Source organism: Protomyctophum bolini (assembly GCF_963924005.1).
Source record: "Protomyctophum bolini genome assembly, chromosome: 18".
Classification (NCBI taxonomy): Eukaryota; Metazoa; Chordata; class Actinopteri; order Myctophiformes; family Myctophidae; genus Protomyctophum; species Protomyctophum bolini.
In genome coordinates this window covers 20,081,083-20,153,171 of record NC_137879.1, presented here as the reverse complement: position 1 = coordinate 20,153,171, position 72,089 = coordinate 20,081,083, and the positions used below count along the sequence as shown (strand labels likewise).

The 72,089-nt window shown below is 42.1% G+C and overlaps 1 protein-coding gene across 2 annotated transcripts; it reads left to right on the top strand.

Annotated features, from left to right (window-relative positions):
• Positions 1-11,535: 11,535 nt before the first annotated feature.
• Positions 11,536-60,118, top strand: itga3b (integrin, alpha 3b). Of its 2 annotated transcripts, none has more exons than XM_080789002.1 (26): positions 11,536-11,850; positions 34,431-34,558; positions 37,096-37,178; positions 38,192-38,441; positions 38,954-39,052; positions 39,838-40,042; positions 40,936-41,129; positions 42,449-42,537; positions 42,633-42,769; positions 42,916-43,005; positions 43,753-43,820; positions 45,678-45,823; positions 46,080-46,226; positions 46,457-46,554; positions 47,387-47,555; positions 48,014-48,097; positions 48,705-48,784; positions 49,056-49,133; positions 52,556-52,658; positions 53,304-53,480; positions 54,132-54,263; positions 58,232-58,345; positions 58,557-58,655; positions 58,803-58,928; positions 59,288-59,459; positions 59,980-60,118. In XM_080789002.1, exons 1-25 carry the CDS (start codon positions 11,675-11,677, stop codon positions 59,396-59,398), a joined length of 3,183 nt encoding a protein of 1,060 aa, XP_080645128.1. In that variant the 5' UTR covers positions 11,536-11,674; the 3' UTR covers positions 59,399-59,459; positions 59,980-60,118. The 2 variants fall into 2 exon arrangements, with proteins under 2 accessions (XP_080645128.1, XP_080645129.1); XM_080789003.1 differs by having other exon boundaries at positions 59,288-59,451; positions 59,980-60,115.
• The last annotated feature ends 11,971 nt before the right edge of the window (positions 60,119-72,089 follow it).

Genomic DNA, 72,089 nt, shown 5'->3' with positions numbered 1-72,089 from the left:
ATTTGTACACACAGAGTTATGGGTGTCCTTGAAATGAAAAGGTTTGAGAACCACTGGTCTAACACTAAAACATATTTAAAAGAGCATACAAACGTCAAATGCGGCTCCATTCTGTGCCCTGCGCTGCACCATGGATCCTCTGATATCCTAATCATAATGTAGGTTACTACTGCATGTACTGAATAGAATGAGACACATAAGCATCCTTGGCTGATATGGCCAATTCCTGAATCTGCATTTTAGCATGGTTGCAGAAATAGTTCTAGCATGCAGTCCTCTTTATGTAAAAAGATCCTGTTATCAAAGGCTTTTCCACAATGGCTGACACAGATTTCAAAGGGAGTGGATACAACACCAACTTTGTGATCTGACTCTTTGTAGTGGCATGTAAAGACCCACTAGCCATCCTTTGAAAAATGACTGATAATTCAGCTGTGCCTCTAAGAATGGCCTTGTATCAAGACAGCAAGCACATATTTATTCACAATTTTCAACAGCAAAACACAACCATTAATGTTTTTATGAAGATCCGACTTGAAGGCTACACCTAATAGAAACTCTATTGCCTAGGAGGACATCAGTGGTGTTCTTGTTATAGACATCCACCTAGTTATTTGGTGGGCTTGTTAACACTGTGTAGTGGGCTGTCATCTTTCTAGGCATGCCTGAGCAGGAAGGCTTTCTGGGAGTTCCCGTTCCACCCCTTTTTCCTCCTTAGCTTACACAAGACTCCACCATGACTGTCCATCTTGGATGCGTGAACTGAATCCAAGTACCTAGAAATGCAGCTGAGCCAATCTGATTGATATTTACAAGTTTTCTGTCCGTCATCAGAAATCTGATGGACATATTATTTAGATAGCGGGGCAGCTATATTGTGAATATGGGTTACATCCTTGATCCTTCTTATTGTTTATGAATGTAATGATTCCCAAATCCTGTCAAATGTATTGTTACTTGTTGCTGTACATCCCATGAACTCTTTTGTTTTTGTTTTTCGGTTGTTGTTTTTTGTTTTCTTGTTTGTCTTGTGTGCCACTTGTTTGTGTGTCGTGCATATTTTAGAAATTCAAAAATGAAGAGTTAAAAAACAAAACAATCTGCAAGCTCTCAATGCATTGCGTTGCGACACGTTGTCAGCTGGTAAATATTCTGTTTTGCTGAATGTTCGCCCCTAGAATAGGGATGCTAGGGTTCACGTGGTTATAGTTATAAGTGTAAGAATTGGTGGTTAAATGAACTGTGTGTGCAACCCACAGAACAGAGTTAACAGGACCACTGTGGACAGTGCCCCCCCAGTAAGGCCTCTCTTGTGTTTGTCTTGCTGCCGAGTCCCTGCCTGCGTCCCCCTGCTAATGAATGGGTATTTAATGATCTGAGAGGACCATTCAATTGAGTGGAAAATGTGCAGGTCTGTAGAGCACCGCTCCTCTTGTCGTAGGAAACAAAGGCACAGACCCCGTATTCACACACTGCAGAGAGGGAGAGCGGCTGGGGTTGCACACTAGGTCAAGAGGAAGGTGTGCACGTACGCACGCGCACACACACACACACACACACACACACACACACACACACACACACACACACACACACACACACACACACACACACACACACACACACACACACACACACACACACACACACTTTTGCAGTGCCGAACCTTTATTAAAAAATCACATCTGTGTGAACTGAGTGGTGCAACTCCCCTCTCCCCCTGCCTCTCTCTCTCTGTCTCTCTCTCTGTAATTAGCAGGCAACAGTGCAACACTATCTCTCTCTCTCTGTTTCTGGCACAACAGCGCCACTTTTGCCCCTACTGGAGTCTGGTACTCTAAACATAGTCACATAGGTTAGGACATAGTCACATAGGTTAGGGCATAGTCACATAGGTTAGGACATAGTCACATAGGTTCCATAGTCACATAGGTTAGGACATTGCTGTTCCTTGGATTCGTTGCACCACTCAAAAAATACATCTGCACAGCAGTTGTTTTCCACAAGCATTGTTTTTTCAAGGCTATGTGCAATGTAATGTATGCCTTAATTTTGGCGGGTGTGATTTATATTCTATATCTGTATGTTAAACATTGTTGCACAGTCTGGAGGAGTACTCTGCCACACCAACCTTTCGCTCTGCACATACAGTACTACTTGCATGAACTTGCGTGATGAATAAAACCTGGCTGGCTGGCTGTCAACGTTTTATTTGCGTAAAAGAGTTGAGTTACGACTGTTATCAATCTGTGGATGCAGCAGACATTGATATTCACACCCCAAGATGTTTATTGACGTTGCCCGGTTGCCGCAGTAATATTGCCAATCCAATCCGAGACATCTGCCAGCATCAGCCCACTCACTATGAACAATGTATAACCAAAACGGTGAGCTTCTTGAAACCAAACACACATGTTCATTATATTCCCATCCTTACTTGCGGGTCATATAAGTTGTCATAAACAAAATGACACCATGTGGTCACAGAGGAGCCGTTGAAACAGACAATCAAAGGCAAACAGGAAAGAGTGCACTGTGTGTTTATGAAGAGGACTAACTAGGGAATAACCACGGAGCCATGCAGCTTACATGGACTGGAAGGTGGTTTATAAGGAAAGCTCATAAATGGTGCCAACTCTCTTGACCACAGTAGGAGAAGACAATGGATGCTAGAGTCTGCTGAGCATCGTTTTTTACTAGTTGGTTTTGCAGGTTATCTCTAAACTAATCAACTAAAGGAATAATTCAGTTCATGACCAACCCTTTTTTGACAATACGCAGGGTAGAGAGAATCCAGGTTTGAATTCAGGTCATCATGATTATGTGGCAAGTGCAAATTGCACATGCTGGTTGAACTTCCAGGACGCTTCTGTGTTTACTAGTCGGATTCATTGTAACATTATTCACTGGTCTGTCCACAAGATTACATTAGGCTTGTTCTCAGCACACATGCATCACTTTTACTGCTCTTTATGTCTACGTAATTGTACGCAATTGCCAGGTTAAAGAATAGCAGACCTATTGGAAGTCAAGGAATATAATTGTCCGGTACATAATGTGACAATGTGACATATTGGGACAATCATAAGGCACTTGTCCCTTGTCCCCTCGTCATATATATCTTCACAGAGATAATAGATGACAAACTACAGACATATGCCTGTGTTTCCTCCTCTGTTTTGCTCTTCCTGTGTGCACCCATAAAGGTAATGTACCACTTCCTCAGCTCCATGACGTCCGAGAAGGATGAATGAGGAGACTGTTTAGGTCTGGGGCCTCCAAAGACAGATAGCTGCCCCTTTGGTAAACATTACAGACAAGTGATGGCATGGGCTTCACAAGGTTGTTAAGCATCAACTTGTGCGGTAATGTGGCCCTGGAGAATAAGGTAAAATTTGGACACATGCCTTCTCTCGTCCTACTGGAAGACAATTTGTCTTTCTTCTTTCCACGGGATCATTGAATCTCATAGAAACAATCCCCTGCTGTTTTTCCCCCACTTAACCAGGGTTTGGATTTGATGTGTGTGGTTGAAGGTCAAGCAGATGTCATTCCCTAGAGAGATAGCCCCCTTGACCCACCCGAGGTCTTATACTCACCACCAGTATACACACAGCTAGACTCTATGCGATGGACGAGACAATGTATATTCTTCATGCGTTTTCCATTGCACTCATTACTAGGCATGTAACAATTCACTCAACTCACGATACGATTCAAATCAAGATACTAGGTTCACAATACAATTTTTAATTTCAATCTTTTTATTTATTATTTCTCTCACACAAATCCAAATTTCTTTCTATTAAAATGTCTTCTCTTATTGACTTCTCAATACAGTAGCAAATTACTGAAAACTCACTCTCTACAAAGATCCTGTATTTCTTTCTCTTTTTTTACGCGTCTTCTGCTGTTTGCATCATGATTCAAATTACTATTTAATCGCGATTTAAATCGTCACCAGTTTGAATCGATTTTAACCAATTTATGAATTTAAATTACAGTTGCTATCGTTCAATGTGAGATCCTGTGCCGTGTGTTATAAGACTTAAAGGCACCAAGCTAGGTTAAACTAAATCCCTCAAAATGTTGTATTTATTTTTTTATCTTCTCTGCACAGAATCTAATGTGTTCACAGAGAAGTCCCATTACATTATCTGTTTCTATGTGCCAAGAAAGGAATGCTGTTCTGGTGTGACTCCCTTTTTAATGATTAAGCACCACTCAAATAACTCCATTGTACAGCAATGTCTTTCAATTTCATTCTTTTTTGTCTCCCCTAGTAAATAATTTACTTCAAGGTTCAAAAAGGAACCACAAGGGTACATTTTTACTCTCTCAGATTGAAATGAATACTAAGGCTTTTATTGTGTATTAATCATTCCAATAAGCATTGTGGAGAAAGACTTGGGTGCAGTCTCCTTGCTTCTGACATCCAGTGCTATACTGCTTAGGAGTTGGCATAGGCACATTATAGGAGAACAAATGAATGGCTCAGCCCAGAGTGCATTTTTGGAAAATAATAAATTCCACTTGGAAATTCCACCCCTCCTCCCACATTTTAAAATGGTCTGATAACGTGAATGGTTTTACAGTATCTGTGAATTAATCGCTGGCATGCCAAACTTTGGCTGTCTATCTTTATCTCACCGCAAATCCAAGCGTGGAACATACAGTGGAGCAGTCAGAGAGGAACTGTGAAATGTTACTACAAGGATTGTGCGGCGTGTCTGGATTACGAATGTACAGTATGGATTATGTGAGTTTGAGAACCAGCTGTTTTGTTTCCAAAACAGAGCGAGTATGCTTTGCTGTCGCCTGTCTTTCAGTCTGCCTCTGTGTGTGTGTGTGTGTGTGTGTGTGTGTCTCTCTCTCTTCTCACTGAGAACTAAGCTAAAAAACAGGTGCCCTCGGACAGTGGGAGAGTGGATTGAACCACGCCTCTCACCTCAGGCTATACATTCCTCCGCTCAGCACAGATAGGAGACATGACAGACAGCAAGCTGCTGTGTGGGTCCCAAATCCCTCCTGCATTTCCTTCCTGACACACACACACACACACACACACACACACACACACACACACACACACACACACACACACACACACCAAAACTCATACACTACACTACACTCAAAAACACATATCGTAACACGCTTAAAGAACACGCAAGAAGGAAGTTTGAAAACATGTATCATGCACGGCCACATGAAACATTACCCCTTGAAGTTTTAACAAACCCACAGAGAGAAGAAAGAAAAGTCGGAAATCATAAAATGTCATAAAAAAAGATTTCTGCATGTAGGGATATATCATATAAGAACGACCTATTTGCTCCGTTTGTGATCTACAGAACATCTGTAACACATTAAGGGCAGATGGGGAGGTTGATGATGGCAAATCCATCAGCTAGTGTGGAAGCTTTATCTCAGACCTCAAGATAAATGATTACACATTTCATTCCAAGATGATACCACTACTTGAAATACTCTTCCTCCAACTCTCCCCAAACCTATAAGACCTTTGTCTGCAAGATCTCTCTATCCTTCCAGGGAAGTTTAGAGGAGAATATTCTTTATTCCTATTGTCACAGATTTAAACTAAGTTTTGCTATCAACCTCTTCATCTTATGACTTGAACCCCCAAGTCATATTGTTTCTTTTGTTTTCTTTTATACATGCAAAGCACCTCTATGGCTGATTTTCCAGCATGGGCCTCCATCGGTACTATCTGGGAGGAATAATTGTCATTGTGATTTTGGAAAGGTATACGTAAAATATGTGAAAGCATGGCATAAGGAAATGTATTATGAAATTCAATAAATCAAATATAATGTAGGTGTGTGCATAGAGATGTCTGGCCAGAAATCACTATGAGCATTATTCCCCTCAGATGGTACCAACCAACCCTACTGACCTACAATGTTTCTTTAGAAAACTTCAAATATGACATTCTGCATAATGAGTACTCTCTACTTTTGGTACTTTTGAGTACATTTTGATGCCAATACTTTTGTACTTGTAGTGAGTACTTTTCCCACCACTGTCAGGGAGGATACGTAATATTAGATAGTTGAAATAACAAAGATATTTTACAGTGTACTAAATTAAAGACCAAATGGTGATTGGTAGTTAAGGCATCGACATTTGTTTCACTGCTGTTATGAACATTTGTTGAGGGAGATTGAACACGTACGCACAGAATACTAATACGATTGTCCCCTCACTTGGCAAACAGCTGTGTATTTGAACAGTACTTAAGCCATCAGTGGTAGAAAGAAATTGGGAGGAGCGCTAGCTTGTTCAGACAACTGTTTGGTGCCTGCAATGTTGCCATGTACACTTATTTTGACTTTTCTTACTTATTTGGGCTTGCTGTGTGATATGTTGTTAGCATTTTCAAGTCAAGGGCCCCCCAAATTAATTTGTATTTGTCGTGGACAGAATATTTTGTGCCAGGTGCCATGGATTTGTGTTTTTAAAATGTTTCAAAGACTTTCCATCATATCACAACGTTCTGTGAGCTTGTAGATTGGCTATTTTTAAATAGCCAATGTATTAAAGGGTTAAAGTGCAGTGCTGGGTATGTGTGATCGACAGTCGTGCATCCTATTTGGTTCTTTTGGGCTTGTTTTCTTTTCGTAAACCTGGCCACTTGTTTCTATAGCAGAATCTGGCAAAACTGGGTGCATGGCATGCTGCAGAACGTACCATATTTGAATCTACCATGCATGCGTTTTCAAACAATGTTCTCACGTGAACAACACTAGATATGTGTTTCTTATTTCTTATTTTGTTCTAAAAATAGGTTATATGTGTGCCGAATAGGTCAGATTTCAGCAGAAGAGTGTGTTGAGGTTCATTCATTGTCCTTTGTGTCCCCAGGGAGAGCAAAACGTTCACTTGATATTCTAAAATGTATTGACGAAGTGTTGACGAAGAGCCAACGCTTGAGAGGTTGTTATTCTCACAGCAGGCAGGCCTACCTGGCTACACAAACAGAGTAATGAATCTTGATATTGTGACACAGTGTGTGGATTTATAATACTTAATGTCTGTGTGTGTGAGTGTGCTGCATGTCTGGAGTAAATCAGTGCTAGCGGTTGAGATCCAGAAATGAGTGGATCCCATAGTCTCCATGTGAAAGGTCATCTGAGCCTGGCGACGGACTTGGTTGGAGCTTCAACTGAGCTTCACACCCCCCCCCCCCCCCCCCCCCCAGACACCACAGTCGCTTTAGCACACTGGGCACATAGCAACCCACAGCTCCATGGCAACACCTCGCTCTGCCGTCGATGTACAGCGAGGACTTGGTGTGAGAGCGTGCTGTGTTTCATATTCCTCAAATGAATGTGTTATGTGCTTCAGTCTAGCTAATCTGAATTCATATTCATGGCATTCACGCCCACGCAACGTTAACCCGTGTGAACTTCTTTCAAGGACTTTTGCTCCCTTTTATCCGTGTTACTTTGATAATGTAAAGGTTCTACTGCACTGTTTACTTTGTATCTTCCAAGGATTTAGGCATAAGACTCGAAGTTGCCTTCATTATTCAGTAAGGCAGTGGTTCTCAACCTGTGGGTCGGGACCCCTAGGGGTACTTGACAGTGGAGTGACACTTTGTTTTTAATGCCTCAAAAAGAATGAATTACTGCATCAAAAGTAATCAACAAACTATATATAAAAGAGGCAAGATTTGGGAAAATAGCAGATCTGCAAGCTTGTAGATTGGCTTTTTAGTGGCGCAACCACTCCTATAGACAGCTATATGTGTGTGCCTGGGTCCATGGGTCTGTCCCTGTGTCCGAGCACGAAAATATTCACTATTGCACAGCCTAACACACAGACACACACAGGCCAGGGAGGAGGGCTTGTACAGTACAGTACAGTACAGTACAGTACAGTACAGTACAGTACAGTACAGTACAGTACAGTACAGTACAGTACAGTACAGTACAGAAATATTTATCTGTGGAACTGAGTCAAATTGAATGCCTCAACTCTAACATTCCAAGTGCTTGTCAGGGTGGGGGGACCCCAGTTCAAATATGATTTTTTTGAGGGGTTACAGCCTGAAAAGGTGGAGAACTGCAGTGAAGGTGAAATACTGCTAGTCAAGAGTAGAAAGAAGCCATATAAATACAATGAAAAAGGTTATGGAATTATATACCTTTTGGTGACAATTTATTTAGTTCTTTAATCAAACTTAATTGGATAATGACACTTCTAGGCATGCAGGCCACTAGCTCGTTGTGCACTCCATACAATATGCATATGCACCCTCCATACATATAGACTCAATGACTACTGTAGTTCATTCCTTCTATCACCTCTTTACATCAGGAAGTCTAGATAGCATCCCGCCCACCCATGTCATCCACCCTCAGCTCCTGTTTCAAAGCATTCATAGGGGGATGCCCAGGAGAGAGCCAGTCAGCATCCACGACAAACCACAAAGCTGATCCCAAACTTCGGCATATAAACACACTTAAAGTATGTAGGCTTAACCTCCCCAATTAAACGGATATTACGAGGGAGAGCAAAAACACAGGAATAATGAGATGTGGGAAATTCTGTTTTTCCGGGACAGTATAAGAATGAGGGTGGCGGTGGATTTGAAAGGGTGGGGGCGCAGGAAACTGGGAGATAAATTGCAAATTACATTCCATGTGTGTTGTGGGCTGGGACTGGGACTGGGAATGGGACGGGGGGGCTGCTGTAAGGGTCTCTGGGGGTGGTGGCTGTTGCATTAGGGCCTTTGTCCCTGCAGTTCAGAGCGACTGGTATTGGCTTACAGTTGAATCTGGAGAACACTCAGCTAAGAGCCGGAAGTGCATTGTTACTGTATGGTTACGGTAATTGTTGGAAGGGGCTGTTTTTACCCTGTGTTTTTGTATAAAAATGTGATCAAATATATAACGTTGTTGTTTTCTTCACTTAATTTTGAATTCTTTGCGACTTTGCAACTGTCGAAGTGTTCCCACATTTGTAAGCACTGTTCATGAAGCATGCTACCTATTTTTGTACAGTCAAGTCCTTTTCTAACAGTGATTTAAAAAGGAAGTTTAGGTTCTCTTTCAATAGGCTATTCTATAAACAAGAGCATCCATGTCATCCGTCAGTGTAATCATATACCTTATGCACCTGAAAATATATTTTTGAGATGATAATGAAGAGAGGATCCGTATCAGCTGCCAGTCTCCCAGACGGACACAGTTTAACATGGTAAAAGGGTGGGGTTAAGACCCAGAGGGGTTAGGATCAAGTACCCTCTATACCGCTCTTACAATTACAATATGAATGCATGGGAATCGATCACACAGAACAAGATATAGGCGTAGCTCGCGTTGCTGTGGTCCACTATGGTTGTGAGTTAAATTCCTCTAACTAACGTCTCTGTCTGGGACGTTATTCTTTCTGTGTGTCAGGATGGTCAAGCTGTGCCTGTGTGTGTATGATCTTGTGATCTTGTGTTGCCTGACACAGTTGTACAGTTGTACAAAGTATAAAATAAGGCTTAACCACTTCAACCATATTATACTAGTTGTATAATAGTCCCCCAGTGGTTTGTATACGAATACAAGAATGCTCTGCGCTCACCCCAGAACACACTGGGTATTCGCCACCAGGTATTCCTTTTTTTTTTAAAGATTTGTTTTTGGCTTTTGTGCCTTTTATTGATAGTTACAGTGAAAATGGACAGGAAAGAGAAGGAGAGAGACATGCAGCAAAGGTCATCATTAATCGGACTCGAGCACGCGACACGCCGTCAGGCCAGAGCCTAGCCTATATGTGGCATGCGCCTGGACCACTTGGCCAGCGGCGCCCCAGGTATTCCTAAACGTAAACTCAGTAAAACTATGCCTAAATCTAACCGTATACCGAAACTTAACTTCAGTTAAATCTTAGTAAAACCTAAACTTAGTCCTAACCTCAGTAAAACGAATACAAGAATACAAGAACCAGTGGGCGTGCAATCCGTGAAAGAAATGGGAACGAGTGTGTTTTGGGGTGAACATTCCGGTTAGTCTATACTAGGCCCCCTCCTGTTTTTGCCCTACACTAACAAAAATCTACAAGCTCACAATGCATTGACGTGTTGTGAGCTTCTAAAGCCACTATTTTCTCTAAATGTAAACAACATAGTTTAACCAACTCGGCCGCACTATCTCTGTATCTTACAAATAGCTAAGGGGGCATATCTCTGAACAAAAGGAGAGCTCTGGTTGTCAACCCGTGGAATGTGCATGGTAAAGTAGTATATCTCCAAAGGGCATTCATTATTTCATTGGGGGCAACAGAGGGATTACTTTAGGAAGCAAGAGGAACTCCCAGACTGTGAGGAGAAGCAGAGTGCAGGGAGCTCGACTCTACAGCTGGAGGAGGTCAAAGTAGAGGTCCATCCAATCCCTTTAGTATTTTGTCTTTCTTGGGACTGACAGTAGGAAAACTGATATAGAGAGATAGCATAGTTGAAGCATTCTTGGGTGGGTGGATGAAGGGGGGTGTTAACCACTAGGCCTACATTATCCCTTGCTGCATGAGATTTCATCCAGGAGAAGACAACCTGTTGAAAGGTCACGCATTGTGGCGAAGATACGAGCAAAGTGAGGGATAACGCAGTGAGGCACAGTCCCTCAACACCATGGGGTCCCTAGGGTAGACTTCAAGAAGGGTAATTGGGGGAAGGGTGCAAGGGATGGGGACACATTTAAAAACCTCTTTGGCCCATTCCTTGACCTCTCTAAGGGGATTAAGGGTTTAATGAACTACCCATTGGAGGCCAGAAATTTAAGTGACACGCAATAGAGCGATGTAGACGGTGGCTCTTATTGGAATGCTCATGTGAGCACGCTGAGAACAAATACGCTGGCCCTGAGGAGTTCAGTCAGGAGGCTCACAAGGCCACTGCCAATATACTCATTTAGAAAGAGCAAAATAACCTACTGCAATGCACACAGTCCCATGCACTCCAAGTATCCTGGCAAGTTACCTGCAGAAGATGTGTGTGAAATGTCTGAAATTAAACGATACAAAAATGTATTATTTTGGACTAAAGGATGCAACAACTTCTGAATCCATCCAGAGCTATATCATAAAGCTAAAGCTAAAGCATATAATTACTTTGTACATTCGTTGTTATTGTTATAGTTGCACAGTAAGGTGCAATCATAGTTCACTTTGTTTTGTACCCTACCTCAGTACAATGAAACATTGTTGCAATGAGAATGTTTCGCCATTATTTATCCAACTCCCACACACACCTTAATAGCAGCTTTCCTGGAGAAAGTGCTCGACAACCGTGTCGGTGTCTGTCAGTCGCCGAAAATCGGGCTTCAGGCGACATGGTTTTTTATTGAATGCAGCCTGTGAAGCTCCACTTCACTTGTTCGTGTGGGCGTGTAGTAGGGAGAGGGACATGGCAGGGGGGGATCGGCCGGGGGACAGCAGCACCACAGACAGAGCATGAGGCATGCACCGACACCTACAGGCACAGGCAGTACCACTACAGTTACACTACACTACAGAGTGCGAGAGGGGAAGGTCGTTCTCTAACATTTCAATGGGGTGCTTATTGTGAAGTCTACCTGTTGGACCGCAGTGAGGGAGACGGAGCCACGGCGGAGCTCACACAGACCCCCCGAGCGTCGGGAAGGCAACTAAAATCTCCAACATGGCACGAAGGCTGTTGCTATTTGGATTCTTCTTGACGGTCTCTTTCGGGACTCAGGTCTGCAGTGGATTTAATATTGACGTGCGGTTCCCGGTGATCAAAGAAGGGAAGACGAAGGGAAGTTTCTTTGGACTCTCGGTCGCCCTGCATAAACAGACGAAGGGACCCAAATACCTGTAAGTTACCAGTGCATCAGGTGATCTCATCTCAGTCTTACTTGTCCCGCTTGTTCACCCATGTACGACTTTTTTTTGTCAGTTAAAGGTTAAAGATGTTGGCTTAATATGCAACAAGGTACACTATATAGGCAGCTTAAAATGATAAACGGACAAATATGGCTTTCTTTTAAGCTTGACAACGCGAGGAACATACATAAAAGTTAATTATTACAGCAACTGAAATGCATTTGCACCAGCACACGGTGATGACACATTGTCAACACCTGTCCATTGATTTACATGGAATGTGTTTTGCAGTTTGTCTTGGGCTCAGTTTCCACTTTTTAAATAAATATTTCGATACCTACATCAACGTTTTCCTCAGAGCCACCTGCTGTTACTGCACAGTGGGGCAGCAGTATGGGGCTACTGTACCGAACGAACCTGTCCTTGTCCTGAGGCCCCTGAGGGGCTTTTACCATATTGCCAATTGCCATATATGATCTGCATTATAAAAAACCTATTCTTATAAATCACAGCATGTCGAGCTACTGACGTAACATGAGAGGTAGCCGTCCGCTCCGTCCTTGCTTGCAAGTGTGCGCAGTCCTTGAAACAGGATTCGTCTACGTAGGCTGCTCTCAGTGTGCGGAAGTCGTTACCTGTGTTGCTGGAGTTGAAAATGAATAGATTAATTGTAGTCATGCAGTGAGCCGAATAGGCATGAATCATGATCAACACCCTGTTGTCAAACCTGAGTTTGTATTGATAATAAATACTTTGGTGACAACTAATTGCAGTTGGGTATAGTGTAGGGTAGACTGTGTGCTTTAATTTGACTTATGTCCTCATATCATATGTACCCCCTTATAGTTTCTTACAACATTCTGTTTGCCTATTTGTTTATTTATTGCTTTGACTATTTATTAGCCTACGGTATGTATAAATACTGGCTTCAGACAGCAATAATAAGATAATGACCATTCTATTATCACACTTGCAGCAAACAATTGCCAAAAACTTTTAAGTTATACATGACTCAAGGGCAGGCTTATGAGGGTGGGTTTACATGCCTAGGGGACTGTCATTTGTCATGGCTGCAGGTTTCACAGGTGGGCCAGTCAGGTGAGACCCTGCAGATGCCAGATAGTCTGTGGTGCAGGCAGTAAAAGGAATCATATACCCATAAGAAAATATATCTTCAAGCAGGGCTGCTACAGCATGAGGGAAATATGGCAAAAATAAAACATTTCATTTTAGAGTTATACAATCATGCCTTAATGCCCTCCTATTGCATCAATCTGTGCTACCTTTGTATTGATTGATTGATTGAATAGTTACTGTATTAGGCAGTATACATGTAAACAGCATGGAGGTACAATAAGACATTTAGGCTAAAAGGATAACACAAATGTCCTGGGGACTTATTTACATGATGTGGTCCATATGTCAATTCATCAAAATAGAATCAACAAATACAAACAACTAGTACTGTATGTACACATTCTGTTCTGTGTTCTACAGCCACCAGGAATGCAATAGAAAGCTGTGTGACGTGCTGTAGCCTATTCTATGTGTCCTGAGGCTATTGCTTTCAACTGTGACAGAACTGGATTTGTGTTTCACAAATAAGTGACTCCATTCCATTGGTTTGCATTTGTATCAATTCCAGGTTGTTCTTACCTACAGGAAATGTATAACTGCTCACCCACAGAGTTAACACATTGACGCCTTCATTTAAGGTTAATGATAGATAGCTTTTAGGAAGGCCACTCGACAAGCCCTTTTTGGCCTTTCCGGCACATCATGTTTTGATTTTGACCTCGGTTTTCCTTTCCATATAAAAGTATTTCCCCCCTTTTTTAATCATCATGTTATAATGAATAAAATAAACTAACTAACACTGGTAGCAAAGCTTTACATAGAAGTAGACCTTTATTCTAATGCTATTTTAAGGGGCGATGAGATGATTAATGTTCAGGCTTGTATTATGTTAGAAGCCTTCCTGGTCTTCCAAATTATGTCAGTCTAGGATTTCCTTTAGCCAATTAAAGTGGTGTCCTCATCCTTCCCCATCCGTGATCCCACAGTGTTGTCATTTGGCTGCCTGCCTCCCTTATTTGTTTCCTTGATGAAAGTGGCCCTATCACCAGTAAATGCTTTGAAGAGTTACGCAGGAAAGAGTGCAAAGCCAGCCTCCCTACTTCCTGAATGTTGTTGCTAGAGGAAGCGATGACCAGTGACTTCTTAATAAACTTTCTTTATCTTGGAGCACATATTAGTCTTAGCAGCCATTATCTCTGCAAAGTGGCAGATTCATGTGGCTTTAGATTTCCCCAACTGGTGGAAGGGATAGTGGTGGTGTCCTGACTCCTGCTGACACATGATCGATGGCCTATCCTGGGAACCGTCCCCGAAGGGATGGTGTCACCGTTTGTAGACTGCAACCTTAGAAGGGGGACCACATGGCCGTCGTAAAGAGGCTAGAGGCCTGGGGACCCATCGGTCCTTTAAAAGGAAGAGTGTAGAGATGCACTTTTAATTAGCATATCTTGCTCCTATCAGTCACAAGCCAAGACTTCTCATTTTACTATGGAATATTGCCTATAGTATGCTGTAAAAATCAATTTTGTTTGAGTGTAGTGGAAAATGTCTGTCTTCAGTATTTTTGAGTGGTGCTAGCCACTCCTATACACACTACGCAGCGTGTGTCTCTCTGTCTGAGTACGGACAGCTGAAACACCACGCTAATACCAGTGAATGGCACTGTTGAGCAGCATCTCGCCCGCACACATTGCTCCTGATGTGCAGGTTGGTGCCTTCGGTGTGTGAATGTGTGTTTGTGAATTAGTGATGCTAATCTTGGGGGAAAAAATGACCCGCGGGTGCCCGCATTCATGATGATTTGACCCGCACCACCCAGAACCACTCAGTTCAGACGGGTCTGAGTTTTATGCAAGATGAGAAGTGCCTGGCCATTTGTCAGAAGTGATCACTTCTCTTAAAGTTAAGTCAATTGAATCACCCGTTCACTTAACATAATGTCTCCCAGCAGGCCAACAGGGTTATGAGACCTACTATCCATTATTGACAGTGCTGAGAAAAGAGTGTCTGAGTATTTTACAGCAATTGCCTGCGTGATCTGTGTTGTTTTGGTTCTCTCGTAACTCCGGGATCTGTCTCGTTTCACCACAGCAAGGGCTAGCCGCAAAGCTCTTCATTACACACATTTCTCTTATTTTCAGAGCATGCAAGGGTGTGAATATTTGAGAAATGTGAGAACTTGGAATATAAACCAGTACTGACATGTGCAGTGTTTAAAGTGGGAACTCATGTGCATGCATGATGAGTCAGCCAGACATTAGGATAAAAGAACTTGAGACAGTGGGTTACCAGTGCAATAAAACAAAACCATGCCTTTTTTTCTCTTTTCTAACCCTCTTTAAGTCGTAGTCAATTATCCAATTTGGCTTTTGCCAGAAGTGTATCTTGACTCAGTTGAAGTGATGTGAAAAAATGTATTTCACTAAACACTGTTTTTGGAATGGGGGGCCACTGGCAATTATGAAACAGACAGTGCATATTGTTGGGAAGAGCTGCACCTTGCTCATCCGGCGTCTACCTGAGGCCAATTTGTACAGGGCATTCATCTCCTCTCTTCATCCCTTTTCCCTCCTATGAACCATGTAAGGTCTCTGAGACCCCCCGCCCCTTCTGAGGGCCTTTTTTGTTCTCTATTGGAGCAGGGAGGCGGGACCAGGCTGTCAGCTGGGCATCTATTGGCTCTTCCAGGCCCCTGACCCTGTGGTATGCCTGGAATGTTTCACCCTTCTCTGCACACAGACCATCCAGGTTGCAGGTTGGGACAGGACAAGCAGAAAATGAGGAGTTTAGGGAGAATTCGGGCGAGACACACACACCTATGAAAACCCCTCCAACTTTCAATCCAAAGAGACTCTCATGAGATGGGCAATTTCTCAACAAGATAGTCAAGGTTTTAAGAGAGTCATGTCCTCTGACCTACGAATATTTTAAAATTTAAATTTATTTGATTTCATAGTAAAGACGCCAGGCATCACGTAATGCAAAAGCAATCAATTTATTGGCTTAGTACAAGTCAAGACCTCCTTCAGAACATGTGGAGGTTGGAATGACACAATCCAAATACACTCCAGAGTGGAGGCGTGAACAAGTGCAGACAAGTACACTCAGCCATCAATCAGGCATCATCAATATAGAGTTATGAACACTTGACCAATAATAAGGCCATAACTACATGAACTCTAGTGTGACTATTTCTGGGAAGGTCATATTTGGCAACAATGGGCAAACATTTAGCGAATATTGCCAATCTAGAAGCTCACAACAGGACACTTGTAGATCTGCTATTTTTACATTTGGTATAGAGATAGATTCTTCTGGCCTCTTAGGCATTGGTGCTACTGCTAAGGTTAGAGGAAAGGAACCGGGTTGGAAATTGCATACTAACTAAGGGCACCGTGGTGCAATTTGAAACATTTTCAATAACGAAAACTAATTTGGGAAAAAAGGAATTTGGTAAAAAAGGAAAAAGGAATTTGGTAATGTCGAATATTGTAAAGGTGTTGAATAATAACCTACTGGTGATTTTTTTTTACCTCCCAAATCCATATAGCATTACGGAAAGCATTACTGCTCCTTCTTCAACCATCTCCTCTGTCTGAAAGCTATGGCCTGAGGATGTGAAACTCAGCCATTTAATTTGACGGGGCCTTCCCTTCTCCTGCAAGTTAGAGATTTGAGTGGTGGTTGGGATTTTATAGACATGCACACACAGCCGAATACAGCATTCTGTTGGAACATGTACGGAACATGTATACAAGGCACATATCTCATTATTTTTCTGCGTGCATAAACAAAACTTTAAACCTGACATCCCTATTTTGGGCATGTCATTCTAGGCAGAAATTTGCAAAAACCAAATCATTGTCCACAACTTTTCTAAATGAAAACATTTTGTCTTTGTCTATTTTCACTATTCGTTGTACAAAAATGTTTTCTGTGGTAAATCTTCAACACAAACATTTTGAGGTGAATGTCCATCTGACAGGAATTATGCCCATGAAAGGCCATTTTGCACTATAGCTGAGTGAACTAATGTTTGTCATATGAACTAGAGTACAACTTAGTGCAAATGAGAAGGATGGATGACCTTGGCTGTGGTCCAACATTCCGTCATAGAGATGGTAGTGGTCGTTGTCTTTGAAGATGGTTCATCAAAGTATGAATGTCATGGCAAAATGACAAGACTGTGATAAGAGTCCTGCACTGTCCATTATACCCTGATGTGAACATTACAATCAAAGGGAGCACTGATGAGTAAAAACTAAAGGAGACTCATTTCAATGCTCATTTTATGCATGTTAAGATTCTGCCCTGCTTTGCACTCGTGCAGAGACTCTGGCAGTTGCTGTAGCTGTACTGGTGCTAACTAGATTTAAGTCATATTGATTGCTGTTGTCACTAAATTAGGCTAGTTTCTCCTCTTACTATATTGATGCTGCAAAGCTTCAGCTAAGGGAAACTATCGCTTCCTGTTGATAACACTTGACAAAAATGAAGAAATGCTCAGCTCATTTCCTCTGACGGAAATTTTGGACCCATTTTGGGCTTTTTACCTTTCAAGGCCGGAAACCCATTTCTGGGTTGTTGTTGCTATGTACTGTATGTAGTATGCACAGTATATTTAGAAACATATTTTTGTAATTTAATAATACATATTTGAAGTTTTTCAGAAACCTCAGGTCTAAATGGGTTAAGCCTTCTTATCTAGAAAAGTGGTTTCCACATTTTCTGTTCATAAGTCATGCTAAAGGGCAAGTTAAAATTTCAAGCTACACCTGTCCTGTATTCATATCCTTGCAAAAGATAGTCTCTATAACACATTCTGTCACGCTGTTTTCTTTCATATAGTTGTATACACTGTAGTAATAATGTGTGATTATCATAAAATCCCAAGGCACACCTGACTTCACTCCACTGAGAATGATATGAATGACTCAATATACTTTGTCAGTTCTGAGAAGAGCTTGTGATATTGCTTCTTATGACTCAACTGTCTGGGTATGTCAAAAAATAAATTGTCCTCTCCCTAAGAATGTGTTCTTTGTTAGTCACTATTATATTTTTTGTGTGACACTGTTGTACAACAACAAAGCTTAATCATGCTAATTGATTAAACTATACATTATCTATTGAAATTCAATATACAAAATGAATGATTTGAGTAATTGAAAAAGTAATCGATATAATTATTAAGAACATAATCAATAGTTGCAACTCTAAATGCAATGAATATCCCAAGGCCTTTTCATATAGTTTGTACTATAAAACTACATTTGTTATCCATGGTGATTGGCCATAATCTGTTTGGCATTTAATATTGCCTGTATCCAATCAATCAGATGGTGATGGCATAACATACTTGCCTGTTGTAGCAGTGGAATGAATGGCAGGTTCTAATAACATGTTGAAATGAAGCACAGCACGAAGGACAGGCACCCTGCTGACTCCTACAGAGGACAGTCCCTCTGGCGGGGCTTTCACTGGGAAGTACCCGCGGTGAAGACGGTTCTATCTCAACAAACCTGGACTGGATGCTTTTGTGCCCCCCAACTGCCCAGTTGCACAAATGCACAGAAACGGCATGCAAAAGAAGCTAGTTTGGTTGCACCTCAGGGCTTATTGGGGCGGGTATTGAAGCTACAGTACATGCTTCAATACCTTTCAGCCTCGGCATGTCATTTTTCATCTTTTAAGGACATGCAACACAGAGGTATTGGTTTACACTTTTTATCCTTGTGCATATGAGGTAGCTTTGTGGTGTTTTCCCCATTATAAGTGACAGTATTCTATGTCAGAGTGCACAGCCTAAAACTGACACTGATAGTAAAAAAGAGAGACAGATGAAGTAGATAAGACAATAACGAGAAATTGTCTGCTTCAGTCAGTGGGTTGTAACAGGACATTGTTAAAACTGTGTTAATAATAGCAGCAGGGCGTCCACTACACACACAGGCTGAAGAGAGACTCGTTATAGTACAAAATATGGTACCTTCCAAAAATACTTGCATTGTTTATACTCGTCAGCAAAATGTCAGCTGTCAGCGCCTATAGCCACACTGACTGAACCAGACCCACCTGCACCCCACCCTTTCCCCATACTGCACTGTAGCAACAAGAAGGGTCAAAATGCATGAGATCATGTCAGGGCATTGTAAATTCCACTATTTTATGGCTCTACGAGGGAAGTGTGTGCACTGGGTTGGTTTGCTCAACGTGGGGGCCACTGATTTTGTTGCCTTGTAAAGATTAGGGAGGTGCTGGGGGCCTGGGGCACCCAGAGATGTGGAACGAGACACAGAGCAGCTGTGCGTGCATGTGTGTGGGGGGCGGTAAATTGGTTGGTAAATGTTGGTAAATGTTATTGGTTGTTAATGACACAGCATTTCCAACAAACTACATACTGATGTGTTGTGAGCTTATGTAGATTGGCCATTTTTGGTCTTCGACACTATCCTACAACAAAGCATATTCGTTTTGTAGTTAAGGAAAGATGATTTACTGTGGGCTAGTTTATCACTCAATAACCTCATCAGTGTTAATGTATCCATTTTTAACTGCCAATAGTTAAATGAACACATTTAATGTAGTGTGCTATCATGTGGTGACCTACCAGTCTGTCACACAGGCTCTAAATTAGTTTGCTCTTTTGTCACTGTGTCGCTGGTGGCAGATGGTGGTCTGCAAACAGGATGTTTGTCTAGTCGAGATACCCCAGAGATATTGTGTTTGTTTTCTGTGTACAGGATAATCCTTAGTGTTACTGTTAATCTAACGCTGAGATAGTAAAAATGGACCCAAAATAACCTGTAAATATGTAACATTGTACACTCATTTCTGGATCAGTTTATACACTCTCAGAGTAAAAAGGGAAAAAAACAACACTGAGGATTTGTGTGTGTGTGTGTGTGTGTGTGTGTGTGTGTGTGTGTGTGTGTGTGTGTGTGTGTGTGTGTGTGTGTGTGTGTGTGTGTGTGTGTGTGTGTGTGTGTGTGTGTGTGTGTGTGTGTGTGTGTGTGTGTGTGTGTGTGTGTGTGTGTGTGTGTGTGTGTGTGTGTGTGTGTGTGTGTGCGTGCGTGCGTGCGTGCGTGCGTGCGCGCGCGAAGGGCAGGTGCAGGCTGATGTTGGATGGTATTGGAAAAAATAAATGGCACCGTTCCATGTCATTTCCCCTTGTGATACACAGTATCTGGTTGAAATCAAAGCAGCCCTTGCTTCATTTCCTCTGTCAACCAAACAATCTCCCCCAGAGACTGAATTACCATTCATCTTATTGATGTCTGCATTTCACTTCCTGCATTTCTCTTTTCTGGTTCCCGGTTTGCTGTCTGAAATGTCTGACATCATTGTGAAAACCGCTACAGTGTTTGAGCAGCGCCACAACGTGAAAGAGACTCTCCACAGGAGAGAATGCTGGGAGAAGAGAGAGGGCAAAGCAAACAAAATATCTCTCTCTCTCTCTCTTTCTCATGCCTTTAGCTCATTACTTCAAGCCTGAAGAAATGTAGATGTTTTGAGTTCATCTGTGTAGTATACTGTAGTCTGTAGTGTAATATCCCCTCTTTATACTTCTCTGTTGTGTGCTTTTTTTGGGTCATCTTCGTCATAGGCCTTCTCTTTTACGTATTGAAAATGATGGATGGGCCATTCAGTATACTTGGCAAGAACTCTCATCTTGCCAAGTGTAATGAAAGGCAGAATATATATTTTTATTTTATTTATTTAAGTATGATGGTAATTTTATTTCACATAACCAAGAAGGAAGCTATAGATTTCTGCTTTTCTTATGACATTATTTTAACTATAGCCTAATATACTATCGAGCAGACGAGCGCTCAGACGATTTTAATGTTATCAGCTGATGCATCGTCAATGCAAAAAAGTGGCCCATTTTATTATTAATCAGATATATATCGGAGCAACACTACTCCTTTACATTTTCTTCCAAGCAGTGCCGCAGGCTTACTACTTACTTACTTATGCCACTTGTGCTTCTTGGGTGCATAAGTACTAGCAGGCCTACATTCATGAGTCACCCTGCCCAAAACCCAAACTTAAACCTAATCTCACAGGAAGCCACGTTTTTCTCAAGTTAAACTGACACAGGGTTTTGTAATGTATAACACAAATAACATTTGTGTTGCACACATATAAGTTCCTCTGAGGGTGTCGGTAAAATGCCGTCACATTTGGAGAAAAAAAAACAAAGTCTGCTAATTGGTGGTTGTTCTATCTGGAAAAAAGCATCAGCTCAACGGCGGGAATGTGAATGTGTTTTATTTTGTGAATGACAGGATAAAACATGTACAGTAGCTACAGTTGGCCTATGTGTCAATGTATCAATGTCAGTGAAAAAATTGCTTAGCCACAAATTAGCATCAGAATTGCCTACAAATGGTAGGTAAGTGTGCCCATGGTTCACCACAAACCACCTTTCATTTGGTGCTCATTCAGCTTTGGTAAGGAAAGGATTATACTCACTAATGGTAATGAATGGTACATACTTGAAAGTATAAGGACATTTACATAGATAGAAATGCTAAGCCTCGTGATGGTACTTCGGAGCGCTCATATCATCTCTACTCTCTAGAGAGCAGAGTAGATATGATCACTCTGAAGTGCCATTACGGGGCTAAGCAATGCTGTCAAACATGGAAGAGGAAGTCATCAATTCATGGCCGGGCCTCCGGGCATTTGCTCAATATGAATTTGAAGAACCAATGCATCTTCTATGAAAAAGGAACGTTTGCATAATGCATATCCTTAGCATCCATATGGTGTTAAATTACTTATCTATGGATCTGGTTAAGCAGCTACAGTACTATAGCCTCTTAGCCCTGTGCTGCATTAGGCTGTACTATGCTATTCAGTCTGTAAACTGATATATAAGGTGTCCTACTCGGCTAACGGCAGTGCATTAACAAACTACAAAAAGATAACTGATAACATTCAATCAATACAGTGAAACATTAAAAGCAATTAATAGTGTCTATCGACATTATTAACACTATACGTTTATAGAATGTGGGCCCAGGCAGGCCTAGAGGACCGGGCACCTAGGCTGGTAATCCAGCCTGACAGTGTGGCGTGGGTTCGAGTCCGGATCCCGATGACCTTTGCTGTGTGTCTTCCCCCCCATCTCTCTCCCCGTTTCAGAAACGGAGTGTATTCATAAGGGTTCTGAGTGGCACACACACAGACTCCTGCCTGACCAGTCCAGTTGAGAGAGTTACACTGCGGATATTACTGTGGCAGCAGGTGTTGTGAGTCATATTGTGAGCGTGTCTTTGTCCGCAAGCAGCAGGTTGATTTACCACACAGACCCTCGTCACACAGGACTCATCTGCTAGCTATGTGTGGGTACACACAAAGTGAATGTGTTAACAAAGGCATGTTAATGGTAAATAATAGCCTGATAGCCGTGTGTGTGTGTGTGTGTGTGTGTGTGTGTGTGTGTGTGCATGCGTGTGCGACCTGCATGCGTGTGTATGTGTGTGTGTGTGTGTGTGTGTGTGTGTGTGTGTGTGTGTGTGTGTGTGTGTGTGTGTGTGTGCTCACAGACCACACATTCTTTTGTGAAAGCTACAGTTTGGTGTTTGCTGAAATTACGTGAGTAAGTGAGTTCATGATAGTGTCGCAATGAGTTATGGTATTGCATGGCGCTGTTGAAAGACGTGTGTATTGAGACGAGAAAGGCATGAATGAATGGTGGGTAGCTCATGGAGTCATGGACACACGACACAGACATACACAATCACGTGTGACCGGTCACGTGTGCTTCCTGTCTAAGAGCTGTAGTAGAAGACCAGACAGAAGACCCTGTATCTCTTCTTACACACCATCTCTAACATATTAGCCAGTGCCCCATCTTCTTTCAGAGTAGTCATTACTCCATTATAACGGCATAAATGGATTCCGCCCCTTGTCCCCTCTAGTACTAATGCTTAATTTAATCTGCAAAATTGAGTCCCCACATTCAATATTATCCCCATCTATTCGCTTAGCAGGTCTAATCGGGTCAAGTGGCAATGTATTTCCTGGAATCGATATGGTTTGCCCATAACATAATTTAATTATACCGTAGTGAAGTACTGCAAGGAAGTAGCACAGGTGTGTGTGTGTGTGTGTGTGTGTGTGTGTGTGTGTGTGTGTGTGTGTGTGTGTGTGTGTGTGTGTGTGTGTGTGTGTGTGTGTGTGTGTCTGTGTGTGTGTGTCTGTGTGTGTGTGTGTGTGTCTGTATCTGTGTGAGTTTGTTTTTTGTCCTATTGGCTCTGTCTCCAGACTCTCCACATTATAATCTAGTATCCAGAATGTGAACCCGGACATGTTGAGTACACCAACGTTTTATGTTATAAATGTTTAGTATGGGTCCCCATCATGTGGAAACTTCCGGATGCTAACTTGCATATGTTGAGCAATGGCCTTTCTCGACCACACCCTTCTCCCATGTGTTTAGGATCCAAGATGGCCGCAGCACCAGGAGGGGGTGGTGGCCTTACTGGGCTGCATTCAGTCATTTAAGACACCTGTCTTGTGTTTGTCTTGTGTCTGTGTTTAATGGCCGCTCAAATGCATTTTTCTATGGAAGCCAATATGGTTTGACCAAACATTTTTTTGATGGGGGGAGGGAGCAGAACACATGCATCAAAGCTGTGTTCAGACACAAGTCAAGTGTCAGACACAAGGCAAGTGTCTTGAATGTAGCTCAGTAAGGGCATATGACGACCCCGCCCGCTCACCTCCGCCCCACCCCCTCTTGGTGCTGTGGCCATCTTGGATCCTAAACACATGGGAGAGGGGTGGGGCCGAGAAAGGCCCTTATTAATATGTGACCATACCATTAACAATCTATAGAAGGCAAAATATTCAAAATTCCTCATGCTTTATGAAGCATGTGACGTGTCAAACTAGGGGGTTTTCATGATGCTGAATCCATTCCAAGCATTAGTTTAGCAAAAAGTCACTCATTGGGCTAAAAACAGCCATTTCCGTCATCACAAATGTGATGTCACTGTCAGCAAGTGACACCAATGAGTGTTCTTTTTTGCAAAACTAATGCTTGGAATGGATTCAGCATCATAAAAACCCCCTAGTTTGACATGTCACATTCTACATAAAGCATGAGGAAATTTTGAATATTTTGCCTTCTATAGGTTGTTAATGGTATGGTCACAGATTATGCCAATTATGAAAATTGCTCAACATATACAAGTTAGCATACGACAGTTTCTACATGCTGGGGACCCATACATACTCAACATTTCTAACATAAAACCTTGTGTACTGAACATGTCCGGGTTCACAATGGGGCTCTATGGGCTGGCTACTAGACTATTAATGGAGTTGTGTGTGTGTGTGTGTGTGTGTGTGTGTGTGTGTGTGCGTGTGCGTGTGCGTGTCTACTTCCTGAGTTTTTTCGCCATGGAGTTGGATGGCTGTTAGTGAAACTCACTGTAGCTCTGCAAAGACCTCATAAACTAGGTTATGGCTCCACTTTTTCATACCCCGAGGGCTGCTTGCCCGCCACACCCTGTGACGAACAGGCTGCCCATAGCCTTATCTGGGTAGGTGATCAGTCACTAGTGTCACGGTTGACATTTCAGGCACATGCTTGCACAGGCAGTCATTGAGGCACGTTTGCTTACACATAAACGCATAAGAACAAGAGTGTAGGCAGCACATCTGAACTTGCATGTTTTTTTTTATAACTTAAATTCGACCTTACATGTTTTGATTGATTGATTTAATAGTTTACATAAATGTAAAAACCGCAACAGAGTACAAACACTCAAAGGGATAGCACCAAAAAAGTCCCTGCGGTCTTGTTTCCATTTAGGCCCTATGCAATCAATACATAGACATGATGAGACATGTATAGCAAATTGAGTAATACCGGTATACAATGTTTCTTGTTGTATATTCTTGTTTTTCTCTCCATGTTTCCAGCCTTTACTTCCGCCTTCCAGTCCAGAGTTGTACTGTGCTGTTGTCTGTCAGACCCTTACAGCCTGTAAGTTGCAGGTCATTTTCTTCACTTGAGTTAAATTAACTCAGGAATTTACTGTGCTATTGTCTGTCTGACAGACCTGTGCTGTGCGTCTTATCGCCCTGCTGTTTAGACTGGGCCCATATAGACATGCTTGCACAGCGAATGAGGCTCGGCAGCCATCTCCTGCAGACACGACTGACTGGCTCTGCACATTGTCTCTCAGCAGTAGTCGTGCAAAAGCCCATCAGATACGAGACGTATGCTCAGACCAAACATCAGGCTAAAAAGAGGCAAGAGTATGGCCTCATTCAAGGTTTGTGCAGAGCATAGTACATGTTTTTATGGAGGTTTTCCCAGGTAACTTGCTTGCTTTACTTGGTGAGAGTTGGGTAGGAGGAAGTGAGAATGAGAGAGAGATTGTGGCTATGCTCACTCATTTTGAATTGACTGGTTGCTTGCGTTGCCTTGGTTAATAGGACAGGCAGACAGACAGACAGACCGACAGACCAAAACAAGACCTTGGAGTGTCGCTTTCCCTTCTCGTCCTTTCTCTCCTGGCCTTGGTCTGGCTAGTTGTTGATCGATGTAGTGCAGTGGTGCTTAACGTTTAAAAAATGTCAAGGTCGCCCATAAGGCCATATTCCTTGTTACAGTAAAGGTCCATTTGGAACCCCTTCAAGACCTAGACCCTTCTTTGAGAACCACTTCTGTTGTGGTTCTCTTTTCCAACCTATCTTTTTCCATTTTATCCTCATTATTCAGAACTTTACAGTGTACCTCTCCTCTTTTCCTCTTCTTCTTCTCTCTCTCGCTCCTCTTTTGACCTTTCATACCTTTCATTTGTTTAATTAGAGTCTGTATGAGGCATGAAATTGGTATTCATTCAGGTGACTCATCGTGTGTGCTCAATGTTCTCATCATCACCATAACAACATACTGTACATATGAACGGTATTCATCCCCTACTGAGGGCTCCCGGCACCAAACCTAGAGAATGCAGTGTTCAACCTTAAACTCTGCCTCGGTGTATGAGCTCCCTCTCTCTCTCTGTCTCTGTCTCTCTCGTTGGCGGGGCGAATTTCAACATGTCCCCGCAGTTGGAATGCAGCTGCTGGATGTCTTGTCATCCCATCCTCCACCTCTCCCTCCACCTCACTTCTCGCCAGTGCCACCCCCACGCACGCACGCACGCACGCACGCACGCACGCACGCACGCACGCACGCACGCACGCACGCACGCACGCACACACACACACACACACACACACACACACACACACACACACACACACACACACACACACACACACACAGAGAGACAAGCTCCTTGACAGTGTGTTTATGAGAAGGTGATGAGCAGGGTGGTAGGAGTGCACACATTGTTACATGAAGGGCAGGCAGGGAGCAGTGTGTGAAAGACAGGGCCATGCTCTGTTTGGCCTCGTTGGCTTTGCTATCACAAGCAGCTTTGATAAGTGAGCTCTGTGCGGTGCATTAAAACCACACAGTAGGATTCTTTCTTAACCCATTTACTGTAGACCTGAGGCAGACTCTACAAATGCCTTCTAAATCAGTAGTTCTCAAACATTTTTGTGCCATGGCCCCCCATATGTATTTGGCTGCAGACCCCCACTTCTGAAAATGTTTTGTGCCAGGGACCCCTCAGCCTATCCTTGGCCACCTCATTTATTCTCTTCGGTCTACTACACCAAATGTCACGTCACAATTCTAAAGATATAAAGTTGTGAGCTGTAAAGCGGCTAAAGCTGCCTATTTTCACAGAATGTCATCATATTTTGAGTCTATGACACTTGTAAAAACAGTGTCTATCAAAAACCTGGTGTCATCATTTTGTTGCCACAACAAACATGGGTGACCCATGCGTCTCCACACCAGCGATATAGCATTAAGAGACCGTTCCGCAACTTCTGCAGCGCCTGCGAATCAGGTGAGACTAAACCCTGCCTCACCTTTGCTCTCTGGCATGTGCTCAAGCAGTTTACATTTGGGGTTTAGACATTTACATGAACAGTAGATAATTATCTTCAAATGCACCAGTTCTTCATATAATATGAAGAACTGGTGCATTTGAAGAACCTTTGCAGTACAGTGTTTTCTGAATCAGGTCAAACAGTCCGCCACGTTAATGGCAAAAACAGAGCTGCTCGACAAGTGAACAACTCATTGGCATTTAGATCAGTTATTTTGGGCCAGCGACACCGTCATACTACAAGAGTATAAATCTGGTTTAAATATGCAGTCTGCCTGAGAGCTTGTCCTCATCAGCAGTGATTAGTGCTGGACTCTAATCCAGTCCACTACTCCTTGGTCCAGTTTGCAGTGACACAATTAGTCTGGGGCTCTCGCTTGTACAAGCGTTGTTTACTTTTCTCGTTGTGCAAAGTTCAGAGAGAAGAACGTTCCTTTGACCGTTTCTCAAGGGCTGCTAAGACATTCAGAGCCGGCTCACTGTCTCTTTCTCTCAGACTGGCTTGTCAATTTAATGAATGTATCTACTCTTTATTTCTATTTCAGTACATTTCTCTCTCTCTCTCTCTCTCTCTCTCTCTCTCTCTCTCTCTCTCTCTCTCTCGATAATCCCCCATGCTAATGGTGCCTTGTTCTCCCAGCCGTCTAAATCTTTGTTTTGAGTCAGTTGGTGTGAGTGTACAGTTGAATAACACTTTGGGTGGTCATGGTCATGATGTCTGATTTAACAGACTGGCAGAGAGAGACATGCACATCACTGTAGCCTACATGTATTCCATATTCCAGTATGTATTCCACACGTATTCCAAAACACACACACACACACACACACACACACACACACACACACACACACACACACACACACACACACACCCCTGCGTGCACTTTCTCTGTGTATTTGTCTTACATATAATACACAGCAGTAGGTCCTGATGACACTCCAGCTGTACACACATACGTCCTGCATGTCCTCGACTCCCTACACATCTGTCAGTCCTACAGCTACTCCAACCCTCTGTGGAATTGATCCATTGATAAGTAATTACCTGGCTGGGTCATGGCCGTTTCCTTCCTATCGTTGAGATAGATGCGACTGAGTCATCATTATTATAGGGATAGTTCAGATTTTTTTAACTTAAGCTGTATGAAATACTTGCCATTAATATAGTGGTTGCAAGTGTATTAATTGATTGCCTGAGTCCTGTGGTGGGAGTTCTGCTCTGGTTTTGGTGAATATTAGTAGTTCCGGTCATTTTGTGGGGGGCACTGGGGCCATGCATTAAAAGTAAATTAATCCACAAAACTAGCGTCATTTGTATTGTTGACCTATTTCTAAAATATTCCTATTTCTAAAGTTGAACTTTCATTCAACTTTGACCCTTCTATCACATGGAACTATGTTTTGGTCCTAGTGATATGGACACAAAAAACATGTGTGATAGAGGGGTAAAAAATGAACGAAGGTTGCACTAATATTTTAGAAATAGTTCAACAATACAAATGACGTTAGTTTTTTTGGATTCATTTACTTTTAATGCGTGGCCCCAGTGCCCCCCACAAAATGACCGGAACTACTCACCAAAACCAGAGCAGAACTCCCACCACGGGGCAATCAATGAATACAGTTGCAACCACTAGATTAATGGCAAGTATTTCATACAGTTAAAGTTAAAAAAAAATCGGAACTATCCCTTTAAGCCAGGCAACTAATCTAGAGTCTTTGAATGCTTCCACAGTCTGTAACTCCGACCTTGCAAGTGTTGTTGTACACAGAAGGTGTGTCATTTGTCGTTCACTAAAATATATTTGAAGGTGAGGAAGACATGCAATTTATTTTCTGCGCATTGTCAGTGCTCCCGGTGTTCTTTTTTTAAGTAATTTTTGGGGTATTTCTCTGCCTTTATTGATAGATGAACAGTAGACTGACAGGGGGGGGGGGGGTGGTGACATGCAGCAAAGGTCATTGGGGATGGGGACTTGATTGCCCAGACGGCTACACCAGCCACCCGGTGAGTGCTTCTGATGTAGTAGTATTTGAAAAATGTCTGAGCCAACACAAGTGTGTCTCGATAAACTTAAAAGGTAATTCATACTAATGCCCATTGACAGGGAGAAGATCGATATAATTACTCCCCATTGTTTCAAACGATGTAGTTGTGGTTGGGACATTTTTGTGCTTCTGAGGTATAATATCATGCCAGAAATGATATCCCTAATGATTAAGACTTTAGAAATGGTAACGTGATAATTGCACGCAAGAACACAAGAGGTATAGGTCCAACTCACTTGACCGAATCCCAAGCGAAAGAAGATCGAGATTTCGGAGTCTGTTCTGTGTTCAGGTTAATACATTGTGACACAGGGAAGGCCAAATGTAGATTTTTCCTGGCCCCTAGCTGACTCACTCATGTGTGTATTAAGGAAGTATAGGGGCAGTTATCAGCGAGCTGTGTGTGGGTACAGTATATGAGTAAACACTGAGGCCTGTGTCGGTGTGGTCAGTAGAGCCTGTCTCCTCTATCTCTAATCAGAAGCCACCACACACCCCTTCCTGCCTCTGTATAGGTATGGCTCACCCAGTGTAATATTATAAACCTGTTAGTCATACCTCCCTCCACATTCGCAAATATTAACCAAGCATATCACCCGCACCTGCAGTTCCCTTTTTTGTGAGAACCTTGATCCGTTGATTCACGAGAGGTAGTTGGTGTTATTCTGGCACACTTACTGGACAGTTGCTTAATTGGTGTAGTTTTTACTATGAATACACTTTTTTCCTGATACAATTTCTGTGTTAGCCAATACCGATACCAGAGAATACTATTTATAATAATAAATAAAATAAAATAACTTATTTTATCTGGTGTTGTTAATAGCAGACTCCTCACTCAAATGTGCACTTGCAGTTTGGGCAACTTGAAAGCAAACTCCACATGCCCCAACATTATATTTACCTGCCATAGTATCAATTCCTTACCCCTGTGTCGGATCGGTGGTTAAACTGGCATATTTACCGATATGATCCGATACGACCAAATGAGGGCAGATCCGATACTTTTCCGATAGCGATACAGTATCGGGAAATCTCTAGTTTTTACATTTCTGCAAATGTCAGTTTTCTGAAAAGCCTATGTTTCTATGTCAGTCATTCTTAAAGTTTTTCATGTCAAGGACCCCAAAAATATATGTAATTGAAAATATGAAAATATGTTGTTCCAGGGACCCCCCATGAAGCAAAGATTGAGTTAAAAACGATCGCTCTGACAGAATATAAATATTCAAAGATTTGCACCACATTTTCACGATGTTTCAAAAATAGCAGACCTACAAGCTCGTAGCGTGGCACTTGGTGCCTCGTTATGAGCTTGTAGATCTGCTATTTTTCAATAGCTAAAGTATAACATACATCTTATAACACCAATATACTACAGTACTATGCTGCATGAATAAACATACAATTTGATAGCATACAGTAGAATAGATCACCCAGGTTTTATGGTTTTTCAATCCCCACACGTGTGCGTGAGTGTATGTATAAGTGTTGCAACACTTAAAATGTAGAATATGAAATTTTAACGGTAATATCGTATATCGTATCGATATCGCAATATTTGGCATAAATACAGAGATTTGAAATACGGAAGTTTACGGAATATATTGTAGTCGATAGGGCTCGCGTGAGTACATAACCACGTGACCGGGCTGTTTTCTGACCCCCTCAATGTCGCAACTCTGTCTATACTCTATGGCTCTGTTGTAATCCAAACGTACTAGTGTGTGGGAATAGGGATAGGGTGGCCTGGCTGGGTGTATGACTTGACTACCGCGGCCTGACTTCTCTCTCCTTTCTTTTGTAATCTTTTTTGTCATCAGACGGACAGCTTGGTCATATACTTCTCTCTTTGTTGACGTTTTGTTAACTCATCCTCCTGCCGTTAACCCAGTGGTGGAAAGTAAATAAGTACATTTACTCAAATACTGTACTTAAGTACAATTTTGAGGTATTTGTACTTTACTTGACTTTATTCAAATTTCCAATACATTTACATCTACTCCACTACATCTCAGAGCCAACATTTGTACTTTTACTCCACTACAATTATTTGAAAACTTTAGTTACTAGTTACTTTGGCGATTTACATTTTGATTAGAAAAACATACATTACTGTAACCACTTTAACCCTATATACATTTCGACCATTTGAAAATAGCTGATCTACAAGCTCACGATGCGTCGCGATGCATTGTGTGCGACCTCTCTTTTCTATTCAAATATGAATATAAACTAGTAGAAAGGTCGCAATTTTGAAGAAATGCAATGTGTGGTTGCCGCAATCAATAGGCCCCTCCCACAAATTTTTCCAGCCAATTACAATGTCACGTCACCCCTGTGATCATGCATAACTACTTCGGAGGAGATTTATCTCCCAAAAATCATGTTTTTGCGACAAACGGTTACATTTCTCACATTTGCGGCGCCCCCCTATGGATGAAAATGGAATTGCTTTTGTAACTTGGTTGATTGAACCACCCGTGACATGCGATTTAAATTTGGAATGGATCGGACATTCCGTTCGTGATTTATGGCATTTTTTGTCAAATAGGCCCCTCCTACTATCTTCGGACGACGATTACGGCCGAACGATACACACTACCAAAATTCTGCAGTTGGTGTTTTAATCGGATAGGTCCGGAGATCATGTGTGCCGACTTTTTTGAGATTTGGACCAAAATCTGTAGGAGGAGGAGCAAAAAGTGTGTTTTGGAGAAAATTCAAATTAGCAGGAATTTCTTTCCTGACTAAAATGGGCGTGGCCTATATGTGGAAATGCATCATGACCCAAGGAATCCATGGAAAAATAATTTACGAATTGATTTTACGACTTACGGTTCAAGAGTTATACGGAAAAACGTAAAGTGGGCTGTTATAGCTCCACCATGAGGCCGACTGATGTAATTCCTTTTAAATTAATTTTCATAATTTTTATGAACCCCCCTCCCAAGTCTTGTAAATATGGCGCTTACGGTCTCCAATGGAAAAAAATACTTACATTTAGTCTTCGATTTCCCCATTATAAGTCTATGGAGAACTAATTAATTAATATCAATTAAACTATACAACGGATCTCTTAGCAAAATAAAAAAAAAAACTGTGGGAGGAGTAGTGCGGCAAAGTATCGCTCGTTTACAATAACAATAGTCTGGTTGCCCCGTTAGGGCAACCACACTAATAATATAATGAATTGCCTCAATTCATGAATGCAGTGTCCGATTGCCGTGAAACATTGCTGCAATTTGCTGGCCCAAAATAAGCTAACTGCACTGTTGGAGACCTGTGCTCTGAGGAACACATTTTTCTAGTTTTTACCTTTTTTTTGGTGCAATTTTCCACTTGAAAATGACATTTTCACTTACCCATAACACATGGGATCTAATGCCTGACAGTGTGTTCCTAGTTCGATTTGCTGCATGTCACTCCAACTCCTACTCTCCTACTACACACAGTCACACACACACACACACACACACACACACACACACACACACACACACACACACACACACACACACACACACACTGTAAATGTCTATACCTTTATGACCCAGGTCGTGTGTCTTTTGACGTCACTTTGGTGCTCTCTATTATGCCCATCATGCGTTCTGCCCTACAGGCCAAATGATCCTCTTACCACCTGGATTCAGGGCTATACACTGTACTACACCCTCAAGCATTTTCCAGGTGATACAGTTTTCCTGTGCCAGTAATTATGTCGGCGCTTCATTAGCCAAGCAAAAACATTCTCAGTTTGCTTGAATTGTGCTCGACACAATCGCACCGTAACAAAGCATTATAGATTGCTATATTGATTTCTATTTTGCTTAGCATGTTACAGTAGCTAACGCTGCTAGACATAAGACCCCTATACTTCAAATAGGAGCGCTCCCCACCTACAAAGAAGGGCTAATACATCTTGTGCTGACAGTAAAGGCTATGTTCTACCACAGACTAGAGCCTTGTAGAGGGAGTAATCCCCTTTCTTCAAAGTTCCTCAGCGTGGTTAAAAGGTGCTGATGTAGAGGGCGTCTGGATGAGTGGGCCAAAAGACAGGGTTCAGTGCTCTGTGTGTGTGTGTGTGTGTGTGTGTGTGTGTGTGTGTGTGCGCGCACACGCCTGTGCTGGCGTGTGTATAATGCGTGTGAGGGAGAGAGAGGGAGCGTTGTGGTGCCCAGACTTGCCACAGTTCACGCTCCGACTCCTCCACTCTCATCTTTTAGTTCACAGGTCATGTGACTACTCTCTCTCTCTCTCTGTCTGAGACTGAGTAACATCACGTCACCAGGCTGTCATTCCATTTTTAACCAGTGCCCGCCTTCTCCAAAACTATGTAGTCATTTACACACACACACACACACACACACACACACACACACACACACACACACACACAAACTGTAAATGTCTGTCTTTATGACCCAGGTCGTGCGTCTTTTGGCGCGCTCTCTCTCTCTCTCTCTCTCTCTCTCTCTCTCTCTCTCTCTCTCTCTCTCTCTCTCTCTCTCTCTCTCTCTCTCTCTCTCTCTCTCTCTCTCTCTCTCTCTCTCTCTCTCTCTCTCTCTCTCTCTCTCTCTCTCTCTCTCTCTCTATATATATATATATATATATATATATATATATATATATATATATATATATATATTGCTTACTTGCTTATAATGACATGTCTAAAATAGGCATGCCATTTTTAAGTGGTTAAATTAGTCACTAAAACATCAAAGGATATTGCGGCCTACTGCCTGCCTGTTCCTTTGAAAAATACCGCTGCAGATAAAAAGCTGTTGCACAGTGAACATGAACAACATGCCATATGCCCCTATGCCTCTTTGTAACACTGGTCACAGTTATAATATCCGTAGTCAGATACGCTATCAGTTATACTGTTGTTTAGACTTGCCGTATGGTATTACCTGTGGCCACACAGGACAGTATGTATAATCTAGCATCTTACCCTACTTTCTGTCTTCTGTAGTATGTGTTGTATTGTCTAAGGCAGTGGTTCACAAACTTTTCAGCCCATGACCCAAACAAGAAATTAGATATTCACCCGGGACCCAAACTAGTGAAAATAGCAGATCTACAAGCTCACAATGTGTCGCTTCGCACCACGTTGTGAGCTTGTAAATTGGCTATTTTAACTACTTCTTAAATATTTGTTCTAATTCATGGAATTTCTTAGATTTTTCTTTCATTTCTTCATGACATTACAGAAAATACATCAATAATTCATGAAAAGTTTAGCTTTTTTGGGAATGTTTTTTTTAAATGTTTTGAAATAATAATAATAAAAAACCAAATGTATAGGAAACAAAAACTAAGGGGACCCATAACAATGTGTTTGCGACCCACAAATGGGTCCCAACCCACTGTTTGGGAAACAGTGGTCTAAGGTCATAGGAAATGGCTATGATTCAACCTGAATATAATCTGACCATCTTCTTTCTGTGTGTGTGTTTCCAGGCTCCTTGTGGGAGCGCCCAAAGAGAAATCCCTGTCGCTGAAGGACGTCAACGAGACCGGTGCTGTCTACTCCTGTCCTATTTCCACAGAGACCACAGACTGTACCAGAATGGACTTGGTCACATCAAGTAAGCAGTGCTACACCAAAGCAAAACTGGGGGATTAGCCGTCACAGGATTTGAATGTGGAATGGATTTCCTTCTTCTTAATGTTATTTATTTCTAAAAAGAGAAGGCAGTCCAATGCGCTTTGTATATCTTTGCTGTCTGTTGGAAACATTTTTGTTCGTAAATGAATGCTATAGCTCCTTCGCCATACTACAGTGTCACAAAATATGAGAAGTATGCAATATGTCGGTCATACCGGGGAAACTCTCCCTGTCAGGTGATATGAAGTGGCCTTCTCACTCCTCATGCATTGAAGGAAGCATGAGCTCAGTTTGGGCAGTTTGGGGCTCTCCCCAGGTTGGCAGAGAGAGAGTAGCACCCTGCTTAGGCATTGGCACCGGGGGAAAAAATTGGTTGCAAAATCACGGGATGAAAAAGAGTAAAATAAGAGCTTGTGGGAAAAAAATTTATAACTACAGTACATTGGAACACAGTTTTCCCCCCCATTTTATGGTCATACAAGGTTTCCACCAGATAGGGAAGATATATTCTTTGTTCAGATGGTTAGTAGAAAAGCTGAGAGGGAGGCTGTGGATGGGAGCATCAGGAGTGATGCCAGCAGGAATATTATGTGAGTCATAACATGACATGACATGAGGTCTTTACCTCAGCAGTATAGGCAGCTCTTGGCATGAACCATTTTTAATTAGAAAATCTGAACAAAATCAATAAAAGCACACGTCGCACACCGCACAACAATTTATTAGATGCAATGTCTCTGTCACCAAGACCTTATTGACCTTATGGTGGCCGAAAACCAAGTTGGGCAGTGCTTTTATTGATTTTGTTCGTCATTGTGCGCTTCACCTACGAACCTGTCACAAAGACCTGGTGTACGCACTGTACGGTAATTAGAAACATTCAAAATTACATTCCCGATCCTGGCGGCATTTTCTGTGTGTCACTCTCCATCACTCTCCCCATTTCCTGTCAGCCTACTGCCCTATCTAATGGCATAAAAGCTCAAAAGTCAATATTAAAAAAGAAAACAATTTACAGGTTATCAAAGCAAAGCTACCAGAATTTTCTACGTTTGATGTATTTAGCATTTATGCATTTGATGATGTCTCTCTTTGAGAGTGACTTGTAGTAAAACAATTTAGTGGCTTTCCCCAATTCACATTCTCTACTGAGGTCATTGAACTATGGTTTTCCTCATATGGAATTATCGTGGCCTCCACACCTTCAGGCTCAGAATTTAACACAAACAAGAAAACAACACAAATCAAGACAACCAAAGAAACAAGGAAGTGAAAAGCAAACCTAGCGGCATTAATTGTGCCTTTCGCATTAAATTCCTGACACAAAACACAAAAAGGAAGTCCATGGTTTCCGTTCCAGATAGACAGTCTGAACCACAATTTGACCCACAATTCGTACCTGATAGATTTTCATCTACAGACACTTATACTTCCTCCCCAATGTCTGCAGATGTCTAATTATATCAGACACAAGTCCCCTGTAGTTTATTTTAATTAGTTCTGCGTAAGAGTTTGGGCGACAGCTGAAGAGCCACAAGCACTTCATATTCGCAATATTACCCAGCACATCCTCACTCTTTCTCTACAGCATGCTTTCAATGGGAAAAAAAGGCTTGAAAGAGTAGTCCATCTTAATTGAGGGTTATTTAGTGATATACCTTACTACCTGCAGGTGAATAGAGCCCCCGGAGGTTGAAAGCCTTAACCATAATAAGGGGATTCTCCGTCACTTTTGATGTTTGATGTCGGTGTTCTCACGTGCATTTTTGTGGTGAACATTTGCCAGGACATGATCTGGGTTTCAATGGAGCATGACGGATATATTGCCTTTACAATGACTGTGAGTGTGAGCATGCTAATACCTAATGTCATACGATGGCATGGCCAAATAAAATAAAATAATCTTTAAGCTCACAACGCATCGCATCCACAACACGTTGTTAGCTTATAGATCGGCTATTTTTTGGCAGCGACACCGTCTTATGAGGAAGCATGAAGTGAGCCTAACCTTGATGAATGTTTTAGTTTCTCTGCTATTTCAAAAACGTCTGGGTTTCAGAGGCTATGGATGGTGTGACATAACTGAAGTTCTATTGCATTGTGCTATCTAGATGTAGTGCAGAATGTCTGTGTGATGCACACACTTCATAATCTTCATCATAAAGCAGAACCGTATTGACAGGAACCCTACTTTAACAAAACAAATTGATTACCGGTAGCCTACATATTTTCCCCAAATTGTTCAACCCATTTTGGTCCATTTGTGCAATCTCATTTTACTCTGTATATTGAATTGCAGGACGAAATAATTTTTTGGTTTTGGTTCAGAAGAAAGAGGTTTATACTGTACTGAACACTTTGATTGATTGATTGAATACTTAGTCAGAGTGGAGAATGAGCAGGATCAACCACATTGCCATTATCGTGCAGATTGTACGCTGTTCCCTGATAACCTGTCATAATGCTTCTCTCCTATCAAACCCACATTCAACTCATAGTGTATATCATTTTTTGCAGCCGAACCGTCAGAGATGGTAGAGGGCATGTGGCTCGGAGTGACAGTGGCCAGCCAGAGAGATGCGCCAGAGGGACGGGTGATGGTGAGATAATGTTTAACCACATGCTCCCTAGAATCCATATGGTGTCATAGTCATGTCCTAAACAAAATCAGAGAAAATAGCCAATCCAATGTGAGCTTGTAGACAGGCTATTTTCGGTGAAGAGATGGTGTACTGTAGAGGAGAACAAGGAGGGCACCAAGTATAGACCCCTGCCATGCAGACCCCAGTCAATGACATACAGCGTTTAAGTTGTTAATTTACCAACATTATTCCTGCAAACATGAATTATAATTAAATAATATGTAAGGGATAAAACATGGAATGTGTGTAAATACTACACTTTCTTCAGAAGAAAACAATGCCACTTGTTTATTTTGTTGCATGATTAGACAATCACTTTGCCTGAACACAAATGTAAGAATGTTGTTTAGAAACTTGCTAGGTTTGATGTTTACCTGGTATCCTAGTTACTTTATTTGCTTTACCCTGTTTGTTGATTAGGGTTCATATGCCACTTACTCCAGTCTTGCACTTTGTAAGTCGCTCTGGATAAGAGCTAAATGTCTGAATAGTACATTGTTAGTTACTTGGTGCAAATACTGTATTATTTAAGACTATGGTATTGTGTGTCAAAGTCACAAGCTGCAGTATGAAATGTAATGCTGAAATGCTTTGATAAACTGCTACTGGTGTGCACAGCCAACCCCAGTGGGTTCAAGTGCAGCTGCGCAGGATAAAGAACTAATTGCAAAAAGGAGAAATATCAACTCAGTCCCTACACTAGTATATTCCCCACATACAGTAGGTCAGGCATGGATTCCTGTTGAAAGTCTATTCTATGTGACCAAAACATTGTGAATACAGGAAGTAAATAAAGCCATTACAATTCAATTGCATTGATCTCAGTCTGAAGGTTGTCAGATTGGACAGAGTGCAATTTCTAACAACTACAGAGAGACAACTATACACCACATAAGGTAGCCACATTTGGCATAGGTCATTTTGTAAAACACAAAAGCATGTTATATAAAACACCCGTATCTGCTGTACAGGCATGTGGCCACCGATATGTGAAGCTCATCGACGGAGTTTCGGAGAAGCAGCGGCGAATGGTGGGAAAGTGCTACATTAGGAGCAATGACTTGACGTCCGACCCCGGCGACATATGGCAGGATGATGAGCCCAGGGTGTGCAACCCCAATAACGACTTTGAGATGGAAGGCATGTGCAACATGGGCATCTCCGGTGGCATGACCGACACCGATATCTACATGGGTACTCCAGGGAGCTACTTCTGGCAAGGTGGGCACCAAAGAGTTACCCACAGAGACACCTTTATAGAAGCTCCTCCTTCATGCACTTAATCTTTATATATTCTGCACTGATACAGTTTACAGTTCTATCTTCAATGTTGCATACTAGAAACAAATTATAGCTAAAAAATATAACACAAAACTATTGTTTTCTGTAAGCTCATCCCATCCAACCAGTCACCTGACCACATAAGACCAGTTATCTGAACATTAATTGTCACATCCAATCAGTAATCGCCAAATAAACAACAATTCCTCAGGTATGGTGCAGGTACGGCAAGCATGCAGTCTTGGCTACATCTATAAAGCTAAAAAGTGTGTGTTTTGTGACTTAACTTTGAAATAATAGGTAGGTTTGGCAGACATGGATTACCACCCGTCGGAAACTACAGTGCTTACATAGTATTACTCTAACAATAGGATTATTCCCTGTCTAGGAAAAGCAGTCAATTTTGTAGGAAGCAAGTAATAACATTGTTTGGTGGTTTATCTTTTATAAAGGTAATGTTCTTGTAACGTGGAGAGATCCAGATCCTGAACGCCAGTGGGACGTGAACAATAAGGAGTTTGGACAGATGGGAAAAAAAGACAATTACATGGGTATGTATTCTAGCTTCTGGCTCCTCTAGCTTCTGCGATTAATGGGATAGATCCAGTGATGCATATAAATGTAACACTCTGACTCACTCTACATAGTTGAAAAACCACAATACATTGAGCAATCACAGATTGCAATAAGGACTACTAGTAAGGTAACAATTAAAAGTATGATATACAAAAAAACTGCAATGTCGGTCCCCAGTCCCCACACACTCTCTGTATGTACTCATTGTACTGAAGGAGAACCAGAACAAACTTGTTTATCTATACACTCTATTTTCAATAAATTGTGTGTCACATGAACCCCCACTTTTATAATGAGTAGGAAACAACGTATAGATTCCCTGTCAATCATCACTTTAGTCCCACTGTGGGGCGGTAGCTATATCTGCACTACAGAGACGCTTCCCTCTGTGTGTATTTTCTTATTTTACTTTATTGTCTCCACAAAATGCCTCAAATCATACAATTGCTATCCAAGGCGTAAGAAGAAATGGCACCCTTTTCACATTGGCCTATTATAGCGCCACCAGGAGGCCACAACCTGCCCTGCTCTGGTGGAGACCTGTGCCCTTTATCTAGTTCGGGATATTTCTGTTAGTCAACCTTTGGACAGTTGTCCTTCCCTGATTGGTCACATATGACGTGACCCTTTCCCAGAAGAAAACAAATTGGAACCGACCGATGTACTTGTTAAAACTTGAGTAGTAATAAGCTTTACATACTGTAGTAACCTTACTTGGCCTATATAATGTTCTAAAATATCTTAACGTCGGGTTTCACAGGTTATGCCGTTGTGGAGGAGAAGAAGTTGCTGATTCGTGATGAATACACGGTGGTGACGGGGTCTCCCAGGGACGAATCAAAGGGCTCCGTGACGCTGGGCAGGCAGGAAGGCACCAGGTTAATACCTGCGCTGGTCATCCCTGGAAAACAAGTGGGCTCGTACTTTGGGAGCAGCCTGGCTGTCACCGACCTCAACAGTGATGAGTATGTTACCACATTAGTCATATATCACATTGATATTACTAGAGCAGTGCACGCTGTCGCTGGGCCTACGCTGACCTACGCTGTAGTCGCTATCATTAGTTTTTGGTGGAATTTTGGCGGAAGTACGGCTCAAGAAAATGATGCTTTACAAATCAGTTTACATTCTCCGTGAATGAAATAAGTGTTGTGATTGGTTGAAAAAAATACCGGGGGAAATACATCTGACGGACACTTCCACTTCCAGAGCCCGGGCAGAGGTTTTTGTGCTGGTTCTGGACAACGGTGTATCCCACCAACTCAAGGCCGGGCACTGCACTCCCTGGGGTGGTGTGGAATCTGATGTTATGTGAATCTGTATCTTATGATCTTAATGCATCAGTGCTCTGTAGCTATGGTCTGTAGTGTTGGAATGGATGACTGTGATGTAAAGATTAGAGGATGGAGGCTGCTACTCTTCAGCAGCCTCTATAAGGTCTGTCATGATGACATCATGATGACATCATGATGTTCCCCTGTAAACCATTGGTTCTCAAACGTTTTAATTTCAAGGACCCACATATCTCTGAGATTGTACGAATGGAACTAAATAAAATGGACCCTTACTTGTCAGAGTAAAAGAAGGGTCTATATTCCTTGAGGGGGCTCAAGGAACCCTGAAGGTCTCTCGACCCCACTTTGAGAAACACTGCTGTAACCCATGAATACCCTGGTTGGGTATTTGTTTCAATGTTATATGAAGACGGCATTATCCCAGCATGTAATGAGCAACACATTTTTAAGGATCTGTAAAGAAAATTGTAACTGCATCTGAGATATAAGATTAGTTACAAACTATATATTGTTTATAATTCAAAAGGTGGGTGTTTAATCAGTGTGTGTTTTGTTTGTTCTAGCTGGAACGACCTGATTGTGGGCGCTCCGTTCTACTTTGACCGCAGTGAATACGAGGGTGGAGCTGTGTACGTCTTCATGAATGAGAACGGATCTTTCCAGAAGACCACTACAATTGTGCTGAAAGGCCCTGTGAACTCCGGCTTCGGCTTGGCTCTGGCCGCCATTGGGGATGTCAACCAAGATGGATTCCAAGGTATGGAAGTGATTGGGATCATGACTATTCTTTTTTTCCCTTTTTACATTCGGTTCCATCAACGTAACCCATCACTGTAAAATGTCGTATATTCTGATAGTAACACCTTACTATCTCTCTCCTGAATGGATACAATAGACCATATTCACATGGCGGCCATCTTGCCATTAAGTTAATGAAATGCCACCCCGTTGCCACCAAAGAGATTCTAGAACGAGACGAAACTCCCATTAAGTCCCATAGTAACAACCAGCGCCCAGTGCCCATTTTGGAATGATGAAAAAACACCAAAACAAGTTTACTTTAAAAAAATAAAACATAAAAGAAATCATGCTGTACAAAACAAAAACTTGTTTTTATCCTATTCTACTTCTTCTATTACATATATATTGATCTACTCATTTATTTATCAAATTTATGAATGGATCAAAGCAGAAATTAGTAACATATTCATTCAGAATGTCGGGGTGCAGTTGCGCATGTATGTACATGCGTGTGTGTGTTTGAGGTGTTACATAGAATGTGCTGCCGCCATCTTGGAGTGATGCGCCATCTAGTGGTGATCCAAAGAAATCACAGCATTTAAGTGCCAAAAAAGGTGGCCATTATGGTCTATTGGTATCCTGACCTAAAAATGCATTCTCTGTTTACTAAAGAGTCGGAGAGACAGGGAGACCCCCGTTACTGAAGAAACAGCATTGATTACAACCAGAATATAGAGCTATTTAACAAAATAAATCTTTAGGTCAGATGTTAAAAATACAGGTCGTATGCTTTGAGGTGTTGCTCTGATTGTGAATGTAAGGGAAATAAGCAATTACTTAGTTATCATTTTGTGTGGGATTTATGATATGATTTATCCATCATTGTAAAACACTTTGATGCAACATTCTTTTACTCTTTGACTCAGTGACACTATGGAAAGGAAGTAATTATTTTAGAGTTACACAGTGATTATGCTTTGTTTAACAGGAAAAAGTGTATGTGGCATTTGCCCACAAAGGTATTGCAGGTGATAAATGTTCATATCCAGCAGTCAAAGCAGTGCATTATGCATTTTTTTAAATCTTGCAAATAGTATACATAATAATAAGAGACTCATTATTGCCTGCCTCAATATCTTATACGTTTATTTAATACAAATGCAGCAATTTTATTATCTTAGAAGTTATAATTGCAACTAATCGTGGTATTCTCCTAGTAGCTTTCTTGTGCCACCTAGAGGTCAGACACACTGCTTACACAAGGCTGCCATTGCAGTCTTTCCTGCAGCCTTCATTCTGTTTCATTGACTAATGACTATCCCTATTTTTACATAGATTTTGCTGTGGGCGCCCCCTTCCATGATACAGGAAAAGTGTATATATGGACAGGAAGTAGGGAGGGAATCTCGGAGGAGCCAAGTCAGGTAAGAGCCTGGTGGATATTCACTGTGGTGGATATAAACTCACATTGCATTCAGCTATCGGTTTTCATCCTCTGTGGCTTTGTCACCATCTACAGGTGATTGAGGGTAAATCAGTGGGAAATGGCGGGTTCCAGACTTTTGGCTACTCCATCAACGGGGGGATGGACATGGATGGTAACCGATACCCAGACATCCTAGTTGGATCCCTGGATGACCGCATTGCCCTGCTCAGGTAGTAGTTATGAAAAGATATTCACAGCCCAGGAATGTTAAATATCTACTGTATCATATTATGTGTTTTGTACATTGCTGCTGTAATTCATTATTTAATTGGGATGTTTTTATTTTTTTCCCCAATTCATTAAATTGTTTTCTCAGAGCTCGCCCTGTTGTTCATCTCTTCAAGAACTTCACTGTAGAACCATCGATTGTGGATGTCAACCAGTGTACCCCAGGGAAACCAGCATGGTGAGAATATTCTATTGTATTCTATTATTAATTTTATTCTGTCTTTTCTCATCTATTCTATTCAATTATTCCTTTTATTCTGTCTTTTCTCAAAAGGGAAATGTGTTTACAATAAATATGAAACATAACAAATCACCACCACAACTCATCAGACCACACAGGGAGGCAAAGGAGACCTGATTTAATTTAATGAATTTTTGTAGTAGTTAATGACAGTGCAAACACAAAGCTCAAATCCCGGGGACATAGATCGTTTTGTTGTTTTAAATGTGCTATATAAAGTGGATTGGATTGGAAACGTGTATATTCATCGCTGTAATTTTTAAATGATTTTTGCAGCCACAGGATGCAACTTAACCCATTTTGGGGCGGGAACCCCTTTTGGTGTTAGCATTATGTTATGCTTTAGCTATTTAAAAATAGCAGATCTACAAGCTCATAGCGCGCCACCAAGTGGCGTGCTACGAGCTTGTAGGTCTGCTATTTTTGAAAAATCGAAGAACGACTGACATAGAAACATAGCTTTTTCAGAAAACTGTCATTTTCAAACAGACATTTTTAGAATCTGATCTCAGGTCAAAATGGGTTAATCTCGTTTGCAAATAAAGCAAATTTGTGGGATGAATGTTTTTTGATATCCCTCTAATCTTACATTTACAGTAGAAATCCTGCAACCTCTGCGATAATGACATCATATATCATTGCCATTATATTGTTTGTATAATGGAAGTCCTTTGTCTCTTGCAGTATTACAGCGAAGTTGTGTTTTAGCTACACGCTCAGCAATGGCAACAAAGACTTCAAGAAAGATATCAGTAAGTGTCCTCCTTTACCTATATGAATGAAAGATATCATATACGTTTTCTTTTTTAAATATGGTGCCCATGGTCAAAAATTATGAGAAACGAGGCTAACTTTTTTTTTCAACATTTCAAAAAACATGGGCTATAACCCATCGTTTTTTTCATTTTTTTCAAATCCTCAAAAATGATGAAAAACGGCGCGCTATAGTACGCCGTACGATATGGGCTATAGCCCATGGTCCAAATTGATGAGAAACGAGGCTAACTTTTTTTTTTGAAATTTCAAAAAACATGGGCTATAACCCATCGTTTTTGTCATTTCGTCATTTTTTTCAAATCCTCAAAAATGATGAAAAACGGCGCGCTATAGTATGCCGTACGATATGGGCTATAGCCCATGGTCCAAAATGATGAGAAACGAGGCTAACTTTTTTTTTCAAAATTTCAAAAAACATGGGCTATAACCCATCGTTTTTGTCATTTCGTCATTTTTTTCAAATCCTCAAAAATGATGAAAAACGGCGCGCTATAGTATGCCGTACGATATGGGCTATAGCCCATGGTCCAAAATGATGAGAAACGAGGCTAACTTTTTTTTTCAAAATTTCAAAAAACATGGGCTATAACCCATCGTTTTTGTCATTTCGTCATTTTTTTTAAATCCTCAAAAATGATGAAAAACGGCGCGCTATAGTATGCCGTACGATATGGGCTATAGCCCATGGTCCAAAATGATGAGAAACGAGGCTAACTTTTTTTTTTCAAAATTTCAAAAAACATGGGCTATACCCCATCGTTTTTGTCATTTCGTCATTTTTTTCAAATCCTCAAAAATGATGAAAAACGGCGCGCTATAGTATGCCGTACGATATGGGCTATAGCCCATGGTCCAAAATGATGAGAAACGAGGCTAACTTTTTTTTTCCAAAATTTCAAAAAACATGGGCTATAACCCATCGTTTTTGTCATTTCGTCATTTTTTTCAAATCCTCAAAAATGATGAAAAACGGCGCGCTATAGTATGCCGTACGATATGGGCTATAGCCCATGGTCCAAAATGATGAGAAACGAGGCTAACTTTTTTGTTTGAAATTTCAAAAAACATGGGCTATAACTCATCGTTTTTGTCATTTCGTCATTTTTTTCAAATCCTCAAAAATGATGAAAAACGGCGCGCTATAGTATGCCGTACGATATGGGCTATAGCCCATGGTCCAAAATGATGAGAAACGAGGCTAACTTTTTTTTTCAAAATTTCAAAAAACATGGGCTATAACCCATCGTTTTTGTCATTTCGTCATTTTTTTAAAAATCCTCAAAAATGATGAAAAACGGCGCGCTATAGTATGCCGTACGATATGGGCTATAGCCCATGGTCCAAAATGATGAGAAACGAGGCTAACTTTTTTTTTCAAAATTTCAAAAAACATGGGCTATAACCCATCGTTTTTGTCATTTCATAAAAAAAAATAAAAATCCTCAAAAATGATGAAAAACGGCGCGCTATAGTATGCCGTACGATATGGGCTATAGCTAAGGTGGTATGTGTATAAGTCTTGCTTCCCTTGATATGTATTAACAAAGTTAAAAAAAACAGTAAACATGTATACTGAAGTCATGTACAGTAATATCCCTGCAATCTTCATTGGATGTGGACATGTTGTTGACCATTTATTAATTTCTCTTCGGTGTACTCACTTCAATCAGTGTGTCTCACGACCCAAAAGGAGGTTGTGAGATTTTCTTTCAAGAATGTTTTCACAATTGTTTGTAATAGTTTCTCCTGGATTTATGACCAACACAAAGATCTGATCCCCGTGTGAGATCAGCAGAGATCAGCTCTCTTGTGTTTTTTAATCTCCCCCGTAGCGGTGAAGTACACAGTGGAGACGGATAAGGACAGGAGGAAGAGTGCTCGTATTCTGTTCGCAGAAAAAAAAGATGACACTTTCACCGGCACCCTGAACCTGCCCTCCCACAAACCTAAATGTGTGGTGCTGCAGCTTACTGTGGCGGTAAGGAACAGAGACACACATTACACACACATAAACACTGTAACTGTTCAAATAGCCATTGTATATAGGTTTAAAGTGCTCATGTGTTAGTCGCTTCTTTTGGGCTTGTTTTCATATACATAGTTGCTTATTTCTTTCGCAAGATCTGGCAAACACTGATTGAAAGGCAATATCTGTTGCCTTTTGAGTGTTGACCTACTATAATAGCTATAGACACTTCTTTGACGTGAACTAAGAGCCTCGGTTGATTCTGCAGGCAAATGTGAGGGACAAGCTGGAGCCTGTGGTCTTTTCGCTCAATGTGTCCCTTCAAGAGCAGAAACCCAAATCCAGACGCGCCCTCCAGAACCTGGATTCTTTCCCAAGTCTCAGTCAGAAGCAGAAACTCACAGCAAGAACCGAGGTATATACTGTAAAGCTGAGTTTATATAGTGTGTGTGTGTGTGTGTGTGTGTGTGTGTGTGTGTGTGTGTGTGTGTGTGTGTGTGTGTGTGTGTGTGTGTGTGTGTGTGTGTGTGTGTGTGTGTGTGTGTGTGTGTGTGTGTGTGTGTGTGTGTGTGTGTGTGTGTGTGTGTGTGTGTGTGTGTGTGTGTGGTATGACTTTCTCGTTAACTGTTTTGCTAACTTCCACAGATTAACTTCCTGAGGGAATGTGGCTTAGACAACAAGTGCACAAGCAACCTGCGGCTGACAGCTGAATATGCTAGTGCGGAGGGAGACGTTTACCCCAGGTACATGAGAAGGCCCCTCTCATTAGAATATGCTAGTGCGGAGGGAGACGTTTACCCCAGGTACATGAGAAGGCCCCTCTCATTAGAATATGCTAGTGCGGAGGGAGACGTTTACCCCAGGTACATGAGAAGGCCCCTCTCATTCAATTGGGAGGGAGACGTTTACCCCAGGTACATGAGAAGGCCCCTCTCATTAGAATATGCTAGTGCGGAGGGAGACGTTTACCCCAGGTACATGAGAAGGCCCCTCTCATTCAGGTACATGAGAAGGCCCCTCTCATTAGAATATGCTAGTGCGGAGGGAGACGTTTACCCCAGGTACACGAGAAGGCCCCTCTCATTAGAATATGCTAGTGCGGAGGGAGACGTTTACCCCAGGTACATGAGAAGGCCCCTCTCATTCAATTGTCAATACATTTTTGAAAACAACAAAATAGTTTTTCAATCTGGGAAAGCATCTGGGTCATTTCATAATTTGGCTATTCAAAAATAGCAGACAAGCTCATAGCACGTCATTATGAACTTGTAGATCTGCTATTTTTGAAAAATCATACAAAATGTGTGCACATCTTTGAATATACATATTTTTAAGCAAACATTTTCCTGGAACAAAATATTTTGAGATGGGCTTCTGTTGCCAAATACATATAATTTTGGGGGTCCTCCTTATTAACCACTGAACATGTGTTTTCAGAAAGTTGTTAGGATTTAGAAGACATTTGTAGAATCAGCCTCAGGTGTTAATGGATTAAAGTAAATGATGCTTCATGTTAATAATTCCATACAACCTACTGCTTGCTGACTACTTGTGCACGGTTGTCCACATGCTCAGACAAGACAAGCGCCAGGTACTGCACTACAACAGCAACGTGAAGAAGATCATGCTGAAGGTGAAGGTGACCAACTATCCTGCTCCAGGGAAGCTGGCCGAGGACGCACACCAGGCTATGTTAAACGTCACCATTCCTGACACACTCCGGTACTCTGGTGTCAGGTCCGAGGTACGTCCACAAGAGGGCAGCGTACATCTACTAACTATTGCATTTTCATTATTTTCAGTTTTTGAGTGGTGCAACCACTCCAAGGAACAGCAATGTCCGTGTTAACCTATGTGACTATGTATGTGACTGTGTGTGTTACCCTATGTGACTATGAGTACCAGTAGGGGCGCTGTTGTGCCAGAAACGGAGAGAGAGAGATAGTGCTGCACTGTTGCCTGCTAATGAGAGAGAGAGAGAGATTAACCCTGACGGACCTCAGCCCCACTTTGAGAAACAGTCCTTGATTGGTTGTAAAACATTTAATGTTTCTTCTCAAGCCTTTGGTTTATGCTTAGATAAAGTGTCTGTTTTTTAGTTTTCTTTTTCTTTACAGTGGCCTATGTTGACACCATTCTCACAAAAACCCACTGGGTTCACATACATTTTCTGCTCTTTTCATTCATTTCTGTCATACGTAGGACCCCAGTGATGTCATTGAGTGTCAATCTGAGGACAGTACATTGACATGTGAACTGGGCAACCCGTTGAAGGGCAACGAGAAGGTACATTTTCATAATCACACAACAACACTACAATGTATGCTATTGATTTGTCTTCCCTGATTTGGAGTTAAAGCTGCACTGTATGTAACATTTCTCTTGAACCCCGGTCTCCTGCGCAAGTGCTGACATTTTTACCATTGAGCTAATAGAGCCTTGCCTCGCAAGATTAATTGAATCTTGACCTTCAGGTCACAATTTGTGTCAAACCAGAAACGGGGTCGTGACAAAGGTCGTCTCACCTGGACACAGGATCTAAATGTCTCAACAGAAGAGCAGGGAGAGGCCCGGGCGGTTAGCTCAACCGTCTGGGCACCTAGACAAATTGAAGAACAACTGACATAGAAACATAGCTTTTTCAGAAAACTGTCAGGATGTAGAAGACATTTTTAGAATCTGATCTCAGGTCAGAATGGGTTAAAGAGTTATGAGATTAGCCCACCAACCCTGTTTCAAATGCTGTACAGCGGCTCAATTATTGAACCTTGCGCTGCCAAAACGAACGTGAGCAAACTCTCCAGTGCAGCTTTAAAACTAATTTAAACAACATTATTTAAAATGTATTTTGTGAGCAGTCTCCCTTTGTGTCTCTGTCTCTTTATTATGATAGGTAGCACTGCAGCTTATCTTTGAGACAACAGAAATCAATCTGGACACGCAAGAGATTATATCTCAGTTACTCCTGTCCACGTAAGTATTACTAAGCATGTCTGCATACAGACACTACTGTGTAGAGATAATACCGGAGGTACGATTGTAATTTAATTTAAATCCTGTTATAGTCCCAGTTCTGGTTCAACAAGCAGTATGCGACTGATCCTGATTGCATACTATATTGAAACAAAAACAAAATTACTGTAGATTGTGTGCCACAATTCTTTTTACATTTGTTTTACATCACTAATAATAACTCAATATGACTGAGGAAGCGATATTAATATGATGTGTGTGCTTGGTTCAGTCTGAGTGAGCAGTTTGACCTGGTGGCTGTTCCAGTGGCGCTTCTCATTGAGAACACCATCCTCACCTCCTTCTCCATGTGAGTACACAAGTTCACGTGAAGAGTGTGTGATTATACTCAAACTGTCATTGATCTCATTCTGACCTCGGACAAATCCAGAATCTCCAAGAAAGGGGTTATTGTATGTGGGCTCAGTGATCATTTTATGATTTTCTGTACCCGCAAAATACAGAAACTAAAATTTGACTGTCACAAAACAGTCATATCTAGGGACCTCAAAACCTACTCTAGTGAGGCCTTTAACCTAGAACTGGAGAGACTGGATTGGTCCGATGTGCTCAGGAGCTCACTAGTCGAAGAAGCATGGCTTGGCTTTAAAACCAAATTTACAACAGTACTAAACAACATGGCTCCTCTGAGAACCATCAGGGTCAAAACCCGCTCGGAGCCATGGATGAATTCGGACATACTGACTGCAATGAAAGCCAGAGACAACAAATGCTCTGAACTTCTTAAATGCAAGTCCAAGCTAGCTAAGCGCTTCGACAGTGATCTCCAAACCAAACTGTGCATCCTTAAAACCCAATGTAACAAGCTAAGAAACGGTGTAATTGCCATGACCAAATCAGCCAAAAGTAACTTTATCAATGATAAAGCCGAGGAAATCAAAAACAATCCTCGGGAGCTCTGGAAGCTACTAAACAACCAACTAGGCTGTGGTCAGAAACTTAAAACCAGGTTTACTAACATAAACATCAAATCAAATAACACCCTCATCACTGACAAGGTTGATGTAGCCAATCACTTGAACATCTTCTTTACAAACATTGCAACAATGCTGGTTAACAAACTGCCCTCCCACTCTGGGCGTTTTGGTGTAGAGCACATCAAAGGCTTCTACAAAAACCTAGGTGTTTGTAAAGATGATTTTAAAATGACAATGGTAACAACTGAGGAGGTACTTAAGAAACTGAGTGCCCTCCAACCCCACAAGGCCACTGGCCATGACAATATTCCCTCCAAATTTCTCAGAGACTCAGCCATTTCCATAGCTCCAGTCATCACCCACATAGTTAACCTCTCCATCAAACAAGGACAGGTCCCCAGAGATTTTAAACTGGCCAAAGTAACCCCCCTGTACAAAAAAGGGAGCAAATTAGAACCCGGCAACTACCGCCCTATTTCTATTCTAAGCTCCATCTCGAAAGTGATGGAAAAAATAGTCTATGAACAGGTTGAAAAGTATCTTGCCACTAATAAATTGTTGTACGAGTTCCAATCTGGTTTCAGAACATCCCACTCCACTGACACATGCCTTCTCTATTTGAGCGACCACATCAAACACGAGGTGGATGCTGGAAAATACTGCGGCATGGTCATGCTGGACCTCCAAAAGGCTTTTGACACCGTGAACCACTCCATACTGGTTAACAAGCTTAAAGCTATTGGTTTTGATAGCACATCAGTGAGCTGGATGCAATCCTACCTGGAGGGGAGAGAACAGATGGTGGAAGTGAACGGAACACTGTCCCCCCCCCTCCCAGTGAGCTGTGGCGTCCCACAAGGAAGCATACTAGGGCCTTTACTGTTCCTAATATATGTAAACGACATGACTTCAGCTTGTGACTGCAACTTGTTCCTGTTCGCAGACGACTCAGCACTGCTGGTCTCGGACAGGAACAAACTGCAGGTTGAAAAGACCCTCAGCTCTGAACTCGGTAGAATCTGCACCTGGCTCGCTGATAACAAACTATCCTTACACCTGGGAAAAACTGAATCCATTCTCTTCGGATCAAATAGTAATCTCAAAAAGGCAGATGGCTTCTTGGTTAGAGTTGGTGATGATATTATCACACGGAAGGATCAAATTACCTACCTAGGTTCCATCCTGGAGGCCAATCTTTCCGGTGATAAGATGGCCACCAACGTAATCAAAAAAGTCAATCAAAGAACAAGATTCCTCTACAGGATCTCCTCACTGGTCGACAAAAACACCTTGAAGACCTTAACAGGAGCCCTTGTACAAGGTTTCTTTGACTATGCATCCACCTCCTGGTACCACAGCACCTCAAAGGCCCTTAAAACAAGGCTCCAGACCTCCCAAAACAAACTGGTCAGGCTCCTACTTGGCCTCACCCCCCGAACCCACCTCACCCCTGCCCACTTTGACAGGCTGGGATGGCTTAGGGTCGACGACAGAGTACAGCATCTTGCAATGGGTCTGGTCCACAAGATTAGATACACCACCAAGATACCCATGTACCTGTCTAAATACTTCCTTAATGTAAACGAAGTCCACACCCACAACACCAGAGGGAGTGCAACAAACCATGTACAACCCAGATTCGGCACAAACAAGGGACTAAATTCTTTTCGCTCCTATGCGACCAAAATGTGGAACGCCCTACCAACAGTCATTAAGACATGTGAATCCCTTGGCTCCTTCAAAACTGCTCTCAAAGGGCACCTACGGATGGCTGCAATTCGAAACTGGCCTCTGTAAAAGCTGAATTTGTATCTGGATTGTACTATGTTTTTGTATGGACGTGGTGTTGGGTGCCTGCACATATGCACACATGGCATCAACGCATGGTGTTGTGTGCAGGCGCCCTACACCCTGTCTTTGTACTATGGATTGTACTATGTTTTTGTATGGACGTGGTGTTGGGTGCCTGCACATATGCACACATGGCATCAACGCATGGTGTTGTGTGCAGGCGCCCTACACTCTGTCTTTCGTTTTCTTTTCTTTTATCCCCCTGTTCCCCTCACTGTATATATACTTTTTTTCCCTTTTCGCTTCCTATATGATGAATTCCTGTTCTGTTCTTTAACTACATAGAAGTGTCTATTTGTTTGTCTCTAAATGTTTTGATGAATTGAACAATGTGGACCCTGTTGTAAACAAGTGTAAGGCTTAATTGGGTCGTCCACTCACAGTTAACAGTCTTTGTATTGAGTTTGTGCTTGAAATGTACTGTAATTCTGCAAACTGTTAATAAAGATTTCAATCAATCAATCAAAGACAAGGCTGGAACAGTGCATTTAATCGTTTAGAAAAGATAATCATTGGGAAATTGTCAAACTTTCACTTTTCCCCTCAATTTTGTATTATTATAAAAATGATATATAATGGAAATAGCAGATCTACGAGTTTGTAATTTTCGCAATTTTATTTTAACAACAAAGTATTAAACAGGACTTAATTGGTTAACCACACTTTCAGACTACTTTCTTCACATCAATTTGTTGATATATAAAATATAAAACAGATTACAGAGAAACTGCTAAATTATAGAAGTAATTGACAGAATAATCGCTATAAAGTAATAGCTATAAAGAATTATGATAGAAGCCTCTGTCCATAACGCATGATGCTTGGCATCAAAGTAAAAGTAAAACATGCACAGCCCCCGTAAAGTGTATACCAATAGTGTATGCATGTCAAATACCCTTAACACTTAACATCTAAGCATCCTCGCTTCCTCCCTCCCCTGCAGAGACAAGTCAACGGTGCAGACCTCCTTCAGTGGCGAGGTGGTGGGGGAGTCGGCCATGGTCAGCAGCAGTGACGTGGGCAGCCTGGTGGAGTACACCTTCAGCGTGAGTCACCTCCACCACCACAGACCACATTACAACAGGGCTTTTATGTTGCATCTGCGTGGGTACACAGAGCCACGGTGGCCACAACAACCCCACCCGGCCCGCTGGAATCAGCAGATTTATTCTGGGGAGATTTACTATTACACACGAGGGAAGGTTTATTTGATGACCTATGTCTGGTGGTCTGGTCATCAGCTCACAGATGAGATCTACTGTTAGCGGTCGTTGCACAAGGTCTCTTTTTTTGTTAACCTTTATTTGACTAAGACGTCACATTGATGTCTCTTTTTTCCCCAGACCTGGCCAAGGAATGGCAGCCAAAAACAAGCATTAAAAAAAGAACACGGTCCAGCAATTAAAGTGAACAAAAGCACACAAGGCACGCCAGTGTGAAATATAGTTCAACCAGAAGAGAGCATTATTTAGGGACAGACGGATACAACATGTTATAAGACATAAGCCCTGTCAGTTAAGGGATTTAGCAGCCAGTGTGATTTACCATTATTAACTTCCGTGATGGCATAGCATTCACCTGTAACAATCTCTTAAGGCAATCTGCAAAGCTCCACTGCAAGTTACTGTATCACACAGCATGTGAATCCCATCCATGAATTTATTGACTGTGATGACTTTTGTTCCCACCAGGTGGAAGTGTTGGGTTCACCTTTAGGTAGCATGGGAACGTTGGCTGTGGAGTTTGCGTGGCCTATCGAGGTGACCAACGGCAAGTGGCTTCTCTACCTGACGGAGATCGTCTTCAAGGGGACGTCACAGACACACTGTGTTCCTGGTGATGATGTTGTCAATCCACTACACCTCACTGTAAGTGAAGTTTATATTCTGATGAAGAGAAATTAAGATTTCACTGAAAGGCAAAGAAAAGTATTTTAAAGTGGAACAATGTTGATCTTGCTGTTCATGCTGTCTGTCTAGAAGAGAGTTGGGAGACCTAACCCAACTTTGTGGTGTATTGGCCATGAACTGAACTAAAATTAACGGAAATTAAATTAAATGGCAAAATAACTGCAGACTTTGCAGTGAGGCGTGAAACGCAATTCTAGCTCACAATAAATGAACACACAACATTATGTAAATGGAGCAAACAGGGTGTACTATGCCACCCTGGCTACTTTCTTTACCCTTGTGTTCCTACTTGCTGTTCTGAGGTCAGTGACTGTGAACAGCGGTAAGCTGAGCAGTGTGCACAAGGTCGTACAGTGTGAAAACTCCTCCGTGCCAAAACCACCGTCTCTCAGAAATAATATTTGGAAAAACCTCGGCCAGACAAGAACGCTTACTCACAGGGTCAAAAATAGATAACCATTCTGAGTTTGGCTTACGTATAGACAGCGGAAATGCTATTTTGGGAAGACCAGTCCATAATGTCTTTATCGAAACCAGCAATTATTTAGAACCAAGCCCAGTGATGTCATGTGTTTCTTTGTTTTCCTTTGTCTCCCGCCTGTCTTCCAGTTGACCGAGGGCAAGCGCAAGCGTCCCAAGCGGCAGATCGCATTGGACGATGGCGACAACAACGTACAGCCACATATACTTGAACCGCAGGCAGCCATCACATCAACAAATCGAAAAGAAGACATTAAATTGGTGAGGGCGGCCACTGCCTTAAAGGAGAATTCCATACTAAAAGGCTTTCTTACCTTTCTTTGTAGTTGTTACGTCCCCACCAAAGAGGTCCAGGTGTTATTTTGTGCAAAAGCTCCATATTGGCTATTTCCCCTACCATAATCCCTAAATGAATTGCATTGAATTGAATGGGATGTATGGGGTGTTGTGCTAATTCGCTTATTTCCATCGAAATAAGTAGTAAAGTGTGCCGCTTGGGTTATTATTTACATTATGAAGAGAGGATATATACAAAAATATATATAATTTTGAGAGATGGAAATAAGGAACTTTTGCCCAAAATAACACCTGGACCTCTTTGATGGGGACGTAACAACTACAAATAAAGGTAAGAAAGCCTTTTAGTATGGAATTCTCCTTTAATAAGTGCTGCACGATTCATGCTCAAATGTGAATCCTCCACAAGAATTGTTGTCTTTAGTCTGTATTTGCTGAACATTACTACATTCAAAATGTGGCGCCTGGAGCCCTGGAGCCTACTACTGTGGCTTTAAACAGACAACATCAAAGTGCTTGACTTAAACCTCTCTTAAATTCTCTCTCTTGTAGCAAAAACATAAGAGTAACTAAAATGTATTGGACAGCCAACTAGTGCTGCATGATTCTTGCTTAAAATTTTGAAATGAGATTGCATATGTGTCTGAATCTAGATCTTGATTTTAAATCTTTTAAATCTTTTAATCTTTTTCGATTAATTGTGCAGCACTGAATGGAAGTTTAAAACTGCTGTCTGTCAACCTTTAGGAAACATTGAGTAGAATTTCATTACAATCAAGGAAATAGTATAGTAAAGTAATAGTAAAGTATGCCGTACGATATGGGCTATAGCCCACGGTCCAAAATGATGAGAAACGAGGCTAACTTTTTTTTTCAAAATTTCAAAAAACATGGGCTATAACCCATCGTTTTTTTCATTTTTTTCAAATCCTCAAAAATGATGAAAAACGGCGTGCCATAGTATGCCGTACGATATGGGCTATAGCCCACGGTCCAAAATGATGAGAAACGAGGCTAACTTTTTTTTTTTCAAAATTTCAAATAACATGGGCTATAACCCATCGTTTTTTTCATTTTTGTCAAATCCTCAAAAATGATGAAAAACGGCGTGCCATAGTATGCCGTACGATATGGGCTATAGCCCACGGTCCAAAATGATGAGAAACGAGGCTAACTTTTTTTTTCAAAATTTCAAAAAACATGGGCTATAACCCATCGTTTTTTTCATTTTTTTCAAATCCTCAAAAATGATGAAAAACGGCGTGCCATAGTATGCCGTACGATATGGGCTATAGCCCACGGTCCAAAATGATGAGAAACGAGGCTAACTTTTTTTTTCAAAATTTCAAAAAACATGGGCTATAACCCATCGTTTTTTTCATTTTTTCATTTTTTTCAAATCCTCAAAAATGATGAAAAACGGCGTGCCATAGTATGCCGTACGATATGGGCTATAGCCCACGGTCCAAAATGATGAGAAACGAGGCTAACTTTTTTTTTCAAAATTTCAAAAAACATGGGCTATAACCCATCGTTTTTTTTCATTTTTTCATTTTTTTCAAATCCTCAAAAATGATGAAAAACGGCGTGCCATAGTATGCCGTACGATATGGGCTATAGCCCACGGTCCAAAATGATGAGAAACGAGGCTAACTTTTTTTTTCAAAATTTCAAAAAACATGGGCTATAACCCATCGTTTTTTTCATTTTTTTCAAATCCTCAAAAATGATGAAAAACGGCGTGCCATAGTATGCCGTACGATATGGGCTATAGCCCACGGTCCAAAATGATGAGAAACGAGGCTAACTTTTTTTTTCAAAATTTCAAAAAACATGGGCTATAACCCATCGTTTTTTCATTTTTTCATTTTTGTCAAATCCTCAAAAATGATGAAAAACGGCGTGCCATAGTATGCCGTACGATATGGGCTATAGCCCACGGTCCAAAATGATGAGAAACGAGGCTAACTTTTTTTTTCAAAATTTCAAAAAACATGGGCTATAACCCATCGTTTTTTTTCATTTTTTCATTTTTGTCAAATCCTCAAAAATGATGAAAAACGGCGTGCCATAGTATGCCGTACGATATGGGCTATAGCCCACGGTCCAAAATGATGAGAAACGAGGCTAACTTTTTTTTTTTAAATTTCAAAAAACATGGGCTGTAACCCATCGTTTTTTTCATTTTTTCATTTTTGTCAAATCCTCAAAAATGATGAAAAACGGCGTGCCATAGTATGCCGTACGATATGGGCTATAGCCCACGGTCCAAAATGATGAGAAACGAGGCTAACTTATTTTTTCCAAAATTTCAAAAAACATGGGCTATAACCCATCGTTTTTTTTTCATTTTTTCATTTTTTTCAAATCCTCAAAAATGATGAAAAACGGCGTGCCATAGTATGCCGTACGATATGGGCTATAGCCCACGGTCCAAAATGATGAGAAACGAGGCTAACTTTCTTTTTCAAAATTTCAAAAAACATGGGCTATAACCCATCGTTTTTTTCATTTTTGTCAAATCCTCAAAAATGATGAAAAACGGCGTGCCATAGTATGCCGTACGATATGGGCTATAGCCCACGGTCCAAAATGATGAGAAACGAGGCTAACTTTTTTTTTCAAAATTTCAAAAAACATGGGCTATAACCCATCGTTTTTTTCATTTTTTCATTTTTGTCAAATCCTCAAAAATGATGAAAAACGGCGTGCCATAGTATGCCGTACGATATGGGCTATAGCCCACGGTCCAAAATGATGAGAAACAAGGCTAACTTTTTTTTTCCAAAATTTCAAAAAACATGGGCTATAACCCATCGTTTTTTTTCATTTTTTCATTTTTTTCAAATCCTCAAAAATGATGAAAAACGGCGTGCCATAGTATGCCGTACGATATGGGCTATAGCCCACGGTCCAAAATGATGAGAAACGAGGCTAACTTTTTTTTTCAAAATTTCAAAAAACATGGGCTATAACCCATCGTTTTTTTCATTTTTTCATTTTTGTCAAATCCTCAAAAATGATGAAAAACGGCGTGCCATAGTATGCCGTACGATATGGGCTATAGCCCACGGTCCAAAATGATGAGAAACGAGGCTAACTTTTTTTTTCAAAATTTCAAAAAACATGGGCTATAACCCATCGTTTTTTTTAATTTTTTAATTTTTTTCAAATCCTCAAAAATGATGAAAAACGGCGTGCCATAGTATGCCGTACGATATGGGCTATAGCCCACGGTCCAAAATGATGAGAAACGAGGCTAACTTTTTTTGTCAAAATTTCAAAAAACATGGGCTATAACCCATCGTTTTTTTCATTTTTTCATTTTTTTCAAATCCTCAAAAATGATGAAAAACGGCGTGCCATAGTATGCCGTACGATATGGGCTATAGCCCACGGTCCAAAATGATGAGAAACGAGGCTAACTTATTTTTTCAAAATTTCAAAAAACATGGGCTATAACCCATCGTTTTTTTCATTTTTTTCAAATCCTCAAAAACGATGAAAAACGGCGTGCCATAGTATGCCGTACGATATGGGCTATAGCCCACGGTCCAAAATGATGAGAAACGAGGCTAACTTTTTTTTTCAAATTTCAAAAAACATGGGCTATAACCCATCGTTACAGTAGGTCAGGCATGGATTCCTGTTGAAAGTCTATTCTATGTGACCAAAACATTGTGAATACAGGAAGTAAATAAAGCCATTACAATTCAATTGCATTGATCTCAGTCTGAAGGTTGTCAGATTGGACAGAGTGCAATTTCTAACAACTACAATCAAGGAAATAGCTTTGCGTAGATCACACCTTTTTAGATAAAACATGTGTGTAGCAAAGCTTTATGGCAGTAGTGACACTGATTTCCAATCCTTACAGGTTACATTTGGTTAAATGTAAATAATATGACTGTTAATATGCATTGTTTCTGAAGGACTGCTCCTTGGGCTCAGCGCGTTGTGTGACCTTTACCTGCCCTCTGCTCAACATGAATACCTCAGCCAAGGTCATCGTCAGGTCCCGCGTCTGGAACAGCACACTGCTAGAGGTCAGAGAGCTCACAGGCTGGAGCAGTGCACGTTTATTTTATAAACCAATAACCGACTCCGCTATTTCACTATTTGCGTACAAAAATAAGTTTGAAATAATTCTGATACTGATTTGAAGTCAAACTTAAAATATACAGACTTTTACCTGTGAACCTGTGGACTCCACAGGTTGTGGAGCGTTTAGTGAATCAGTCTAATGTCTGTTCCCAGGACTATCCCAATGCAGGGAGGGTACAGGTCAATGGTCAGGCCACGCTGAAGCTGATCACCGACAAGCCCACCATCAAGATGGACAGTGTGAACAGAGAGGTGCGTGGTACAGCTGACCATCAGGGTTCCATTGGTAAATCAGAGACATGGATCCCCCAGCAAATCAAACCCTGGATGAAGATGACTATGATGAGGAGGAGGACTATGCTGCCAGTCTTCTGACTGACTTCTGTTTTCCTCCCACAGTTCAAAGTGGAAATATACCCGGTGCCGGGTGAGGAGACTCCCTACGAGGTTCCACTGTGGATCGTCATAGTGGCTGCGGTAGCAGGGATCCTCTTGTTAGGAGTCATCAGCCTCATTCTGTGGAAGGTAAGAATACCTTCACTCATTCATCCTATGCCTAGAGAGGGTCAAACAAGTTAAACAACCCATGGTGGGTAGCTGGACGTCACAAACTGCAGACCTGAAAAAAAACATCAGTCTAATTATTTTCCTTTTCGTCTACCACAGCCATGATTCTTGTTGATTAAAAAGGGGTCCACATGCTACAAGGTCTACATGCTGTGATCGTTGATTCAGAACTTGCAGATTCAAGAGCATGTGTAAAGTCAAAATGACATATTGTATATTCATGTAGTCGTCACTGTCTGTGACCTCCACGTTGAGCTGCCTATTTAACCCCCCAATCCCCCCCACCCCCAAACCCACCCCACGTCCTCCTCCCCCAGTGTGGTTTCTTCCGGCGAGCAAGCAGGAGGGAGATGTACGAAGCCAAAGCCCAGAAAGCTGAGATGAAGATCCAGCCCTCTGAGACAGAGAGGCTTACCGAAGACTACTGAGGCCCCCCCGGGTCCCCCCTCTACCGCGGGGGCCTACGGCACACACCGATAGGGTCTCTGGGTAATATCTGACTCCATCAAATGGATACAGTTACATTAGTAGTGGGGCTAAGTGCAGGGAATGACTGATTTCACGTTCTTACTCTACTGTAACCTTCTTCCTTACTGCTAACGGTGTCGTCTTCTCCTGGCTGACTGAAACCCTTTCTGCTTCCTTTTCAGCCTAATACTGTGCCTTTTACTCCACCACTAACTATCTCGCTTGTCTGCTCTTTAACCTTCAGCCTGGCTTGACTATGACAGCTGTAGCCATTGTGACAGCATAATTATTGCACAGCTGGGGGACGTTTGGACACCAGCAGGAGCATAGATTCCATTAATGTTCTGCTTTTTTGTAAGCAAGATAATGCAGCATAAATCCACAACTCGATTCCTACTGTTCATCGGCTACTAATGCATTCTTTTTTTAACACAACTTGACTTTTCCTCCAGCCTCCAGCCTCTGACTTGTAGACCACATGAATTCAGAGTATTATCCCAAATATTTCCCTGTTCATTAATCCTAATCCTTGTTCTAACAGCTTGGATTCTTCAAGCGGACCATCTATTATCGAATCATGCCAAAGCATAAGGGGGTGAGAATCCGCAAGGCTGAGCGCTACCAGTTCAACCTGGGCTTTCAGCTTGAGGAGCCGCAGAAAAAGTTTTGGATCACTAACTGGACAGAGATGCAGCATTGCTACTACTGAACTCTCAACGTTGAACCCCAAACGTTTCACAATTTCTTGACATTGGCCAAGCGAAGAGAACATTGGGCCTGTTGATCATATCGTGCCACGTGTCGTGGCATATGGACCATTTGTGAATGGCTCATTCATTCTGGAACTTTATTGTTTGTAAATGCCATAGTGAGTTTCATCAAGACATTGTCCTTTCTTTAGTGCAATATTCTAAAAAGTTTGGTTTCAGAGATTGTAAAGTATTTTTGATGAATGCAGTGTTGTACATTGGAAAAGGTGGTATGTTCAAATTGTAAATGATTTTTATTATAGTTTTATTCTGCTGCAGAATTTGTGTAAGCCGTTTGAATATATATTTCTATTATTTTATTGTTGTTTTTCCTGCTGGTAATCTATTATGTCTGTTTTGTCTCTAATCAGAGGAATGAGTCTATTGATTTTCTCTGTGATTGTTAATTGTTCTTTCAGCTCTGTCCTTGAGTATCACTTTGTGGTTTAACAACCAGCAGGCTCTGCATGGTTATTAAACGTACAGCAGTAGTCCCAGAGATCATTTTGTACTGTTGACCAACACACATTCTGTGATGAATGAATAACACGAGTGCCTTATTTGAATGTTTGTGTTGATGTTTAGCAAACAGTAAATAGCTTAGCTTATCAAACACAATTTTGCTGGCAGCATTAACTGTGTATTTTTCAAGCTACCTTGACAAATTGAAGCCTTTCTCCCTGCTTTCTAGAAACAAATACAGAGCACATTGAAATGGTTTAAGTGCATAATTAAATGTATCCAGCATATTTTAGCATTCTCCAGGTTTTCCCCTACAAATGTGTCTCATATGCTGCCAGCAGTCCAATAGTGGAAAACCGAGGCTTTATGACAGAATGCTCGCAGACTGGTTACTAGGCAAAAGACACAACACCACAAGAGGTCATAAACTTATAGTCTTTCCTTTTGTCATCACGTCTCCACCACGGTGGCATGAACAAATACAGTAGTAACCAGGCTGCAAACATTCCATGATGGGACTCTGTAGATGAGCAAGATCTACTTATCCACTTCTGAAATCCACTTTCAGATCTAGTCAACATTTGATAAGTGCATTTGAAACCACTGTGGTCCTAGGGATTGCAATTTATTACACTGTATATGTGATTACAGTTACTGGCTATCCTCAATCACATATGGGGAGTCTCAACACTGGAATAATAATGTAGTTATTTGTCTGTCTGGAAGTTTCATGATTGTGAACTATAGCAGATACAGTATGACTTGTAGAATAGCATGAACAAGAGAAAGAAATAGTCTGCAACACTGGTAAGGAATAACTCAGCTCCAGTGGTTTTCATGAACACCTACAGTACTTATGAACCTGAATGCATATTGCCACAGTCGCTTTTGTTGTTTATTTTTATTTATTTTCTTAATTTTTATCCCACGATTTTGCAACCCATTAGTTTCACCCAGTGTCGATTATCTAATGTAATCCTGGGCGCTACACTTCCTCTGCCAACCTGGGGGGGGGGGGGGGGGAGCGGACTGACTGACCTCATGCTTCCTTCTGTGCATGAGGAGTCCAAGCTGCTTCTTTTCACCTGACAGAGAGTTTTCCTGGCCAGACGTAGCATGTGAAAGGAACTCGTTATTCCGGCCAGTTCCTTTCCCCTCCATCAGGCGCCCCAGCTGGCCAAGGGGAGGTAGTTTTGCTTTTGTTGTTTCATTGCCCCTTGCTATGCATATCCACAAGCTGCCACTAATAATTTATGGACCATATTCACAACATGGCCCCCATCATGGTCAACCTGCAACACTGAAAATTAAAGGTTAATCTCCCAAATATTAAGCATCTATTTTGATATGTCATTTAACCACACAATATTCTGAGAACATCGATGGATCCAGTCTAAAAGAGTTGCTGTTTTGTCAATCAAGGACTGAATTACCATTGTCCATTGTTTCTACCAACGTGTGTCTGTCATTTGTCAATGTTTTTTTAAGACCAGGTGTCACCCTTTTCAAATGTTGTAAATACCATTTTGGAATGAAACTCTTCAAATGGAGCTGGACTGTTTTTTCAGTGAAGAGACAAGTCAGTCATCAATAAATGTGGCAGCAGGACCAACTGTTGTGTTACCAGCCTCTGTCACCTGAGAGCCCACAGGTAGCCTATTCTGCACACTGGAGTGACTGGACTATCTGTGGACATCACCACAGTGGCCCCTCATTCAGTTAAGAGGGAAGACTGAAACCAGTGCACAAACTCCTCTCTTTACATTGGTGTTTTTTTTGTTTTGTTTTTACTGTGCTGTTTCAATGTAATTAAACTGTTTGTAAGGAACTCTGCTTCTATTCTTACCTGAATGGAACGGGTCACAATCATGTTCCCCTGAAATTGCATTGGCCTGGAAGTCCAATTGTCCATGAGTAGCTGTCTGCCTGCCTGTCCAATTCTCCATGAGTAGCTGTCTGTCTGCCTGTCTATGAGTAGCTGTCTGACTGCCCAGTGCCTGCCTGTCCAATTCTCCATGAGTAGCTGTCTGTCTGTCTGTCTGCCTGTCTATGAGTAGCTGTCTGCCTGCCTGCCAGCCAGCAAGTTGGTTAACAGAAAATAAATTGTTATGGCTGAGTAAAATAAAATACAATAAACACAATTTGCCTGAAAATAGATTACCCAGCTATGACCTTTTTCATGAAGTAGTATGGCTGACTGAGTAAAATGAAACAATCTACCTGAAAATAGATAGCTATAAGTGAAGAGCAATTTTTCAAAAAAATTAAAAAACATGGGCTATAACCCATCCTTTTTTTTCTAACACTCCGCAATTTGCTAATGTTTCCCATCCTTTCCGGTAAATACAACACATTGAGCAGGGCACTGCAGGGAGTTGAACCCCGTTCCGGTAAACCAGAAGTCCGACACCAGTGCCTTAGTTTTTGTGTTGTTCATTTACAGGTCCAGGTGTGCATACGCATGTGCGCCTGTGCGTGTGTAGGTGCACGCTTCAATATAACCCATCGTTTTTTTCATTTTTTCAATATTGTCAAATCATCAAAAATTATGAAAAACGGCGCGCTTCTGTCCAAACTAGAGGAGTTAAATTATGACCCTCTCAGGAGGGATATAAGGGCTGATATTGATAGATGGAATTTAATTCCATATTTAAATCTGAGTTCACGCATAGAATCTGTAAAAATGAATGTACTACCAAGACTTCTATATTTGTTTTTATCAGTCCCTATCTCAAAACCAGAACAGTTCTTCTCTGAGTGGGATAAAGCTATATCCAGATTTATTTGGGCAGGAAAAAAACCTAGAGTGAGGCTCAAGACATTACAACTACCAAAGGAAAGAGGGGGATTGGCCCTTCCATGTTTGAGAGATTATTATAGAGCAGCTCAAATCCGACCATTGATTGGATGGTGTAAGCCAAGTTATAAATCAAGATGGAAAGATATAGAGGGTTCAATGGGAAGGGGACTACCTATTAATATGTTGGTGGGGGACCCATCCTTGGTCAAACACTTGTCAGATCCTCATAATGTGATGATAAAGGGTTCATTGAAGGTGTGGAGTGAAATAATTAGGACAAAACTGGAATTCTCAAATGGTTTGCATATGATCCAGACTTCAGACCTAGTACACATGACATGAGGTTTAGAGGTTGGATTGGGAATGGCCTCTCTGCATACTGTACTCTTTTAAAACAGGGTAAGGTGATGAGCTTCCAGGACCTGAAAGACAAATTTAATTTGCAGAATTGGGACCTTTTTAGGTACCTACAAACCAGAGACTTTATAAATAGAAAACTATTAAGAAGAGAAGATACAACAGGAGTAGAGATCATTAAGATTTTCCAAAATGCATATGCGGACTCTACTTATCAAAAGATAGTTTCAAATTTATATAAAGTTCTGCAAAATATGAAAGGAGATAATACTCTGAATATTAAAGCAAGATGGGAAACGGAGGGCAACCTTACTATATCAACAGAAGAATGGGAAAGAACGAAAGAATGTGAACATCAGTAAAAAATGAGTAGTTCCCCCACATGGAGAGAATTCAGCTGGAAAAATGTGAGTCGTTTCTTTTGCACTCCAGCTCAGAAAAGACATTACATGCATCAGTCGGACTGTTGGAGACTCTGTGGGGAAACATTGGCGAATCATTTTCATGTATTCTGGAGTTGCCCTTCTGTAGTTCCATTTTGGAGAAGTGTTCACAGTGTCCTGGAAGCAGTCTTTGGTGTTGACATTCCTTTTGATTTTAAAACCATGTATCTTGCAGATCTGGGAGGACTTCACTTTGTAAAGCAGGATCAGTATCTAATGAGGGTATTGCTTGTGGCATCCAAAAAAGCCTTAACAAAAAAGTGGCTTACAAATGTTATACCAACTATAAATGAATGGATTGATTTAATCTATGGTATATTTATAATGGAAAGAATTACATTCAGCTTTAGAGGCCAGGTCGAAGTCTTCACAGATAACTGGTTTAGATGGATTGCTCATATCTCGACAATGAGACCTGATTTTGTTTAAATTATTTTGTTTTGTTTGATCATCATTAGAGAAGAGAGACAGTTTTTCCCCCTTGTGTGTATTGTATGTATATTGTCTTGTTTTGTATTGTCATTTGTCAGTCGTTTTGTTTTCATGTGTGTCTGATTAAAATTCAATAAAAAGTAAATTGAAAAAAAAAGAAAAACGGCGCGCTATAGTATGCCGTACGATATGGGCTATAGCCCACGGTCCAAAATGATGAGAAACGAGGCTAACTTTTTTTTCAAAATTTCAAAAAACATGGGCTATAACCCATCGTTTTTTTCATTTTTTCATTTTTTTCAAATCCTCAAAAATGATGAAAAACGGCGTGCCATAGTATGCCGTACGATATGGGCTATAGCCCACGGTCCAAAATGATGAGAAACGAGGCTAACTTTTTTTTTCAAAATTTCAAAAAATGGAGTTGGAACAGCTGATGTTCAGGAGGAGGAGAAACGCGCATTGGCCCTGCCCTTCATGCCACTCTCCTCCCTCCACGTCAATCTACCCGTCCCCTTTTATACCTGCCCAGTACCAGCCAGAATCCTCCTTGCTTCGCCCGCCTCGCTGCGTCGCACACTAGCCGCCTCCACAGCACAGGCTCTCGCAAATTCCATTAATACCATTTCCTCACTCACCGTTCGTCCACGGAACCAGCTTTCTACCTCCTTCGCGTACTTCCAACGCCACCAGGCTCATCAACACGTTTGCTGCGGGCTACACAGACAGATGGCCTCCCCAAACTTCAAAACCGGCACACCGTCACGACACGGGACCCTCGCCGATTAGATGGCGTCACCCACAGTTCAAGAGCCTCGCCGTTCGAGCCAAACAGAACGATCCATCCGCCTCCCCAACACTACAACCCACAAAGCTAAGTTTCATTCAACCGTCCGTCCTTTCTTTAAGCTACAGCGTAGCTCAGGGCTCCCGGCTTTCCATTCATGCCCGAAGCTCACACTACGTGCAGCCCGTCACGTGATCACTCCGTGACAGCCACAACTAGAAGCAGTTCCTGCTGAAACCACACGGGGTCGCTGAAGGCCAGCTAACGGACTGCACTCACTAGTGCTTCTCCCTGCGGTCTCAGGCTTCCACGCAGCCTTCTTTAATGCTAACATTTCGCACTTTCACAGTGCTTCCCTGCAGCCAAGCTTCCTCATGTCTTGCGTATCATACCGTATGCGTATGGATATAACAATTGCTTGCCATTCACTCAGCCTTCCAGTCAGACAGCCATGCTCCCAATTCAATCCAAAGGGCTTTATTGGCATGAGAAAACGTACGTTTACATTGCCAAAGCAGAAAGAACAATACAACGATACAGCAATACAATCAGAACAAAAATTACGTACTTTGAAGGTCAGAATCTCCAATAGATAAACTTCTGTGTACCAAGATCACCTGATGCAGGTATAGTGCAGGAATATACACAATGATTAGTCTTTAGGGTGGTTGTGTTCCATTTGATATCCTTCTCCCATCACAGCAACTCACAATTCTTGCTGCCGTGTTTGCCCCTAGCCTCCCTTCCCCTGACATTCTTCAGCCATTCAGCCAGCCATGCTCCCAGCGCCTCTCACAGACCCTAGCCACCCCTTCAGCCATTCATTCAGCACCAGACTTGCATTCTACGTAGTCCTAGCACTTCATAGTACACACGTATATCGCATAATATAGCATACGCTAAGTTGACATAAATACTCCCCCGTTACGTTCTTAGTTTATACATGATTCTCCCTAACTACTTATACATGCGATGCATGACATGCTTTTGTTCCTGCTTAAACGTAAGTCACCCTGGATCAAGAGCGTCTGCTAAATGCCTAAATCGTAACTCGTTTTCAGCCAGTCGGTCAGCCAGCCATGCTCCCAGCCTCCCATCCCCAGCCATTCTTTCAGCCAGTCATGCTCCCAGCGCCTCTCTCAGGCCCCAGCCATTCTTTCAGCCATTTATTCAGCCAGCCATGCTCCCAGAGCCTCTCTCAGGCCCCAGCCATTCTATCAGCCATTCATTCAGCCAGCCACGCTCCCAGCGCCTCTCTCAGGCCCCAGCCACTCTTTCAGCCATTCAGCCAGCCACGCTCCCAGCGCCTCTCTCAGGCCCCAGCCATTCTCTCAGCCAGCCACGCTCCCAGCGCCTCTCTCAGAACCCAGCCATTCCTTCAGCCATTCATGCAGCCAGTTAGCCAGCCACGACCCACGCCCCGCCATGCTTCCAGGGCCCCTTTCAGGCCCCAGCCACCCCTTCAGCACCAGAATTGCATTTCATGTACCCTAGCACTTCATAGTACACTTGTATATCGTATGATATAATATAGTATAGTACGCTAGTTGACATAGATACTCCACCGTTACGTTCTTAGTTTATACATGATTCACGATAACTACTTTTACATTTGTGACGTATGACATGTTTTCGTTCCCGCGTACATGTCCCCCCTCCCTCTCTCCTACCCCCCCTCCCTCTCTCCTACCCCCCCTCCCTCTCTCCTATCCCCCCTCCCCTCTCTCCCATCCCCCCCCTGTCCAGTCCCCCCACTCTCTGCCCGCCTCCGCCGAGGTCCAGCCCACCTTCCTCATTCCCGCTTACACGTCCCCCCTCCCTCTCTCCTATCCCCCCTCCCCTCTCTCCCATTCCCCCCCCCCGTCCAGTCCCCCCACTCTCTGCCCGCCTCCGCCGAGGTTCCGCCCACCTTCCTCATGGCTTCTCCTGCCGAGGTTCCCCCCGCCCTCCTCATGGCTTCTCCTGCCGAGGTTCGCCCCGCCCTCCTCATGGCTTCTCCTGCCGAGGTTCGCCCCGCCCTCCTCATGGCTTCTCCTGCCGAGGTTCCCCCCGCCCTCCTCATGGCTTCTCCTGCCGAGGTTCCGCCCACCCTCCCTCGGGCCTCTTCGCCTTCCCACAGGCTTCACCCGCCTACCCTCTCCTCCCGGCCACCTACCACCCTACGCCGGATCTCCCCAACGTTCACTCCACACTGCTACCCCCCAGCGTCCTTTCCGACCCCTCCTACCCCCCCTCTCCCGTCCGTCCTCCCTCTCTCCTATCCCCCTCCCTCTCTTCTATCCCACCTCTCCCGTCCCCCCATCCCCTCCCAGCCCCGTGGTATCCCTTTTCATAATAGTCCATATTCGTAATATTCCATGTCAAATGTTTTGGTCACCGTGCTAGGACAAATGTGCCACGTTATCAGTCCATATTTGCAATTTTCCACGTCAAATGTTTTGGTCACCTTGCTAGGACAAATGTGCCTTGTCATTAGTCAATTTTTGCATCATTTGTCATTTGTCATTTACAGACGATCTGCTGCCTGCCGTCTCACTCCTCTCTCTCTCCTGTCCTCCTACCCTCCCCATGCCCCCCTCCCTCTCTCCAAGGTCAGACCAGGGCCGCCCCGAGAGTGCCTGCCCCAGGAGATCCAGCTAGAACACTTCCCCCACGCTCGATCCACCTTCCTCCCGACCCACTTCCACCCCCAGTTCTAGACCTTGCTTTTTGGGGACCTAGAATACAAACTACGCGCAGACACGGGTTCCTCTCTCAGACCCGTATCCTGCCACAGACCCTCCATTTCAGGTTTAGGTTCAGGTTCAGGTTCAGGTCCAGGTCCATTCGTCACGTGTACAGATACAGAGTATAAATACAACGAAAATTATTTGGCATTAAGCGTTAAGACTTTGCGACTTCGTCCGTGACGTGCATGCCCAGGTCACCATTCTCCCCCGGAACTTCCCTTCGACACCTCTCCGTAGTGGCCCTCCACCCTCCTAGGCAGTCGGCCCGGACCGTCCTCCCTTCCCCAGACCTCGCTACGCCCTCGGCCCTCACCAGCCACGGCCACCTCGCTCCTCCGCCCTTACAACTCTCCCTTCCCTAGACCTCGCCACGCCCTCCAACCTCCTCTAGTTACTTTCACTAGCTACGACCACCTCGCTCCTCCACCCCTACAACTCTCCCTTCCCTAGACCTCGCCACGCTCTCCAACCTCCTCTAGTCACTTTCACTAGCTACGACCACCTCGCTCCTCCGCCCCTACAACTCTCCCTTCCCTAGACCTAGCCATGCTCTCCAACCTCCTCTAGTCACTTTCACTAGCTACGACCACCTCGCTCCTCCGCCCCTACAACTCTCCCTTCCCTAGACCTAGCCATGCTCTCCAACCTCCTCTAGTCACTTTCACTAGCTACGACCACCTCGCTCTCCACCCCTACAACTCTCCCTTCCCTAGACCTCTCCAAGCTCTCCAACCTCCTCTAGCCACTTTCACTAGCTACGACCACCTCGCTCCTCCGCCCCTACAACTCTCCCTTCCCTAGACGTCTCCAACCTCCTCTAGCCACTTTCACTAGCTACGACCACCTCGCTCCTCTGCCCCTACAACTCTCCCTTCCCTAGACCTAGCCACGCTCTCCAACCTCCTCTAGCCACTTTCACTAGCTACGACCACCTCGCTCCTCCGCCCCTACTACTCTCCCTTCCCTAGACCTAGCCACGCTCTCCAACCTCCTCTAGTCACTGTGCCCATATCGTACGGCATACTATAGCGCGCCGTTTTTCATCATTTTTGAGGATTTGAAAAAAATGACGAAATGACAAAAACGATGGGTTATAGCCCATGTTTTTTGAAATTTTGAAAAAAAAAGTTAGCCTCGTTTCTCATCATTTTGGACCATGGGCTATAGCCCATATCGTACGGCATACTATAGCGCGCCGTTTTTCATCATTTTTGAGGATTTGAAAAAAATGATGAAATGACAAAAACGATGGGTTATAGCCCATGTTTTTGAAATTTTGAAAAAAAAAGTTAGCCTCGTTTCTCATCATTTTGGACCATGGGCTATAGCCCATATCGTACGGCATACTATAGCGCGCCGTTTTTCATCATTTTTGAGGATTTGAAAAAAATGACAAAATGACAAAAACGATGGGTTATAGCCCATGTTTTTTGAAATTTTGAAAAAAAAAGTTAGCCTCGTTTCTCATCATTTTGGACCATGGGCTATAGCCCATATCGTACGGCATACTATAGCGCGCCGTTTTTCATCATTTTTGAGGATTTGAAAAAAATGATGAAATGACAAAAACGATGGGTTATAGCCCATGTTTTTGAAATTTTGGAAAAAAAAGTTAGCCTCGTTTCTCTTCATTTTGGACCATGGGCTATAGCCCATATCGTACGGCATACTATAGCGCGCCGTTTTTCATCATTTTTGAGGATTTGAAAAAAATGACAAAAACGATGGGTTATAGCCAATTTTTTTGAAATTTTGAAAAAAAAAGTTAGCCTCGTTTCTCTTCATTTTGGACCATGGGCTATAGCCCATATCGTACGGCATACTATAGCGCGCCGTTTTTCATCATTTTTGAGGATTTGAAAAAAATGACAATGACAAAAACGATGGGTTATAGCCCATGTTTTTGAAATTTTGAAAAAAAAAGTTAGCCTCGTTTCTCATCATTTTGGATCATGGGCTATAGCCCATATCGTACGGCATACTATAGCGCGCCGTTTTTAATCATTTTTGAGGATTTGAAAAAAATGACGAAATGACAAAAACGATGGGTTATAGCCCATGTTTTTTGAAATTTTGAAAAAAAAAGTTAGCCTCGTTTCTCATCATTTTGGACCATGGGCTATAGCCCATATCGTACGGCATACTATAGCGCGCCGTTTTTCATCATTTTTGACGATTTGAAAAAAATGACGAAATGACAAAAACGATGGGTTATAGCCCATGTTTTTGAAATTTTGAAATAAAAAGTTAGCCTCGTTTCTCATCATTTTGGACCATGGGCTATAGCCCATATCGTACAGCATACTATAGCGCGCCGTTTTTCATCATTTTTGAGGATTTGAAAAAAATGACGAAATGACAAAAACGATGGGTTATAGCCCATGTTTTTTGAAATTTTGAAAAAAAAGGTTAGCCTCGTTTCTCATCATTTTGGACCATGGGCTATAGCCCATATCGTACGGCATACTATAGCGCGCCGTTTTTCATCATTTTTGAGGATTTGACAAAAATGAAAAAATGAAAAAAACGATGGGTTATAGCCCATGTTTTTTGAAACCCGGGCTTCCCCAGAGTTGGTGTCGAAGTGTCCTTGAGCAAGACACTGAGGTTTAAACCCAACATGAGCATTTTTCTCTTTGCATCTTCATCCAATCTATCACTGCAGAGCATGCAATAGCATCAATTCCACATGAGCTATGATGGTGCAATGGTTACAATTCAGGCCTTGCAAACAGAAGGTTCTGGGTTCAAGTCCAGCATGGGCATTTTCCTCTTTGCATCTTTATCCAATCTTTCACTGTAGACTGTGCAATAGCATAAATTCTGCATGAGTCATGGTGGTGAACTGGTTAGGACACTGGCCCTGCAACCAGAAGGTTCCCAAGGTAACCACACTGTTGATGTGTTCCACAATGGCAAGAGTAGACAAGCCTATAAGTAGAACTCTGTTAGAACCAAAATATGAAGGTACAGATCACAAAGGCAACCTTTCTGCACATTTGGTCATCAACACTGATGTGTAGAGAAGGGATGCCTGCGAAACATTAGGCTAAAACAATTACAAGCAGTCAAGCAGTTTCCTACTTTGCTCAGTCAGTGCAAACAAAGAAAGACCAAACAGGAAAGCCCAGCATGGCCACCAGGCTTTATAGGGGAGGGGCTAATCAGTGACTACTTAGACCTGGGTAATTGGGGGCATGGAGACAGAACTCTGCACCATGCATCTCACATGCCTTTGTGGCATAAACATAAAGACAAGGGCTGCGTCCGAAATCATTCCCTATGCCCCATATAGTGCACTACTTTGAGGTTCCGCCATTTTGTTATAGTGTCCGAATATGTAGTGAGCATTTTTGCACCCTAACGTAGTGGACTGAAGTATCCCACAATGCACCGGGAATTGTAGGGAGCATCCGATGGTCACTACAAAAACACAGCGAAGCAAATCTGCCCCATAATGCATTGCGCAAGCTCGCTCTTGAGCGCACATGCATGCGTTTGCGCACGTGCGCTGCTTCTGCATGCATGCGCTCATTGCGCTCCAACTCAGAAGAGGCAGAAGTTGAACCAGCGAAAGAAATCAACACAAATGTACTTTTTAAACGTTCGTTTTCCCCTCTTTTCTTCCCTGGCGGATCTCGAAGCTACAGATCTCGAGACAAATGATCTGTGCATTTATTTGAAATGGTTTTATTTTATTTATAATAAATCTACTCATTTGCAATAGTATTACTAATCTGATTCATTGTATCACCCAGGCCCAGCGCATGACGTTAGGAGAGGAATCAGTTGCTTGCTGTAGAATATATTTGTGAGATTCTTTATCACAAACGTAGGCTAAATACATGCATGTGAGACACATATTAATTGTGTCCGAACATATGTTTTATTA

Bases quoted from the DNA above. Each gene is read 5' to 3' on its own strand.
- itga3b (XM_080789002.1), top strand. From the start codon at position 11,675: ATGGCACGAAGGCTGTTGCTATTTGGATTCTTCTTGACGGTCTCTTTC. The intron at 37,179-38,191 runs GTGAGATAATGT...TCTGCTGTACAG, and splicing joins CGCCAGAGGGACGGGTGATG to GCATGTGGCCACCGATATGT. The intron at 38,442-38,953 runs GTGGGCACCAAA...TCTTTTATAAAG, and splicing joins AGGGAGCTACTTCTGGCAAG to GTAATGTTCTTGTAACGTGG.